The sequence below is a fragment of the Lactuca virosa genome, chromosome 4 (genome assembly GCF_052849685.1).
Source record: "Lactuca virosa cultivar CGN04683 chromosome 4, Lactuca_virosa_CGN04683_v6, whole genome shotgun sequence".
Taxonomy (NCBI): Eukaryota; Viridiplantae; Streptophyta; class Magnoliopsida; order Asterales; family Asteraceae; genus Lactuca; species Lactuca virosa.
Genome location: NC_136429.1, coordinates 59,376,190 through 59,448,278, shown reverse-complemented (window position 1 = coordinate 59,448,278; position 72,089 = coordinate 59,376,190). Strand labels below are relative to the sequence as shown.

The window sequence follows — 72,089 nt, the reverse complement described above, 5'->3', positions numbered from 1 at the left end:
CACTGTCTTGCTTCGTATGCTACCTATCACATTCAAGGGAGCTGCAAAGGATTGGCTGAAATCACTTCCTCCAGGAGCCATCACTACATGGGCTAAAATGAAAGAAAAATTCATAGACCAGTTTTGCCCTCCTTCAAAAATAGCCAAGTTAAAGAAAGCCATAGCTAATTTTGAACAACAAGCTGGAGAGTCACTATATGAAGCGTGGGAAAGGTACAAAGGCTTACTAAGGAATTGCCCACATCACGATCTAAACAGCCAACAAGAAGTCTCCATTTTCTATGATGGAGTAAATGTGACAACTAGGCAACTCCTTGATTCGCAAGGACCACTCACAAAGAAAGCACCCCCAGTGATAAAGGCCCTAATTGAAGAATTCTCTAAGCACTCTAGAGAATATAATAACCCAAGGAATGAACTGAGTCGGGGGCGGTGAACTAAGTTAATGATAGCATGGCAGCAATGATGGCTAAACTATAGAATTTGGATTGAAGAATGACTAAGATGGACCAATCCATCCATGCCATTAGGGTTGGTTGTGAGAATTGTAGAGGGCCTCATCTCACTAAAGATTGTGATCTTGACGAGAACGGGAACCGGAGGGTGCAAGTGTGCTATTCAAGTGGTGATAGGTATGATGACAATTGGCGAAACCCAAAAAGGATTGGCTTCCTTATGATGAGTACAAAAAGGCAAAGGAGGAGAAATATTTAAGCAAAAAGAAAGGGGCTATTATCAAAAACAGGAACCGGTGCTGGAGAAAAAAAGCTGACTGGGAAGATATGTTCACAAGATTTGTAGCTGCGTCTGAGAAGAGGCATAATGATTCAGATGCTGAAATGAGAGAGCAACGAAATATGCTTAGAGAACATCAAGCTATGATGAAGGATCAGCAAAATATGCTTAGGAATAAGCAAGCATCTATTCATAACATCGAAAAACAGCTAGGTCAGCTTTCACAACAAATCAACCAAAGAGCACCCGATGAACTTCCTAGCAATACCGAGCAAAATCCAAGAATGGCTTATGTGAATGCAATAACAATAGATTCTGAGTCGATTTACACTCCTCTGACCACTATCCAGAAGAATCCCAACAAAGTGCGAACAGAAGAAGAAAGTAGCTGGGATTTGAGTAAACCCGACTCAACTCGCCGAGTTGCCATCATGGACTCGACGAGTCGACAACTTGATACCTAAAACTGCTCTCTTTTGAAGCCTTACCGACCCTCTTTGCCATTTCCGAGCCGAGCCATACCTGATGGGCAAATTTAAGAATATAGGAGGTTTATGGAGCACATAAAGGCACTCTAAGTAAATGTCCTGTTTGTTGAAACGATATTACAAACACCGAAATACGGTAGTTTACTTAAAAACCTCTTTACCACTAGAAGAAATATAGAAGAAGTTGCTGAAATAGTGCTGACTGAACTGCCAGAAAAGAGAGGCGATCCGGGAAGCATCACCGTACCTTGTCAATTTGGGAACATAATGACCACACGAGCATTGCCGGATTCAGGTGCAAGTATTAATATTATGCCATATTCCTTCTTCCAAAAGTTAAACCTTCCGGTCCCAAAGCCTATTCAAATGAAGATTCATCTAGCCGACAAAACGATAATACATCCAATGGGAGTATGTGAAAATCTCCTTATCAAAATTGATAAATTAGTATTTCCGGTTGACTTCATAATATTAGACATGGAGGAGGACTCTAAAGTACCAATCATTCTTGGGCGGCCGTTCTTGAATACCGCTTGTGCCTTGGTAGACATGCGTGAATCTACGCTAACATTAAGGGTGGGGGATAATTCGGTAATTTTTGAAGCAGAGAAAAAGGAGAAGCCCAAAGAGTCAAAAGAAGATAAGGTTTCCTCAATAATTTTAGGTGATGAAGTATTGGAGAGAGAACTTGTTTACTTGCAAGAGGTCAATCCAAACCAATTCTTATCCTTGGAAGAGAACTCTGATGCCAAGGGAGATCTGGAGGAGATAGAAAGGCTGATCAAGGAAGCTGACTGCAAAGAAAACCTCAAAAGTGTTAAAAACTCTATGACTCGCCGAGTACCTGCGAAAATTCCCAATCTGATGGACATGTTAGTCTGCAAGCCATTAGTACCCTTTGTGAACCATATGTGCACGTTTTGAATGATTACTTGAAGAATCCTCTTAAGAGAAACAAGGCTGTTAAAGATCGTATCGACTTTAAGGATGCACATTTTTCTTTTCTTGAAGCAATTGTGGAGGATGATGCGGCTGTTCAAGAGGAGGATAGAGGAAGTTTGAAAGATAAAGGGGATCTTAAAAAATGTGAATGGTGATAATCATACCTCTTCTATTGAACTACATATTCTAGATCAAGAAGAGATGTCAATCAAAAGCAAAAGAACCAAGCCTCGTGCCATTGTCTCTACTACGTGTGAAGTTTTCACTTTCAAAGCACCGTATTCTGTAACAACCAAAAAGGCAATCAAGAAAGATAAGAAAGGAAGGGAAACGATGGAGCGTGAAAAGGAAAGAGTGGAGAAAAATAAGCACGATAAAGGGAAAAAGCGTAAAGTGGAATAAATCACTGCAAGGACGAGAATGGAGGAATTGAAGAGGGCATACAAGAGAAAAATCTACTTGTACAAGACAAAATACAAAGTACAAAAAATAAAGAAGGAGATCCCAATGGAGGAAGCAGCAAAAATGTAAAGCGGGAAGGAGTCCAGCTAATGACTCCTTAAAAAGAAGCGCTTAACGGGAGGCAACCCGTCAAAAGAGTTTGCTTTTCTTTTTTCTTTTTGTTTTTCGTTTTTGTTTTGTGAGGATTACTTACTTTTTTTTATTTCAATCTTAATATTCATCCATAATTGATTGCTTGAGGGTAATTAAGGCCTAAGTGTGGGGTGCGGTGTTATTTTTAAATAAGGAAATAATTTCGCGATCAGACTCGCCGAGTCGGAACGATGACTCGACGAGTCTCTCAAAATTACTGAAAAAAAATAATTTTTACATTTTTGTAAAATTAGGGTTTTAACCTAATTGATAAACATTTTCACTTCACACGGCCGACACCCCTATACTCGACGTGCCAAGATTCTCTCAAGCAACTCATCTCATTTTTCTTGATTTCTTCCACTATCTTCTAACAAGGTAACATCTTTTGTTTATAATCTTCTCAAAGCTTTAATCTTTGCAGAATATTGATCCCAATTTGTGCAACCAGTTTCCTTTGACTTGATTAGGATTCTAGGGTTTTTAATCTTTGCCTAAATAAGATGTTATAGATGCAATTGTTTATGAATTTATACTTATTATGCATCCCGAGACAAACCCCTGGGACCAATTTTGAGTTTTGTTGGATGAATTGATAAATCTCAGACATTCGACTCGAGTAGTTCATGTGACACGCCGAGTCTGTTCGTGGACTCGACGAGTCAGTCCCTGAAGACAGTCGAAATTTTTAATTTTTAATGTTTCTGTGTTTTCTGGTTTGTATGGTTTTCTTATGTTGCAGAAAATGTTTTCAAGAGGCGGACAAAGCTCTAGGGGTAGCCAAGGAGACCATCCTTGGTTAAATTTTCCAAGAATTGATTCGGAATCCACAATGAAAAGATGGAAGAAGAAGCTAGTTGAAGTTAAGAAGAAAGAAGTTTGTGTACCCAATGCAATTGATTGGGAATGGTTGGGAAGAGTTCGTTATGAAGAGGAGTTGGCCCCGTATCTTGTTAAAGTCTTTATGAATGATGGGGTATCCATCACTTGCGATGGATGGAACCGGCTATTCCGCATTCAAGAACCGGTGTTCAAGGAGTTGTGTTGGGAGTTTTTCTCAACCATCAATTTCCGTGAAGGGAACGATTATTACAACCCGGGAATTGTCCCTTTTTGCCTTGGTGGTGAATTCCACCGATGTAGTATGGTGGAACTAGCTTATAGGTTGGGTATTTATGACCAACAATTGATGTCTACTGAGGGTTTTGGCACATTTCATGAGCATTGTCATAAGGAGTTCCCGGAGGGTGTTGTGGGTTCCACTTGGTGGAACACCATTGCTAACAAAGTTTATATCCCCAAGTCCGCTCAAGAGGGGAGTATTCGATCACCCACTCATAGATTGATTCACCGCCTCATCGCGAATACAATCAACATGCGGAAGGATGATGACAAGGTTCCTAACCTTGATGTTTTCTACTTATGGAGTATTATTACTCCAAATACTTTTTGCAATCTTCCGTACTGCATGGCGTCTTATTTAGCTGGGGGGCGGTCAAGGATCGCAAAACTTCAAAGATCAATGGCGGGATGTTTGTGACCCGCCTAGCCAAATCCTATGGGTTAATGGAAAGAGGAGCATGGAACTTGATGACGATGGTCCCGACCCCTCCTTTTAATCCCATTCTTTTTAGAAGAGCCCGAATTATTGAAGATTACGGAGGGGGGCATTATGCTATTCCTCATGATGATGCAGTGATAAGACCCGAGGAGCCGGGAAGGAGGGTAAGGCCGAGACGCGAGCAAGCACATCCCGATCCACCGGTGATCCCGGTCGAAGATGATATACCCCCAGAGTGGTTAAATGAGGAGGGAAGAAGATATCAAGATGATTTGGGGAGGGGCTTGAATTTTGCCAACCGGTCCTTTATCCAATTGTTTAATCACTTCAACATTCAACATGTGGACGGGGGTCAATTTCCTTATGTGCCTACTTGGGAGGAGAGGATAAACACAAGACGGAGCGGAGCAAGTGGGAGTAGAGCGCGGAATGATGATGAAGAGGATGAGGATGAAGGAGATGAAGATTGAAGTTCTATCCTTTTTATTTTGGTTGTGTTTAAACAATTTTTCATTATTGTTTGCTTTTGTTTGTTTGTTTTGTTTGGTTTGGACGAGTAATTTAGGATTTGTTTATGGTTTGTTTTTCCTTTTTATTACGTGTTTGTTTTAGTCTTTTCAGAATTTGGATAAAGGGTTTGCAAACGAAGAGTCTAGAGAGTCGTTTCATAGAAGCATCGAGTCTAGGCGAGCGAGAATGGAGTTTAAGTATCGAGTCCGGTTTTAGAAAGGGTTGAAGAGTGTGTAGATACTGAAGAAGAGAAGGGCATAAGTGTTTGTTTTATGTTACTTCAGCACACCAAAAGCCGAATTTAAAGCAGAATATATTTTCATTACACAGCAATGGACTCGCCGAGTGCACATACCGACTCGACGAGTCCCAGTGTGATTTCACGATTTCTGCCTTTTCCTGCTCTTACTCGACGAGTCGTCATTCCACTCGACGTGTTGTTGATCATTGCACCTCTAAAGTTACTGATTTGATGCTATTTTATAATCCACTTGACTGCATTATCTTTAAGATTGATTCATGGAAATTTCCAAGAATTTTTCCCTTATAATTGGAGCTGTACCACACGAGATTTTGACACCCAAGATATGGATGAGCTGTTCCCATGTCTAAAGTCGATTGAAGATGGAGCTTAAAGATGAAATATCAACTTCGCACTACTATCCCAGGGAGTTTGTTCCAATTCTTTCTTTATTTTATTGTTCTTTATCATGCATAATATGCAATGGGGACATTGTATAAATTAAGTGTGGGGTAGAGGGTTGGTTAAATTAGTTTAAATTTTAGTTAAATTTCGAAAATCTTGAAATTTTAGTTAATTTTTAAAAATTTTGCATAAATGAAAATTGCTAGGACTTAATTTAGAAAATTTGGTAAAAAGCAATTAGGAAATCATGCTAAGTGTTATGTTTGATGATTGCATGAAGACCCAAATGTTTAGTTGAGCCTATATACGTTCTAGTGCATTTGTGGCCTCCTTTATTCTAGTGAAATTATGGGACAAAAACATAACCTCGCTTAGTTTGAGGGATGCAATATGTTTAGCATCGTGTACCAGCAATGTATCCAGGAAAATTTTTATCTTTAATCAATAAAGGTTGAAGTTGAGCGCCCCTGCTTAAGCATGTAGGTATTGAGTGAAAAAAAAAGTGAGTTACATGTTAAAAAAGAGAGAGAGAATTACAAGAAAAGTTATAAGAATTTTGGAGCAATCAAAGTGAAGATCAAAAGATCAAAGTTCTGAAGAAATTCAAAAAGTTGAAGATACCAAAAAATCAAACAAAGAAGGTGGTGAATTCAAAGAAATAAAGATCAAATTATTAAAGAAGTGAAGAATTCCAAAGAGCTCCATTGTGGTATCAAAATTTGTAATTTTCTAGTTATGTATGCTTGGGTTGCTCAACCAAAAATACCTTGAGGCTAGGAGGTTTTCTGCGGATGGATTCGGAGGGATGCATAAAATGAGCATTGTTCAAAAGAAGTGAGCGAGTGTTTATGAGGATTGTGAGTATTTAGAATTGAGGGGGGTCCTTAGGAAAAACTTTAGACACAAATGCATGCGTTGCGGTCTTGACATAATGGCTAGGTTTGATTGGGATTGTCTTATGTAATATTAGTGTGCTAAAATTCAGTTTTGCTTGGGGGCAAGCAAAAGTCAAGTGTGGGGTATTTTGATATGTGCATATTTAGCTATATATTTAGTATAGATTTTCATTATTTATTAGCTAATTATTTACATATTATGGACAAAAGGTACTTAATAGTGTTCAAATTGTATTTTCAGTCCAAAAGATATGCTCGGAAGCAAAAGGAAGCAGGAGAAGCAGTTGGAAGTTCGGGAGTTGAAACAACGAAGAAAAATGCCAAAAACAAGAAGGACTCGGCGAGTCAAAGCCTGACTCGACGAGTTGGATCGAAGATTCGCGAAGCTCTAGAAGTCCTTGCCATACACGGATTTTTAATGAGGGACTCGACGAGTTGAGACCTTGACTCGACGAGTCACCTCTGTTTCCAGAAAAATATAAATAGGGACTTTGAGATCGAGATGGGGACTTCTCTGGAACCCTAGGAGGCTCAGATTGCGATTGAAGGTACTGCTAGACCGAGAGAAGCTGAGGAATCAACCCTAAGTTCCATTTTGAAGAGGATTAAGGAAAATTCTAATTCATTCTTAGTTAAGCTTTTGATTGAATCATGTTTGAACTAATTGAATTCATTTTTGAGTTTGTTTTTACTGCAATTATGAACTAAAACCATTATCTTCTGTTTAGGGTAGATGATTTTGTGAATATGGATTGATTTTATGGTTAGAATTAATTTTAATTTGTGATATTGTTTTGTTAAGCTTGTTAAAGAACCTCATATATTAATAACAACTATTTTCTGTTAATAAATCAGTAATTAAGTTGTATGAACATCTCTTAGTTATTTATTTCATATGATTTATGTAACCACATAGTTATATGCTAGGAATAACGAATGTGAAACTAGAATTAACTAGAAGATACGTAAATTAATACGTGAGCTTGTGTGATACACCATCAACAAGAGGTTAATTGAATCACCAATTCAATTAACCATTACAAGTCTTACTTAACCCGAATTAATTAACTAGGGAACTTATTAATTTAGACAACTGGCCACTGCTTGAATTAATCTGTTTTCTAAGGATTAGCAATAACGAACGTGAACCTAATCATCCCAATCGGTAGCCAATGAAAAGTTAATCAGAAATATTTACCATAAAATCAACCATAGGATCAAATGACTCGAACCTAGACATAAGTCCTTTTTATCATTGAATTTAGTTGCAATTTAATCGTTTAGTTGTTTAATTAAGTGCTAGGTAAGTTTTAGTTAAGTTTCTAGTCTTGTAAAACTAGAGAAACCCCTCCTATCTTATTATTTGTTTTAGATAATATTAGTAATTAGTTTAATTTCCGTTCCCTGAGTTCGATACCCTACTTATTTAACTATACCACAATTGATAGGTCCACTGCCTTCGTGTGTTAAATTTACATTTGAAAAGTAGGATTAAAACTAGCTGGTTTTACACACATCAATGAGCCGAGATAGTTATTATAAGAAGGAAGCCGGTGAGATGTTCCTGATATGCAATGAGTAACCTTTGGAGGTTCCTCTATTGGGTCGAGAGCTGACCTGGTGCTCAGTGTTGAAGGGGATATTTGAGAGGGAGCTGGGGCTTATGTCCATGAAGATCAGAGGATACTTCCAGGCGAGCATGATCTTTTTCTTGACTTTGATGTCAGAGTTATTAGGTTCATCCTTTCCGTTCCATTTGAGTTGCGATCGGGATCGATTAGAGAATAAGAGTTGGAAGAGTGTTTTTAGAGTTTTCAAGTGTTGGAGAGTCATATCGAGTACCGCAGCGGCAGTTGGGTCTGTCCTTCTACGGGTCGGGAGTCCCTGTTGGGATCGGGTGCCTTGGGAAGTGATTGTTGTATGATATGAGGACCTTCGGTGGTGCTTCCCGGGTTTGGGTTCGTTTTATGTGTTGGCAAGAAAAGATTTTGAGGGTGAAATCTGATTGAAGTGGGGGAGAATTGTAACATCATGTTTCAGATTGTCCGTGATTAGGTTTTCTCAGGATCACGGGAAAGTGTCGGCTTGATTGTACACACCAGAGAAAGAGTTATATTTTGAGGATCCTGGATTATTAATTATGGAGTTGTGTTTTTGTAAATTAAATAAATGAGATTTCTGTGAAACGTGTTATGAGATTTATGTGAAATTAAAATGAAAATTTTGTTTGAAAATTTATGGTGTTACATTTTAAAACCAAAAATTTCGTTTTCATAATAATAAAACCATCAACCAAAACGTGTGCATAAAACCATTAAGGAAAATCAAAGTAGGTCAATCAATCATCTAAATACATCAGAGTCAAATAAAACGGAAATCATGGTGTGTGCGATGCGATCATCGATCCAGAAGTACCTGAAACATAAACTGAAAACCGTAAGCACGAAGCTTAGTGAGTTTCCTAAAATATCGCATACCATACATATCTGCTAGCTCAAAGCTGTGACGGGTCTATTTCACCCCCGTGTCTATTTCAACTCATGTGTCGGCCCAAGGCCGTACCGGGTCTATTTCACCCCCAAGGCTATTTCAACTCATGTGTGAGCACAAGGTTGTACCGGGTGTATTTCACCTCGAGTCTAGTTCGCCCCACATACATATAGCAAACAGGCACACAAGCATATAACACATATGACAGGAGTCACAATGACTAGAAGCACATAACATATCCTAGTGTCCTACAGTATAGTGAGCAAACTCACATCAGTCTGTTGTCAGTCAAACAAATGATCGGGTTGTTGAACCAAAAAATCCCCACGCTAATCAATCAAATAAAACCCCAATCAATAATTGGGCCAAAAACCATAACTGGGAATCTAGTTCATTTTTTCAACGCCCAGGGTAAAAGACCATTTTACCCTTTCCTCACTTGGCCCAATAACCGAGGCCCAACCCAAAGGCACCAAAAGCCCAATATGGCCCAAAGTCCATTATGGGCCCAAATCCAAGAAGGCCCAAAGTCTAACAATGTCCCAAAGTCAGAAGGACTAGTGGCCCAATAAGGCCCAAAACCCTAATAGTCTAAATATGGCCCAAATCACAAAAGTCAACGAAAGTCAACAGCTACTGAGTACGCCCAGCGTACTTAGACTTATGCCCTGCGTTTGCCACCTTTGGCCATTACGTGTTGCGTACGAGCTGGGTACGCCCAACATACTCCACAACAAACCCAACTCGCCATTAAGTGCTTAATTGGTTAAGCCACTAAGTCCACTTCTCATATCTAATCCTAAATGATGTCTTAATACGTACAGTTGGCATCTTTACTCTTTTGCATGTCTTAATGGGACCCAATACTTGATTTGACCCATAAAACCCATAATAAGAACCCTAACTCATGCATGGTCCAATATAACACATCAAGATTGCATTTTTATGCACAATGAGCCTAAAAATGTTAAGATCTACCACCCCTAACTTCTGGAGTGGCTCATACTTTCAAGCATGACTTAAAGGACCATAAAATGCACAAAAACAAGCCCTAACTAGATCTAACATAATGAACCATCAAGTTAAGAGTTTTATACCTCCAAAATCTTTCCAAGTTGGTGATGATTCTGGATCTACAAGCTCCAACCACACCAATGCAGCTTCCAAGAGTTCTTCTTCCTTCAAGATCACCAAAAACACCTTCAAAGGTCAATTCCAAGCTCAAAACACTCAAATGGAAATTAGGGTTTTGTTCCCAGGGTTTGGAGAGGTGGAGGTTGGTCATAAGAAGGTCCAAGAGCAACTTAAGGTGTTTAAATAGGGCACAAAACCTAAAAATCAGGGTTTGCCCCAGGTGATCGTACGCCCTACGCACTCCACGTACGCCCAACGTACGTGGGTTACCTCTGCGGCCAAGTTTCGACCTAGTACGCCCAACGTACTCCTAGCGTAAGCCCAACATACTCGGCCAGGGACCAAAATGCAATGATTTCAAGTTAAGGGCAAAAAGGGAAAAATACCTGAAACGCAATTGTTACAATACATTTATTAATTTATTTTTTTATTTAGCTATAATTTTTTATTACTTATAAAACTAGAAAATAAGTTGGCCCAAACCCACGTGCCCACCCCAAACCCCTTTGCAATATAATATGTACATCTTGTTCCTCTATCTCTATCTATCTATCTATCTATATATATATATATATATATATATATATATATATATATATATGTAGAGCTAGGTTCATTTGTTTAAAGTAAGTATTGTGTTATTGTATGCATAAATGTGGGCCAATCAAAATTAAACAAAAAATTAAATAATTAAATAAATAAATAAGGGTAATTTAGTAATTTGTTTAGTAACTTCCAAAATTAATCCCTATAATCATGGTATTGACCTAATCTCTCCAATTTAAATCTCGTTCCCGATCTGCAAAATTAGAATGGACTACAAAATCGATCTTGAGTTCTACAAAAATCGATTGCCATCGCCATCTCCAACTCCAGCACGTCGACCGACTATCACCGGCGGTTTCTTTCTTTTCTTTCTGGCCCGATCAGCAGCCACACGAATGGGGAACACAAAGAAGATCGCTGATCTCCAAGGGGATGTTTTAGGTGGTTTAATCGACTGAATCGGATGGAGAGGAGGGTGAAGCGAGGGCAGCAAGGGTTGATTAGCAACTCTCGGCTTACTCTCTTCTGATTCTAACAGCGAGGGGTGAGAATAGAAGAGGGTCCGACGACAGGTGGGGCTTCGGTGGCATTGTCTATTCCGCCTGAAGGTTCAGGTTTCTTTATATTCTTCTACTTCTTCAGACATGGTTTGTCTCCCTTTGTTTATAAGTACCTTTTTTTCCTATTTGATTTTGTTGATTCAAGTTAGTTCAGTCGTAATTATATGATGTTTGTGTTTCGAGATGTCGTTCCTGTTTGTCTGTATTACATTTATGTCTAATGCACTGCTTTTCGTTGGGGATTCAATTGAATTTTGGGAATTAGGGTTTTCAGAAATTTGGATTGACAGAATTTCTTCTGGAATTAGATAATGTGGGTTTGTTAAAGCAATTAGATAAGTACATATTGTCTTTCATTTAGTCCTTCTGCAATCGTTATTGAGGATTAGATATGAGGACTATAGTTAGATTAAAATTATGTATAGATCTATCTCAGGTATGCTATTAGATACGTACCTCGAACAAGTACATCTTATGAATGAATTAGAACAAACAATCAAGTAAAATTAAAACCTTGTTGCTTTTGAATGGAATAAAGTGCAGGGAAGGACAGAGGAATAAAGTGAGAGAGAGTTTCTTTCTCCAGAAAAGAGAAGGAAGAACAGGGAAGGCTTTGGTTGCTTCATTTGGCAGAAAAGAGAAAGAAGAACAATGGTGATGATCTCTTCTTTGATTGGGTATGTTTCTTTTGATTGGGTTTTACTAGTTAAATAGATAAAAAAAAAAATCAATTATCTTGATGATCTTATTGTATAGTTTTGAATTTTGATAGATATGGAGTACATTGTGATCTAAGGGAAAGAAAACATAAACGTGTGGTACAATTCTTTAGATTGACATGAAGAAGATAAAAAGAATCATGAATTCCAATTCTGTTGGAATGGAATCATGAATTCCAATTCTGTTGGAATCTAAACTACAATTTGGTTTTGTTTTGACAGAAGTTGATGCTTGAAGAATGAACCACGAAATTTGAACGACGCCTCTTAGCAACATTATTATTTTAGAATAAATTAGTGTAGTTGTTAGATTTTGATGTTTTTTTTTCCCGATTTGAAAGTTTTTTAGTTTTATTCTTTAACAATAAATGTAATTCTTAGCAATTGTTACATGTATTCTATAAGAATTAATATAATTTTTGTTTTAATTCTTCAGTTGCTGGTTCGAGAATTTGTTATTCTACAAGAAAAATATGTTCAAGAATATTTTTATTATTTTATGGTTCAAGAATTTTTTTATTTTTGAATATATTCAAACATATCTGTCAGAATGTCTGAATTAAAAACCTAATAATTCGTAAAATCAGATTTTTAAAATTAATAGAATCAATGATCCCTTAAAATATGCAAACTTTCCTTTATTAAATCTATGTTAATTGACTAAAATACCCTTCTAGTTAAATTAGATGGTATTTTTCGATTATTTTTAATTCAATAATATGTATTAATCACTTTCTTAAAATAAGTAAAATGATTGGCCCATATTTATGCATACAATAACACAATAATTAGTTTGAATAGAATAACCTAGGCGCATATATATATATATATATATATATATATATATATATATATATATATATATATATATATATATATATATATATATATATATATATATATATATATATCTCGCGCGCGCACACGCTTTCTTGTCAAAGCTTAAACTAAAAACCCTAAAGCCACCGGGAACAACTGGACCATCACTGTTATCGATCACCAATGCTTTTCCCATATTTGCTCGATTTGTATACCGTTGTTTGATTTCAGCTCAAATTGGGAGGGGAATGTCAATATCGGATCCTTGGACCATCGTCTGTCTCCATTGGACTCTCGATTTCGTCATTGTTGCTCGAATCTTCCGTTGTTGGTTGATTTTAGATCCTCTAGCGACACCACCAAACCCGCAGTCCTTGATATCGAATTTGTATCCTCTTCTCCTCATCTTGTTCACATAATATTGTAAATTTGTTTAAAATTGATTCCATATCCTTCAATGTATTTATCCTTTTCACATATCGTCTTCATCCTCTCCCCATACCACTGTAAATGGGTTCCATCTCATTCAATTTTGGTTTGAAATTAGTAACATTTTTTCTTGGGTTTTTGAAACTGGTTTTTTTTTTTTTTTTTTTTTTTTTTTTTTAAATTAGTATGGGATTTAATTACCAGAGGGAAGAAGAAGGGTGGATGGGTGGTGGTGATGGTGGTACTGTCGGAGAGAAAGAGATGTGTTGTCGACAAGAGAATTAGAGAGGTGGGGGAGATGGTGTCGGAGAGAAAGAGACGCGGTGCCGACAAGAGAATTAGAGAGGTGAGGGAGATGGGTGGTATGAGTGTGACCCAACTAAATAACATCGAATAATTTCCCTCTCCTTAGGGTTTTGATTTAGATATTTTCTTTTGATTTGGGGTTTGGATCTGATATCAGTTTCAGATTCCAATTTTAGGTTTTATTTTCAGTTCAAGGTGATTATTTTAGCTTAAGTGGCCATGGTGGTGGATGGTGGCAGCGGTGGAGGGGGTCCATATATTAATTTATTTTTTTAATTAATAAATAAATAATAAATAAAAATGAAAGATAAAGGGTAAAGGGTAATTTAGTCTTTTATGTCTACGAGAGACGAAAAACACAATAAAAACATACCATAAGGACTGCCCAAATGCAGAAAATAAGTTACAGACCAAACGTAAAGTTTTGACCAAACCACATAGACGATTCTAGTAATTTACTTATTCTTTTAACTATGCAATTTTTAAAATTTTTTCCACGTATTGGTCTTCTTCCTGGCTTTTCTTTTATAAATGATAATTTTTTTACCAATGAGCCTATGATTTTGTGGAAGTAATTTCGTCGATCTAATTTGTCATCTTTATGTTTAAGATGTAACTAGCTTTAAACGTGATGTTCATCCCCTTAATTTATCATCCATCTGTTTTTTTATTTTTATCCAAGTAGCTTCAAACAGAGAAAAATCAGAACCCAAATCTTCAAACATCTGAAGAAGATGATTATGATTATGGTGATATTTGGCCACTCAAAAATGGAAATAAAAGCAAGTACCTATTACAAATTTTTATCATCCCGTTTGATAAAGAGAGGAAGGAGCATGATTCTTCAAGATTGAGAATTCTTATGATATTTGAAATCATGAACATTTACAACCAATTTTCTCTCATGTTTTTGCAATAATCCCAAAAAACCGAAACTTCGAAGAGCAAAGAAATGCTCATCTATGATCTTTGACCCAAAACAAGATCCCAATACAAAAAAACCATAACCAAGAATCTTGAAAACTATAAGTTTCTTTGACCCAAAACAAGATCCCCATAACCAAATTCAGAATGATCAAAGAATCTGGGATCACCCAGATTTTTAGAACCCTTAACCACACCCAGTTTAGATTTAAAAGAAACAACAACAGTAAAATGAACCACCAATAATCCAAACTCAAAGCTAGCAAATTCATAGCATTGATCACAATCAGCCCACACTATTTACAATTCTGTACGAGAAGAACATGAGATTTTGTAAAGTAATTCAAACAAGAGCGTTTGAATTCATATGTGCGCTTACAGAAACAGAAACAATATTTGAGGTGGAAGTTACAGAGGGTTGAGCTTGTGAGGGGAATCATCAGCGAACATTACAGGTTTGGTGAGCATGAGGGGACGATCTTTGGCTTCTTCATCATCGTCAAAATCGTCGTGAGAGGTGGCGAGATTGATGCAAGAACAGCGTTCAAGGGAAGCGAAGAACGCTGATGCGACGCTGCTTCCTAACCAAGTTGCCATCCGATCAATCTTGTCGCAAGATTTCACCCCGCAGTTATTGTGTTCAATCACCGCTTGATGATTGGTTGCCATTTCTGATATCTCAGGAATCAAACAATTTCTTGACCTAATTTCAGAATGATTTAATTTGGAATTGGGAGGGGAAATGGAAATTCCGAAGCTTCATTTTGTTTCTTGTTGTTGTGTTTCCGTTCTGTTACGTAGATCCTTTGCTTCTGTAACGGACGTAATGACGTATTGCCTTAAATCTCCGGGTTATTTTCAAAAACGACAATATTTGGTATTTTTTAAAATAAACTAGATTATAACTCGTTTTAAACGCGAGAAATACATAAAAAAAAAAATACAAATGTCTACAAATATTGCATAATAACTTTTTAAAAAAATTATGATTATTGATATTATTGAAATGTATAGAAGATACATTAAAATCGATAAATATTTATAATCGTTGAAGGACCTTTTTATATTTTGTTTTATTAGTTGAAAGACATTACTCATCACATATGAGTACCTTCAAAATCATATATAATTTAATTAGTGTAATTTGACGAAAGATTGATGGATAAAACATTAGGGAAAAGACTTTTAGTTTTTTTTAATTGAGGAAGATGAGTCGTCACTTGAATAATCACTTTGTTTTAGTGTTAATGTTGCTTAAAAAGTTAAATATAAATATATAAGCATATTGGTAAGTTTTATTATTTTATATGAGGAAAGTAATAATTATAATGGACAGCATTATCTAATAAATAAATGCTTGAAATATTTTTGGAGGGAAAATTCAGGATCATTAAAAAATTTATATAAGGAAATACAAATTTAGATTGTGTGAAACTATGGATGAAATTACTGACGAATATTATTTTGGAGGGAATTGAATTTTGTGAGTTATAATACTATGACAAAATTTGAAAGAGAAAATCACAAATATAGCATAATTACTTACTTACTTTGTGGAAAATAGCAAAAAAAAAACCCAAATTACAAATATAGTCATGAAAATCGCATATGGATTAGTGTTTTTTTTTTGGTTTTTTTTTTTATTTTTTCTGTATAAATACCTCCATCTCTGACTAAAATCGTAGATGAACTAAGTTCGTCTGCGATTTCCTCTCATCCCACCTGCAATTTTGCGTTTTTTTTTATTTTGATTACTAAATTGATAGAGTTTGACTACGAAACAACCTTATGATATATAAAGTTTTGCAAAAATTATCACTTTAGTTGTTATTTCTTTAGAAAATTTTGTTTAAAACCTTTCTAATAAAATGAATTATCCAACAAAAATGTTTGAAAAATGGGATCGTCCATAGTGCCTCCAGATAGAGAGAGTTCTTTAACAAAGAGTTTGAAAAATGAAAGAAAAAAAAACATTTTTATACCCCTGAAATAAGGGAAATCACAAATGGACGCAAAATCACAGATGGACAAGTAAAATCACAAATAGACTGAGCCCATCTGCGATTTTGGTGACTATTTTTGTAATTTGGGTTTTTTTTGGCTATTTTCCACAAAGTAATTAAGGGATTGAACTATTTTTGTAATTTTTCAATTCGAATATGTATATTTGTTGTGTAAATTTATAAATTTTATTGTTACTATATAAAGATAAAACAAAGTTGGTTGGTATGTTATACAAAAAAAATTAATCACTTTGTTTTAGTGTTAATGTTGCTTATAAAATTAATATATATATATATATATATATATATATATATATATATATATATATATATATATTAGCCGTTTACCCGCGTCAAACGATGAGTACAAATAGCTTATTTCAACAATTATTTCTATTCAAAAACATTTATGAGTTGGCACCCAACTTTGACACGAAGGTAATTAAAAAGGTAAACCCCTAATAGTGAAATCTAATTGGCCTTTGAAGATGATAGCTTGTAATTTGGAAACTAACCCATTTAGATAGATTATTTTGGGTTTAAAACAAAAGTATAATGATGTATCATTTAAAAAAAATAAGTTGTGTGAAACCATGTGATTGTTTTGGCGATTTGGGTGAAATATTTCTCATAAAACAAAAATTCTATACAAGTCCATAGAAAGATTTTTAATAACTGATAATATGAAATTTGGTTGATTTAAATTATATTCTTATTACAAATAAATTATTTCGTTTATGACAACATTATATTATTTTTCTATTTTGGTTTAGGACTATATATTATGTTAATATATTCTTTTGTGATACGATCATTTATGTGTAACTGTTAATTTAGTTTTTAACAACAAATATTTATAATTTTAACGATTGATGTAGGATAATTAGTTCAAACTAAAAATATTCTAGCCATATTTAAAACATTATCATCCAAAAAAATAAACATATTTACAATTTAATATCAAAACATTCGTGTTAGTTTAAAAAAATAGATGAATTTTTTTTTGTAAAGTTATTATAGTTTTTAAAATACTACCACTTAAACAATATATAAAATGATTAACAATGAAGGCATGAATAAACCCAACAACATTATTAATAAGGTTAAATAATAAGGTTAAATACAAAATGTATATATACAAATTAACCATTAAAAAGTTTAAACATAACCATATACCATATGCGAATTCATACAAATTGAACATAGCTTTAGATGAGTAAAGTTTTAATGTTGACCTACCGATCTCATTGTAGCTTTACTTTTGTTTACTCATTTTCTTGGAGATAATCATCTATTTCTTTTTTGGAGAATGCTTTGGCTGAAAATGAAATAATCAAAATAAGGGAAACAAAGGTTAATATTGTATTTAGTTAGCCTCATTTTCATCCATGTAATAAATAAATGAAAGTAAAATGTTACAACAAACATACAAATAAAAGTACATTGCCATTACAAGCATTTAACCCAAACAATATCATACTTCCATTTTTTTCGTGTTACAATGTTGCAAATATAGAAATGAAAGTAAAATGCTATAAAACCATATTAAATGAAAGTGCATTGCCTTTTTATGCATGTTTTAAAAAGAAAGGAGCTATAAGATGTTGTAATAAGCATAAATGAAAGTAAATTACCAACTCGAGTATGACACCAGTCAAATTTTGGTTAAAAATAAATTGATCAATAATCGTAATTGGGATGAACAAAGTGGTAGAGATTGTAATAATGTTTCCAAAAATATAAAGAACATTGAAATCCGAGTTATAACGAAGAAGTTATTACCAATCGAAAATCCGCGACAAAACCGGCAAAACACTGTTCAGTGTAAAAAACGAATTTTCGATAAAAAGATTTTTAGCCTTAACAATCTAAATGAAAGTTGTAGAATATGTTAAACCGAGAACGTTCATAAAAAGAACGTAAAAATCTGACTTCGTATGAGCAAGTTATGATTTTTCGAAGTTTCGGTTTAGCAGTAGACAGCTAAAAATTCGAAATATAAATCGATCGATATTTAGCCGACACAACTTAAACGAGAATCGAAGGTCTCGTCAAAAGTAGTACAACGGTAAAAAGACAGACGAAAACGGACGTCGGATAAAGAAGTTATGAATTTTTAACGGATTTCCTTTCCCGATCTGTTAAAAATAATAATACTAAAAATAAAGTCAAAATCAGCCAACAAAGTCTAAACGAAAGTCGTAGAGTATAATTTTACCTACGCGTGCATATAAAGAACGCCGAAAACGGAGCTTGTATGCAAAAGTTATGATTTTCGCAAATTTTTGGCACAAAAATCAAGAAAATCTTGAAAACCGGGCAATTGCGCATAGGTGGCTTCGGACACGTTACCCTCGCATGCAGCCTCCACGTTGCGTCTTCTAATTGGACCGCAGCCTCGCGTGTCGCCTTCTGATTCGACCAAGTCCGCGGTCCACTAAGCTTCGGACACCATCGCATAAGACACCCCGCAGATACTCGGACACCCCTCAGACCTTCGTGCACTCCTCCCATTGGACCGAAGTCCGGTCCAGTCCGAAGCCTCCATCTGTCCGAGCCTCACACGTGGCCTTCGCTGCTGACTGACGCGTGGCTGCTGACTCACCTCCTCGGCCGAACCCTCGCACCCCTATATAAAGGGTGCGAGCCTTCTCGGATTTGTGAGGTTTTTCACCCCAAAATTCACCCTTTTTCACATTTTCACCCCGTAAACTTTCTCACGACCCCCCAAGGCCCCGGTATCGTTTCTAAAGCCCGAAGCCCCAGAATTCTCGAGAAGTTATCCTCTCTCCAGTCGAAACTCTGCCCGATTTGAGCCGGTTTCTCGTCAAACAAACTCCTTTCCGGGAAACAAAACGCTGCCCGAATCACCGCTTATCAAAGTGAGTTCATACCCCTATAATATACCTTTTTAAATGGTTTTATATGCTTTTTAGGGGGGGAAAACAAGTTTAACACAATATTAAATTGTGTTAATAACTGTATGTGATAATAATCACACAAAGAGTTTCCGTATGCTTTTAAGAATTACCAAATACTTTCAAAATGACTTAAAGCCATGTTAAATCTTTAAAGTCATGTAAACTCCGTTAAATTCTTTGTAAAATGTTTTATAAACTATTTCAAATTATAAATGCCAAAATCATGTTTATATATGTATAAATATATAAATAAGATTTGAAGGGCTTAGGACTAATGAATTATCTTATTTCCTTTTCCTTGTTTGGATGTGGAATTAAGGTTGTATTATTTGTCCGAAGGTCGTTTCCTTCTTAATTATATATATATATATATATATATATATATATATATATATATGAGTATAAAAGGTTACTCCTTTTGGTATCATTACCTTTGTATCAGGCTGAGCAAAGGTGTTCATCCATGAGAAATCATGCTAATTAGATAGAACATATAAATTATAATAGGTATAATTTATGATTCAAAACTAAATATACAAGTATGATTCACGACTGTATACTTTCCAAGGAAATTACCAAAATTCATTCAACTATACCAAGATATGTATAATACCTTTAATATATGAACAACATATTAAAGAAGTAAAGATACATCATACCGGGTTTGCATTAACAAATATACGATACAGAGTACCAGAGTTAGCAATCACGGGGTAATAATACATCATACCGGGTTTGCATTAACAAAGGTACGATACAGAGTACCAGAGTTAGCAATCACAGGGTAATAATACATCATACCGGGTTTGCATTAACAAAGGTACGATACAGAGTATTAGGGTTAGCAATCACGGGGTAATAATACATCGTAAATCTCGTTGAAGCAATAAATTTGTGAGACCCTTCACGGTATACTTATCTAAGTACGACTTTTAAGTCCTGACCTATTAACCAAAATCTCTTGTAGGGAGAGCGTGAATTTGTGTATAGATCTATATGGGACTTACAATCCCGCACCTCTACTGTTCGCTACAGTTTGGCCGGCAGGCCTAGGGTGTCAAATATCATACCATTCCGACGCCTGAAGAACGTCGCCGCAGGCATATCAGTCATATTAGTATGGTTAATAGAACTCACATGGATAAAACAACGAGTGAATTACTAAGTAATATACTTCTCTTAAAACCAGTAAGAAAAGATAATTACATCCCGACCAAATATACCTTCTGTAGTTTTTACTTACAGTAAAAACTATGCATCATGAAATCAAGTATGGTAAATATACTTGTACTTCTGGTTTTGAACATTTAAAACTACAAGGCAGTATTATGGATAATATAATATTTTCCAGGATTAATACTAAGGTTTTTACTATAGAACAGATATAACTAAGAGTACTTTTACAAAGGAAACGGTTTAGGGAATTAAACCACTTTCACAAATGAAACGGTTTATAGAATTAAACCACTTTTACAAAGGAAACGGTTTATGGGATTAAACCACTTTTACAAAGGAAACGATTTATGGGATTAAACCACTTTTACAAATGGGAACCTAGTCATTCACTTTCTGTAAACTAGTATAACATAAAGGACCTTTAGTGGTTAATTCTATAATTCCTTAGTTTTACATCATAGTTATACATAAGTAATATCCGATTGACAGTGAAATGTGTGACTTCCGCCTTACTTCTTGTTCCTTGTTTGGTTGTGGGCTTAGGGCAGATACACCCATTTAACTGTCCATTCGATATTGGGTTATATATAATCAGTATAAACTAAGTAATTATAGAGGGAAACTATTGAGGTTATCAGTCTATCACCTCAGGAAATATAGGATTTCCTGGAGAAACCAGTGAACTTATCCAAAGAACTTAGGGTATACTTAACAGAACTAAAATACTTATGAACTCACCAGCTTAAATGCTGATCTACTCTTTCCAAATAACTTGTATTCTCAGGAATCCAGTAGACAGGTACACCCCCGAAGCTTTTGAGAAGACTACCTAGTACCGTACCGCGACTCTTGTCTTCTATTGTACCTACTTTGGTGTTTGAATATGTAATGTTTAAACACTTATGTAAAACTTATACATATTAATGCAATGGTTGTTTGTACTTTGATTACTATATTGCATGTGTTGTGATACTTACCTGAAGTCCTCCGCCCCCGAACGTTTCCGCTGTTCTGGTTTGGGGGTGTGACATCGAGCATTTAACCCAATATTATTTTTTGATTTCTTTTCTTTTTCTAGGCTAGGACATTGGATAATATTTGCTATTAAAATCCAATTCCAAAAAATATCAAGATAATGAGCATATGGTAAAATAAAAAATGTTTACTATGACATAGTAGAGCAATGTAAAGAGTAAAGACCACCATCATGAATATAGATATGCATTTCATGAAAAGGGCCCTAAATTTCAATTTGGAAAAAGAAATGACCATAATAAAGCCTAAAAGATCACCTACGTCAAGATTCATATTCTGAAATGACCATAATGGAATGCCCCATTAGCTAAGTAATGAAAACCAACAAAATTAAAGTAGTCACATTCCTTTAAGAATGATGTTCTTCAACTCAATGACATAAAGTAAGCAGCTTTTCATATCAGTGGAATGAACAATTTCATTCAATCACACATACCTTCATTCGAGTTATAAAAAATATCTTGTATACAGTCAACAACTTCACAAAGAAACCCTGGCTTCAAAAAAACATAAATATTTTAGTCATATTACCATTAAAAAGTGAGAATTTCAAATAATGAAACATTCATTATACCTGCAAACGGGAAATAAACTTTGATGGATTTTTCGAATATAATTAACGTGTAAACCAATATAGAAACGAACTTTGAATACTTCACCAAAAATACCAACATACTATTCAATAACCAACAAAACATCAGTCAAGCGAGTAGCATTCCTTACCTAACATGGAACTGAACTTTAGAGGATTCCCCACAATAGCAACCAACTTGGTCATTTATCACAGTTAGTGGAATTTTACTTTGTTGACACTGCCTGTGACTGCAATTTGTCATGAAACAGTTAAAACACCATCAGCAATGCCTTAGTCATACCCTAATAAAGTTCACAAATTTAGGAGATAAAATAAAAGAAAGAAAATTTGCCATGTTATCCAACCAGGCAAGGAAACTTGGCATTAGTGCTACAACTTCATGAATGATTTGTGGGATATTATCACCTCTTAATAAAATGATGCTTATAGTTCAAAATTGCAAAACGTAATCAACAAATCCTGGATTTGTTCAGCACTTCTGTGGATATTCACAACCTTAGATAGAGAAAGAAATGGTGAGTAGTAGTGGTTTGTGTGTGTGTGTGCCAAGACAAACAGAGAAAGAATGCCCTACCCATCCCAACTGGTCCAGCCGATGAAAAGTCCTACTCTTTACACTCGAAATTAAAAAAAAAAATCTTACCTTGATATGCGTATGATTTCAAAAAAAAAACAACGAAATAACCAGATATGGAGGCGACGGTGGCTATGGTATTTAGGGTTATTAGAACGGCGATGGTGCGACTATGCTCCGATGGTGTCAAGCGTAAAACAATTCATTTACCTGGAGGGTTGATTAACTGAGAGAGAGAGAGAGAGAGAGAGAGAGAGAGAGAGAGAGAGAGAGAGAGAGAGAGAGAGAGAGAGAGAGAGAGAGAGAGATTTGGGGGTTGTGACTAAAATAATAAAATCACATACCCTGAAACTCAAAAATTATGAAATAAAGACGAAAACTAAGATGTTCACTAAAGGCATAGAGCATTTTATAGATTTGTTACCTGCACCTCCATTCGATCATATATCGAGATATAGAGCTACCAATAGAGGGTTGTAGATGCACATTTTACGGGAAGCATGTGGCTTTAGTGGTGATTTGGTGTAGTGTAGATCATGGCAGTGGTTGAGGAAGTCTATGACAGTGGCGGTGAGTCGGCGGTAGTGGAGGCTCAACATTTGATAGAATACGCTCACCGTATTGGCGTATTCTAGGGTTTCTTGGAGACGGTGGATCATAGAGGGTGAGCGAGAAATACAACGAAATGCCTTTTAACGTGTATAGAGGGAAAAGACTGATCGATTCAATTGGTTTTGAACGATTCAATATGAAGAAATCAAAGGAATGTTGGTTTAACTTTTGACTCTTTCTTTGTTGACCTGGTTTAACATTTGACTCTTTCTTTGTTGACCGGATAAGTCTGCGACGCATAAATTGTTTGTAAATATTGTAATAAAGTTTGTACCTCTTAAAATGCATCCTTTGACTAAATTTGCATTATAAGTAGTATATATATATATATATATATATATATATATATATATATATATAAATTGGTAAGTTTATTATTTTATATGAGGAAAGTAATAATTATAATGGGGCAACATTATCTAAAAATAAATGCTTTAAATATTTTTGGAGGGAAAAAAATCGAGATCATTAAAAAAAATTATATATGGAAAATACAAATTTAAATTGGGTGAAATTATGGATGAAATTAATGACGATTAAATAGGTAGATTACGATTTGAACATGGCCGACCCCGAGATTTTAAAGACCCTTGCGATTTAACAAAAAATAGGCCCTAAAATTTGAAATATCTCAAAATTTAAGCAAAAAATATATATGTTTTTATTTTCTATTGCAAATACATAAAATTAAAATTTCATTTAAAATAATACACAAAAAAGAAATTGGCTTCTACTGGAAAACAACCATCCTCCTAATATTCATTGAAATAAACTTCTCAATAACATCTTCTTAAGTAACTTTATCCAACATGTTACGTTCAATCGTCATCAAAGTCAATCCATTAAGTCGTTCTTGAGTCATTGTAGATCGTAAACAGGACTTCAAAATCTTCAATTTTGAAAAACTCCGTTCTGCAGATGCAACAGTAACAGGAATAGTCAACATAATTCTATATGCAATAGATGTAATTGGAAAACAATCAACACGTTTTAAAAAGTTTAGAATATCAATTGTTGTCATTTTTTCTTTGGGCAAGAGATGTAGAAGTAATTTTAACTTCAACATACAAGTCATTTCCATTAATATCCGATTGTTCATCTTTTTTAAGTGAAGTTTCAAGAGACTTACAACAAGACTTTAAGGTTATATCATCTAATGAATGTAATTTTTCTGAATTGAACAAAATACCAAATATTTTATCATATTGTTGATATTGTTCAAACCTTGTAGTTAAAGAAGTAATTGCTTGATCAACAATATAAATAAAATATTTAACCCTAAATTTCTCTTGCGCGGATTGTGAAACACTACAAGAAGTATCGGTTGAAATCTCATCAAAATGTTTTATTACTTTAGGTTCACGTTTTTTAGGAAATATTGGATCGATACCCATTTCCAAGACAATATCTTTTGCAGTTTCTAAAGCATTTAAAAAACCATTTTTTCTATATTCTTTAAAAAAACGAAATTAATCTCTTTATTTTTTCCATACCAACATCAATAAGCATATCTTTTGATTGCAATTGTTTGCTAACTAAATTAACAGTATTTTACATTTCATACCAAATTACTATAAAGCCAATATAAACTCAAAGTTACCAAGGTCATTTTTTGCTAAGGATTTAGCTTCACTTGTTATTTTTGGATCATTATCATTTTTGGCTACTTGAAGTAAAGCCTTTTGTATATCAAAAATTTGGAATCTCATAGCTTTAACTCTATCAACACGACTCTCCCACCGAGTGGATGACAAAGATTTAGGAGTTAACCCTTTCACATTATCTTTTAAAATTTGCCATCTCTTAGTGGAATTTGCAAAAATTGTATAGATACGTTGTATTGTTCCAAAAAAAAACATTTAGCTTTACCACAAGTATTAACCATATCACACAAAGTTACGTTGAAACTATGACAACCACAAGGAGTATAAAAAGCTCTAGAATTTATATCTTTTTTTTTGCACTCCTTGATGTTTTCTTTTTATATTTGATCCATTATCATAACCTTGTCCACACACATTATTAATGTCAAGATCAAGCAAATTCAATTAATTTTGTAAAACATCAAAGAGTCCTTGGCCGGTTGTATCATTTACATCTAAAAACCCTAAAAATGATTCTTCAATGCAAACAACATTTGACGAAACATCCACATATCTTAAAATAATAGTCATTTGCTCTTGGTGACTTATATCGAGAGTACAATCAAGTATTATAGAAAAATATTTTGTATTTTTTTTTATCTTTTTAATAACCATAGATTTTATTTCCGAAGAAAGCAAAAATATTAATTCATTTTGTATCTTATGCCCAAGATAATGTTTATGGATACCAATTTCATTTGTAATAAGTTTGTATATGCTCATAAGAAACCATGTCAAATTCAGCTAACATTTCAAATAAGCCTAAGAAATTTTCATTGTTGTCTTCATACACTTTCTCATTAGTACCACGAAAAGCAATATTATGTTTAGCAAGAAATTTCACAATAGAGATAAATCTCAACAAAACTTGTTTCAAATGAAAATTTTATTTATCTAATTGTTTTTGAGCCACACTATCAATAGTTTTATTTTTTTTGTAATCTTAAACGCAAATCATACCAAGTATTTATATTTTTAACATGTTCCATACTAGTTTCATGCTCTTTAATTCTAGTGTTAAGATGTATCCAATCCCTAAAACCCTCATTTGCTAATTGGCCCTTTCCACACCCTTTTCGAAATATTTTACAACAAAAACAAAAAAATTTATCAATTTCTTTAGAACAAACAAGCCAATCTCTATCATATTTTTTCCCATTTGGTAAAGTTTTAATATAATATGTTGCATAAAATCTTCTTAAATATTTATCTTTAGGATCTTTTATAATGGATAAATCTCTTTTAGGACCTTTCAATGCTAAAATGTTTATATCAAGAACATCCCAATTTCTTGGACCAAATATATCAAAAGTGTGAAAATCAACATTATCATCAACATCAACATTAGGATTATCATTAACATAAACATTATCATTAACATCAACATCAACATAATCATTATCATCAAGATTATCTTCATTAACAGATTCTGTTTCATTTTTCGGAAAGTTTTGTTTTTTTTTTTGTTATAAACTTATCCATAGATCCTGCTTGAGTTTTATTATCTTCTTCAATTTTTTTTGTTTCTTCTTACGTTTTTCATATCCAGATGCATATATTTTTTTTAATCTAGGAGGCATTGTAAATTATAGAAAAGAAAGAAACGACCTTATTTGCAAATTGTGATTTGTAGATTTCTTCTTTGTTCTAGATTTTCCACACTTCAAATCACCAAGAGAAGGTATCAAAACTAAAAAAAAAATCATAACCCAAATAAGAAATCAAATAGCATATCAGAAATGAAAAATTAAAGAAATCATATCAGATCATAAAAGAACAAATGTAGCATTATCAAGAAAAAAAAGAGAATCATATCATATCACAAATCCAAAATTAACTTATGATTTTTGACACTTCAAATTAAAAAAACAATGTTATGCTCCTAAAAAAATCAAAAAACCTACAATCTGAGATCAAAATTTAGTTCTTAGTTCTTACTGCAACGACCCATAAATCAAAGGTAAAAATTTCATTTTTATTATAGTTAAAACACTAATGTAACTTGTTCAAAACATTGAAAAGCATTTCAAATAAAACAATTATCAGAGTCCGATCCCAAAGATCACATGTTGCGGAAAACATGGGTGTATGCGCTGCGATCGCCCCAAGCTCTTTTATTTGAAAACTGAAGTACCTGAAACATACACTGAAAACCGTAAGCACAAAGCTTAGTGAGTTCCCCAACATACCACATACCAAACATACAATAACATATATTGGGCCCCGCTCGGTATACAAATCTGTAAGTCATCAGGCCCTGCCTGGCATCGGGCCCCGCCCGGTATACATATAAACATATAACATGTAAACATGTAAACACGTAAACATATAACACACCACACATGCCAAAATCACAGAGATAAATAGCTTACATACCGGTCATTGGGCCCCGCCCGACATTGGGTTGTACCCGGTAATCATAAAAACACATACAGATAACTAGCATACAAGATACTCATCAGGCCCCGCTTGGCATCGAGCCCCGCTCGGTAAACATAAATACATAACACATGCAAGAGTCACGTAGACAACAATCATACTAAGCATAACATACTATGGGCCGACATTGGTGCCTTCGACCCGCTAAATACATTGAGGAGACTCACCTTGCACTGCTGAAGTCCCACGGATAAAATTCTGACTGTTGGCTGACAGATCCCTGAACTGTCAACATCAAAACAACACCCAATTAACAATTGGGTTCCAATGCATAACCATAAATCCATATGTGGGGGTAAAAAGACCATGTTACCCCTAACCTAGCTTGGTCCAAGATCAAGGCCCAAACCCACACTCTGGAGGCCCAAAGCCCAAACAATCAACCAAGGCCCACTATATGGCTCAATTTTCCAAATTGGGCCCAAACCCCTTATATGGGCCTTACCCTAAAGCCCATCCAAATATCCTAGTCCATACACTTGTTCTCAAATGGCCCAACAAGAACCTAAACACCTAAGCCCAATTCGAAGCCCAACAAAATTAGGGTTTTCATATAAAATGACGATTAGGGTTAAGTAAAAACACTTAACCCATTAAGTCCATCACCCTACTAGGTCAATTATACAATATGGTCGGGCATAATTCAAAATTCCAATCCAACGGTCCAAACGCGGGTCCCGGCAAGTCCTAAACAAAAGTTTCCAAGATTAGGGTTTCCAACCCAAACACATGCCAGCTAGATCCAAAGTTCAGTTTTTTAGGTTAATTAGGGTTTCACTAGGCCGGGAACCACCCACTGCCACCTCGGGCGGTGGTGGTCGACGGCGGATCACGGCGGTAGCCACCACCTTACGGTGGTGGTGATGGGTTTTCTTCAACTTTCAACCAAGAAATGTCCAACCAACGACACACCACTACAATACATGCATTCCCATGATTTCACACACACACACACACACACACAGCCACCTCCCACGGTGGCTGGTGGCGGTAGAAGAAGGCAATATGGCAGCAGCCACCATGGTTGGCTGCCCTGGTGGTTATTCGTGATTTCCGGCCATCTACACACACAACGATTGAACACGCACTCCCTCGTCGCCCTAAACTGGACACACACCATACACACAGAATAACACACACAACATCGCCACCCATGCGGTGGCAGACGATAGTCAAGGAACGCAGTAAGATGGGCAGCTGCCCGGTGCGACGGGACTCAGGGAAATGGCGGAAGAAGCGAAGGAGCACATTACCGGGGAAGGAGATGCAACAGTGACCACAAAATCGTCGGTCTTTGCAATCACCGGCGACGGCAACGTGCGAAATGGCGTGCAACAGCAACGCTAACGGTCGGCGTTAGCGGCGACGACGTAACCCTTGGCGGTACCGGTGACGTGACTGACGGCGAAACAGAAGAAGAAGAAGAAGGCGCGTCCGAGAATGACAACAACACAACCACGGCGTCGGTCTTCAGCAGCCTTGGCTTTGTCGCCAGCAACCGCGGTGACATTGGCTTCGTGGTTCGTGACCTTGACAACGGAGGGGGTGGCGGCGGCTGGAGGATGTCATTAAGGTTAGGGTTTCCTTGGTGATGCAACCTTAAAACGGGTAGGGAAGGGACCGGGTTCAAGTCCCGCGTCTGATTTGAATCACATTCCCATAATTACACTTCCAGTCCCTCCCCCACAAATCCTTTTCAGACTAAGCCCATTAGTTACCAAACAACCCCCAACTTCCAAAATTTATTACAATTCAAGTCCAAATATTTCAATGAAGATCCCAAATTCTAGAAATTATGTCATTTCGCTTCTTATGACTAACACTGATAACTTATTACGGATTTAGGGCTACTATTCATTTATTAATTTTATATATTTATTTATTTAATAAACTGAATGTTACACTTACAAATCAGAAGTTATTAGAAACGAAAAATCAGAATTTATGACTTTTAATTAATGAAAAGGTAAAAAAAAAATCAGAAATCCGAAATCAAAATTTACCTCAATTCCTTGATCCTTGTTCCATTTGATTTACGAAAACTGATACGTGATGGTTCTGAATTTCGAAATTTGATTAGAAAAAGAAAAATTGATCAAAAATTACTCAATTAGAAATAACAAACCATGAAAAACAAAACTAAAGTTTAAAGTTACCTTTGATTTCGAAACCTCAAGGCTCAAGCACGTAAGATTTTGAAGCTTCTGATATCGAAATTTGATGATTCTGAATTCAAAATTTGAAGCTTGATGGTTCTGATTTCTGAATTCTTATTTGTAAAAACAGAAATTGTTGGTATTTGGTAAGAATTGACTGTTATCAATGAAGAAGAATAAGAATAAACAAAATTAAGAACTGCAATCGTTGATTGTGTCTTTAATATTGGAATATAATAGACTGAATGGATATTACCGTTCCTCCTGTAATGATGTTTCCTATTATTACCCATGCCTTATTTATCAGTGAAGAAGAAACCGAAGAGACCTAAGGTCCAACAATGGCCCAAAACTAAGGCCCAACAAGGACCCAAAAACCTAACGCCCAACAATGGCCCAAAAGACCTAGATCCCAAAAAGGTCCCTAGTGAGTACGCTAAGCGTACCACCTAAGTATGCTCGGCGTACAACTTACACCACCAAGGGAAAATGGGGGCTCAGACGCGTATGATCAACGTACACTTATGTACGCCTCGTGTACGCTCCAGATTACCACAACCTCATTAAGCACTTAATGCTTTAAGTCGAAACGTCAAATTTACAGATCTAGCTCTAGGGGAATGTCTTAAACGATAAAGCCATCAACTTGATGCATTTGCATGGCTCAAAGAGACCCAACATGCATTTCTAAAATTCTAACTTCATATTAAGACTATCAACTAATGCATGGTTGAGCTTAACCCATCAAGATGCCATTTTTATGGTTCTACAACTCCAGAAATACAAAGAAATGACCAAGACAAGTTATGGAGTAACTCCTACTCACAAGAACCAAACCAAAGGACCAAAGCATACCATATATGATCCCAATATAGATCTAAGCTAAGGATTCATAAAGTTTGAAGCTTTATACCTCTAGAAGCTTGCAAAGGTGAAGTGGGTGTTGGATCTTCAAGCTCTAGGCAAACTAATCCTCTTCAAAAGAGCTCTTCTTCTTCAAGACAATGATTTTGAGGACAATGGGGGATGGTAATGAGAGAAACTTAGGGTATAAGGTGCTTAAATAGGGTCTAAACCCTAAAACTTAGGGTTTGTTCCCCAGCTTAAGTACGATCAGCGTACCATATCTATGCCCAACATACTAGGGGAAAAATCTAGTGTCCAAGTTTCGCCATGGTACGCCCAACGTACCATGATTACGCCCAACGTACTCGGCCCATGCACAAAGTCAATATCCATTTAGAATTTAAGGAAATTTACCTGAAGACCGGGCGTTACATTTGGTTAGTGGAAGTAATTTTTATTGAAATGATTATTGAAAAACAGGTGGTTGTTGAATAGGTGAGGATTATTTCATGTTCATGAATCCTCCGCTTGGTGATTTGAAGTGTGGGTAATAGCGAGGTGTTGTGTTAAGGCGTTTGGATCGGTGGGCGAATCGAAAATGGGTATGGAATGGTGGGTGAATCAAAAGTGGGTGTGTTTGGTGTGTGTGAAATGTTTAGGTGTTGATGTTTTTTATGATGTAAAATGAATGTAAATAGTTTGTAGATTTTTGAAAGAAAAAATTGGTGGTTGTACTGTGAAAAATGTGCATAAAGTAGGTTAGTATATATAGGTAAAAATTGGTTATTTTTTCTTTTAAAAATTTGGTTAAATACTTCAAATGACCAAAAGATTGTTGTCTTTCCACTCTTTCTCATCCTTTAACAAGCGTAAGGCATTCCACTCGACATCATTATTATGGATGCCTGGGGACGTTTTTGTGTGTCGTCATATATGCCATCTCAATATTACGGGTGGTTACTCTCGCCTATACCATACAACCTTATGGCTACTACCGTTGGAAAATTAGGGTTAAGTACTTGTGAAATAACCAATATACATTTATGATTTTTTTTCTTTTTCTTTAAATGATTTATGATTTAAAAAACAAACCATCTCTCTCTTTTAATATGTGTGTTGTTTACAAATTCATTCATCATGGTGAACATTGGAACCGAGTATCCCAAATACTAACATCAAAATCGTCATCACATCCCCATTGAAAAACTCCCCAAAACCAGTCGATTAAACTCTATTGCCGCCCACCAGGCTTCCGAAAATAGTGTCACCCATACCTTGTCGCCAACATCACCACCATTTTCTTTGGCTATAAGGTCTTTAACAACCTCCCAAATGTCACCCATCTTATAGTCACCGCCATTTAGTTCATTCAACACTCCTGTTTTCAAATCTTGACCGTCAAATCAAAGTATCAACCACTAGACACCATCTCCTACCCCCTCCCCCTTTTTTACCCCTAATTTTAGCCCTCGATTAAACAAATACATCAGCACCTTCATTTGAAAATCATTTTATGAAAAAACTATACACCTAAGATTATCTACAAATAGGGATGGCAAAAAAATCCGAACCCGACGGGAAAACCCGAAACCCGATTATTTCGGGTCGGGTAACGGGTCATTATCGGGTTTTTTATCGGGTTCGGGGCAGGGAGTGGGTTATCCTCTCCCCGACCCGACCCGCCCCGATTATATATATATATATATATATATATATATATATATATATATATATATATATATATATATATATATATGTTCGAATCCTTTTGATGTTAATTGCATGCATTCAAAGATACAATACTTACTGTGGACAATCTTTTTAGTTATTAACAATCTGGTGTGAATGATCATTTTTTATGCTTTGACGTATTACACTAAAATTAAATCAAATAATTTTTAATATAACGTCGAATTAATTTTATTAAAGTGATTCATCATATTTTTAATTTAAAAGGGAGGCTAGAACACATATTTTTTATAATACATCGGGGTACCCTAAAACGGAATAAGGATTTCGTTATGAATTGCTGTAAACCCGATAATATACCCGAAACCCGACGGGAAAACCCGAACCCAACGGGGCGCCCCGATAAGGTACCCGAAAGATATCGGGGCGGGTTTGGGAAACCATGCCCCGCCCCGAACCCGCCCCGTTGCCATTCCTATCTACAAAACAACATCCTCTACCAAAATGAGTTCAATCCAATAGATCAAAGACCATCTAATGTGGAAACAAACACAACATTTTAACGTTCAACGCAAGCACCAAAAGAAGGGGATGTAGTGGTGAAGTCACATGAAAGAGACCACATCAATTCAACCTATGAGTTTGACCGTTGGGTTGTGCTCTGGTTCAAAACATACTTTTCTCTATTGGCATGATCGGGAATAGAGAGACCAGATCGGAGACCAAATTGGCGACATCTGGATGGACGAGACTAAATCGTAAATTATTTATCCTTCTCGTTCTCTTTATAGTTTTCCTACGGGTCGTCGAATTAGATATGAACTCACACACTGTCCCTCTTTCTTATAATGTCTTTCTTGTTCTTACTTATAATGTGGACCGATAACAAAAGGTTAGGGTAGCATGTCGCAAAAATTACGATATGCCAAATATTTTCTTTTAAATTTCTACTATGCCAAAATATTTGAGGGATATCATGGGCTATCCGAGCATGCACATATGTTAGCCCCTGCTCTCCCATCGATGCCATCCCTCTATAGCTTTTTTTTGCAGTCATCTAAAATATACATGAGCTTGTATAAGTTATATATGTTATCTCCCCTTTTCGCAAAAAGACAACCCTAATAATAAAAATAAAACAAAATAAGGTGGAAAAGATAAAAACAAGGATAAAAGTGTCTTTTTAATATATAATCTATAAGATTCATAAAACCTTTAGGATAAATAATTTAATTATAGCAATATTAAAATGCAATTATATACCAATTATGTATAAACTTAATGCCTTAATTAATGCTTCGTATAAACGACCTTTATAATAAAATTCTATCTTAGTATGGATGTAAAAAACTCCATTTTCTAGGAACCTTTTGACATTTTGTCTCAAGTCATGAACATATAAACGACCTTTATAATAAAATAAAAATATGAGCATGTTTGATAAAAATAATATTATATGAAAACTCTATTTTTTTATTATAGTTGTGCTTGATAAAAAAAAATTGTAACTGCATATGTTTAATATGATTTTTTTTTATTATTGTTATGTTTAATAAAAGTGTCTTTCTAATATATAATCAAATAATCAATAAGATTCATAAAACCTTTAACCTATGTATAGACTTAAAGTCAAGACATATCTAACTACTTTACTAGTTCCACCTTAATTATCATAGTTTGGATGCAAAAAACTCCTTTTTTTCTAAGAACCTCTTGACATTTTGTCTAAGTCAACGACATATAAAAGACCATTAAAATAAAATAAAAATATGAGTATGTTTGATAAAAATAATACTATGTGAAAATTCTATTTTTTATTATAGTTGTGTTTGATAAAAAAAAAGTTGTAATTGTGTATGTTTAATATGATTTTTTATAGACCAATATTTTACTATAAATTAACATCTCTTAAACTTTAATGCAATGTATTAGTTGAATCCTACTACGATAAAATCACAATAATATAACTATATTTACATTTATAGTTTTTTAAGTTGTATATAATTTATGTAATAATCTTTTTCATACCCTACATTTTACTATTAAATGAACGTCTTCTAAACTTTATATTTTTTTATTGAGTGCGGTGTATTCATTAAATTCTATTACCATGAAATCAAAATGATATAACTATATTTATATTTATAGTCCTTTAAGTTGTATATAATCTGTGTAATAATCATTTTCATATCCAATGTTTACTGTAAATGGTGTCTCTTAAACTTCATTTTCATTATATGATATTTTGGAAAATAATCTGTTTAAGTAAAATAAAATGAGTTAGGTAGAATATTTGCCATCATATGATTTATTAAATGACGACTTATATTTGTTTATTACTATTAATATATTTATGTTTTCATAAATCATATATTTATATTTGTATGCTGAAAATACTTACTTCATCAATGAAAATTATTGATTTAAAATAATCTCACAAAATAATAGTAAAATGCTTCATCAAAATAAAAAAGTATAATTAAAAATATATAATTATTGGTAAATAAAAAAAATCCTAACATATTAATAATAGGCAATTAGTTAATGCGTAAGATTCTAATTAAATTCATGATCTTCAAGCGGTTGGGGGCACAAACGGTTCGTTTGACTACAAAGTGAGTGCCAGTCGTACCTGAACTCTTCATATTTCTCTTCCTCTTCGCATCCATTTTTCTAAAGTGGTTCCTCGGAACAATTGTTTTCTTGATGTTAATCGTTTTCCTCTGGTGCTCCAAGAATAAAATAAATTGATTTCAAGAAATCGGTGACAGCGGAAGAAGACGATGATGTCGGAGGGCAAGCTTTCTCTTTCTCGTGGTCTCTATTTTTTCTTCAGCTATCCATTCTATAAACCCACATTACCCTTTCTCATAATTTCCATCCGATGATCAATAGTACATTCGCAGTTCATAATTACATAGCCTGCTGCTTCCCTCTTCTTTTCCCTTCTTGATCCAACGCTTCACTTAACTTCTCCTCTACCGCCTCTATTTCTTGAAACCGGATCCTCTCACCCCAAATATCAACTTATACGCCCGAACCCCTCTGAAGCGAACACTTGAAATATTCTTTCGTTTGATCTCAGCAAATCAAACGTCCAGAATCTTGAAGCAAAGCAGAGACATAACGATTGATTTTCATCCACTTTTTTCTTCGACATCTCTGCTTTCACCCAAATCTACGCCTCTCACAGGCGATGGCCATAGTGGACGGAGGGTTTGTTTTTGCCAGTCTGATTCCACTATCTGTTTCCCAATTTCACAATCTTTGAGGTATTTTTGAACCCGTTGGTTTTAATTTAACATCTACCTGAGGTGTGAAGTTCTTATGTTTCATTGGGTTTGACCTGTTTTTTTAATTAGATCAGGGATTCGGTTATGTAGGAGTTATGTTTTGTGATATGTGTTTCTAGGACCTGTCACATGTTACGGAAAAGACAGAAGAGAAGAAATTTTGTTTATATTTACTGCTGGGTATGTCCTGCTACTGTTATTCTTTTTCAGGAAGATGCCAAGGAGTTGGTTCACGTTATGGTTAGTTTCAGATTATTTCCTAATTCTAATTTTCTATTTCATTGTTCTTTTTGAAGTTTATAAAGTTTTGTGTAACATAAATAAAATTACAGAGATGTTGGCTGAATTGTCGAGAGATGCAAACATAAAACCTGATCGGGATATCGATGTCTTCATGAAGGTAGCAAAAGATTGAATACAAAAAAGTTTTTTTTTTTTGAATCTTTCATGATAGAAATTTAAAATCTTTATTGTTTTTCATTCAGGCTGCTGCTACTGAAGGTTAAGAAGGTAGTGTAGTCACAGATTATACTCTCAAGCTATTGGGATTTGGAACATCTCATCTCTTTTGAAGGATAGGGTTAGGAAAATTGAAGGAAACCCTGATTGCTGTTGCTTCATCTCTCAACAAAATAATGTAAATCAAGGTGAATTACCACATATATATTATATACCAGGTTTGTTGTGTATAGATGTTATTGTTTTGAGAGTATTCTAGCTATTTCACAATCTGTTTTGCTGATGTGTTTTATTTTGGTGGATAACATGCTGCATGCTGCTCCACTCCATTTCCCTACATACTGTTCCTTTGGTTGAAGATATGAATATGCTTTTTTTTTTTCTCTTTTCATTGCAACTGCCAACTAGATAATTAAAAACTGTTTGCTGAAAAACTTATTAATCCTTTAATTTTGCAGGGTGCTTCCAATGGTAATGGATAAGGCAAGGGTATTAAAGAAATATAGCCCCTGAAGAGTGTTTGAAACAACATTCAGTTAGTTCTTTTTTTGAATCCTCCAAATTCTGATGAGAACTATATCCATACTACATCATTGTTCTCCTAGGTGGAAATCTGTCTACTTCCAATGTTAACTGTCTACTTGTAGTCATTTTCTGTTTTGTTCTCCTTGCTGTACTAATTCATTAATCAACACTCTTTCACCGACTCCCCTAATAATTATTCTCATCTTAACATCATATTTCTTCATTTTTAATTCCTTAATTTATCAATCTAATCATTATTAATTTCATTCTTGTAAAACCAGGTAGGTGTCTATGCTATTTAATGACTGGTTTTCCACTTTTCACAGTGGAATTGGACTCAGTGGGTTTCTTTTTGCCAGTTTGATTCCACCGTTTGTTTCCCAATTTCAGAATCTTGAGGTAATTTTTGAATCCTTTTGGTTTTAATTTAACCGAATTTTACTAGAGGTGTGAAGTTCCTATGTTTCATTAAACTTACACTTTTATTGGGCTTGTGACCTATTTTTTTATTAGATTAGGGATTCGGTTATGGAATATAATTGTAGGTTGTTTGTGCCTTTTTAATTTTCATGAACACAAACTAATATTTTACTTTTTTTACAGGATGTTGCCACCTGAAACCATGGCGGGCCCCTTCAAAGCCAACCTCATTTGGAAACCAACATCTCCAAAGGTTAACTTTCTTGAATCATTATCATGGTGTTTAAAAAAAGTTAACCACCTACATCAATATTTATCCAAATATATAGAAAACAATTTTGATAAAATTTCTTAGGTTTATATGCAAGAAAAAAGATTGTACTATTCCATTACTTTTTCAAAATTTTCCCTTATTAAAGTTATGCTTCCAAAACTTTTTTAATTTAAAAAACTTTACCCATAACCCATTACATTGATTATGTATGATTTATGACTTATGTTTTGTGGTATGTGTTTCTAGGACCTGTCATCACATGTTATGGGAAAGACAGAGAAGAAATTTTCTGCCACCAATTATATTCATATTCAGTCCAAGGTATGTCATCTCCTGCTTTTGTTATTCTTTTTCAATTTCAATTTTCTCATTGACAATGTAAGATAGAATTACAAACGAGTTGACACTAAACATTTGTATATTTTAGTGGGGATGCTGAATCTCCAAGTGTATTCAGAAATAGGAAAGTGGTTTCATTTCATACTCCATGTATGTTTCAGTTCCACCACTAAACCACTCTATATTTTCTTGTGTGTCATAAATTCAGTGTTGGGTATGTCATGTTCATGTCCTGCTGCTCTTATTTTTTTTACAATTAGCATGGTGCTTTAATTTTACTTTGAAAAAACTTCCCATTAAATAATTGTACATTCAAAAACATCCATTTTTCATTGAATTCTCATAAATCATCCCATTTTTAGCATTCTACTTTAACGTTTCTTTATCTGACATCAATGAAACATCAAACTTCTCTTTTTCTCATCTATGCATTTTACTTTGAAACAACTTCCCATTAAAGCATTCTACTTTCAAAAAAATCATCCATTTTACATTGAATTTTCAAAAATCATCCCATTTTTAGCATTCTACTTTCACTTTTCTTTCTATAACATCACTGAAACATCAAACTTCACTTTTCTCATCCATGCATTTTACTTTTGAAAAAATTTCCATTCAAAGCATTCTGTTGTCCAAAACTTCCATTTTACATTGATTTTTCAAAAATCATTCCATTTTCAGCATTGCACTTTCACTTTTTCTTTGTATAACATCATTGAAACTTCATTTTTCTCATCTATGCATTTTATTTTGAAAAAAAAATCCAATTATAGCATTCTACTTTCAAAATCATCCCTTTTTTAGAATTGTACTTTAACTTTTCTTTTTGTAACATCATCAAAACATCAAACTTCTCTTTTTCTCATCTATGCATTTTACTTTCAAAAAACTTCCAAATAAAGCATTTTACTTTCAGAAATTTCTATTTTACATTGAATTTTAATAAATCATCACATTTTTTACATTGTAGTTTACCTTTTTCTTTGTGTAACATCATTGAAACATCACTCTTATTTTTTTCTCATCTATGCATTTTACTTTGAAAAAACATCCAATTAAAGCATCCCACTTTCAAAAACTTCCATTTTACATTGAATTGTCAAAAACCATCCTATTTTTAGCATTGGACTTTAACTTTTCTTTCTGTAACATCATTGAAGCATCAAACTTCTCTTTTTCTCATCGATGCATTTTACTTTGAAAATCTTCTAATTAAAGCATTCTACATTCATAAACGTCCATTTTACGTTGAATTTTCAAAATATCATCCCATTTTTAGCATTCTACTTTAACTTTTCTTTCTATAACATCATTGAAACATCACCCTTTTTTTAATCTATGCATTTTACTTTGAAAAAAACTTCCAATTAAAGAATCCTACTCTAAAAACATCAATTTTACATTGAATTCAAAAATCGTCCCATTTTTAGCATTGTAATTTAACTTTTTCTTCCTGTAACATCATTGAAACATCAAACTTCTATTTTTCTCATCTATGCAATTTACTTAAAAAAATTTCCAATTAAAGCCTTCTAATTTCTAGAACTTCCATTTTACATTGATTTTTCAAAAATCATCCTAACTTTAACATTATACTTTCACTTTTCTTGTATAACATCATTGAACCTTCACTATTCTCATCTATGCATTTCACTTTTAAAAATTTTCCAATTAAAGCATTCGATTTCCAAACTTCCATTTTACATTGATTTTTCAAAAAATCATCTCATTTTTAGCATTGTATTTTCACATTTTTGTTTCTATAGCATTATTGAAGCATCAAAATTCTTTTTTTCTTATCTATGAATTTTACTTTGAAAAAACTTCCATTTAAAGCATTTGACTTTAAAAAACATCCATTTTCATTGAAAATTAAAAAATCCCCCCGTTTTTAGCATTGTACTTTAACTTTTCTCTCTGTAACATTATTTAAACATCAAAACTTTGTTTTCTAATCTATGCATTTTACTTTGAAAAAACTTTCAATTAAAGCATTCCACTTTAAAAAACATCCATTTTACATTGAATTTTGAAAAATCATCCCATTTTTAGTATTGTACTTTAACTTTTCTTTCTATAACATCAATGAAACATCAAACTTTTTTTTTTCATATATGCATTCTATTTTCACTTTTCTTTCTATAAACATCACTGAAACGTCAAACTTCACTTTTCTCATCTATGCATTTTACTTTGAAATTTTTTTCCAATTAAAGCCTTCTAATTTCCAAAACTTCATTTTACATTGTTTTTTCATAAATCATCCAATTTTGAGCATTATACTTTCACTTTTCTTTGTATAACATCATCGGAACTTCACTTTGCTTATCTATGCATTTTTCATAAATCATCCTATTTTCTTTCTATTTTCAAACACGTCCATTTTACATTGTATTTTCAAAACTCATCCCTTTTTTAGCATTGTATTTTCACATTTTTCTTTCTATAGCATTATTGAAACATCAAAATTCCTTTTGTTATCGTCTATGCATTTTACTTTGAAAAAAACTTACAATTAAAGCATTGTACTTTCAAAAACTTCCATTTTACATTGAATCTTCAAAAATCATCTCATTTTTAGCATTGTACTTTAACTTTTTCTTTTTGTTACATCTTTGAAACATCAAACTTCTAATTTCTCATCTATGCATTTTAATATGAAAAAACTTCCAATCAAAGCATTTTATTTTCAAAAACATCCATTTTACATTTTTTTTTTCAAAAATCATCCCATTTTTAGCATTGTACTTTAACTTTTTCTTTATGTAACATCATTGAAACATCAAACTTCTCTTTTTCTTATCTATGCATTTTTCTTTGAAAAAACTTCAAATTCAAGCATTCTACTTTCAAAAACTTCGATCTTATATTCAATTTTCAAAAATTATTCCATTTTTAGCATTGCACTTTAACTTTTTCTTTATGTTATTATTAGCATATTGTTTAGCGTTGTACTTTAACTTTTTCTCATGTATGCATTTTACTTTGAAAAAAACTTACAATTAAAGCATTGTACTTTCAAAAAACTTCCAACTTATATTCATTTTTCAAAAATCATTCCATTTTTTGCATTGCACTTTAAATTTTTCTTTATGTTATTATTAGCATATTGCATCTTTAAAAGTCATCCCATTTTTAGCATTGTACTTTTACTTTTTCTCATCTATGTATTTTACGCTGAAGAAACTTACAATTAAAGCCTTCTACTTTCAAAAACTTCCATTTTACATTCAATTTTCATAAATCATCCATTTTTAGCATTGCACTTTAACTTTTTCTTTATTTAACGTCTTTGAAACATCAAACTTCTCATTTCTCATGTCTGCATTTTACTTTGAAAAAAACTTTCAATTAAAGCATTTTATTTTCAAAAACATCTATTTTACATTCGATTTTCAAAAATCATCCCATTTTTAGCATTGTACTTTAACTTTTTCTCATGTATGCATTCTACTTTCAAAAACTTCCATTTTACATTTAATTTTCAAAAATCATCCCATTTTTAGCATTGCATTTTAACTTTTTCTCATGTATGCATTTTACTTTGTGAAAACTTACCATTAAAGCATTCTATTTTCAAAAACTTCCATTTTACATTCAATTTTCATAAATCATCCCATTTTTTAGCATTGCACTTTAATTTATTCTTTATGTAACATCTTTGATACATCTAACTTCTCATTTCTCATCTATACATTTTACTTTGATAAAACTTTCAATCAATGCATTTTATTTTCAAAAACTTCCATTTTACATTTGATTTTCAAAAACCATCCCATTTTAGCGTTGTACTTTAACTTTTTATCATCTATACAATTTACTTTGAAAAAAACTTACAATTAAAGCATTGTGCTTTTAAAAACTTCCATTTTACATTCAATTTTCAAAAATCATCCCATTTTTAGCATTTTACTTTAAAGTTTTCTTTATGTAACATCATTAAAAAATCAAACTTCTCTTTTTCTCATCTATGCATTTTACTCTGAAAAAAGCTTAAAATTAAAGCAGTCTACTTTCAAAAACTTCCATCTTATATTCAATTTTGAAAAAACATCCAATTTTAGCATTGTACTTAAGTTGTTCTTTATGTTATTATTAGCATATTGCATCTTCAAAAATCATCCCATTTGAGCATTGTTCCTTCGCTTTCCTTTCTATTGCAAAATTGAAACATCAAACTTTTATTTTTCACATCCATGCATTTTACTTTGAAAAAATATCCAATTATAGCATTCTACTTTAAGTTTTTTATTATTAACATATTGACTTTTAAAAAATCTTCCCATTTTTAGGATTTTATTTTCGGTTTTCTTTCCGGTACTGTATTGAAAATAAAAAAATATCATCTATACATTTTACTTCGAAAAATCTTCCATATATAGGATTCTACTTTTACTTTTCTTTCTTTTACAACATTGTAACATCAAAGTTTGAAAAATCTTCCTATTATTAGCACATTGCATTTTTTAAAATCTTTTAATATTTAACATTGTACTTTCACTTTTCTTTATGTTACAACATTGAAACATCAAACTTCTTTTTCTCATGTATGTACATTACCTTGAAAGAAACATGAACCAATCTAAAGATAAATTTAGAAAATTTTATGAGTGAACTTTTAGTGTAAGGATAAGGAGCATAACGTTAATGTAAGAATACATTTGGATTGAAATGATGACATGAAAAGATGAAATATGATCATGTTCTATGTTTTAAGGATCCCATGATTATGTTCTACTTTCAAACCATTTTACATTCAATTTTTAAAAATCATCTCATTTTTAGCATTGTAATTTAACTTTTTCTTTATGTAACATCAAACTTTTTTTTTCTCATCTATGCATTTTATTTTGAAAAAACTTCCAATTTAAGCATTCTACTTTCAAAAAACTTCCATTTTACATTCAATTTTCAAAAATCATATCATTGTACTTTAACTCTTTCTTTATTTAACATCTTTGAAACATCAAACTTCTCATTTCTCATCTATGCAGTTTACTTTAAAAAACTTTCAATCAAAGCATTTTTATTTCAAAAACTTCCATTTTACTTTCGATTTTAAAAAATCATCCCACCAAAACTTACCGGATTAATCAGTAAGCTTTTGGTGACATGGTGTCTAGTTGGTATGCATTTGAAAATTCGATGACCTTCATTATATTTACCTTTGATGACATGTCAAATACATGCCATGCCATGTCACCGCACCAAAACTAACCGGTTGGTTAAAGTTAAACTGGGAATAGAGCATTTGCCATGTCACCAAAACTCTATGATTCTTGGATGGAACAGGTGACTAAGCATCCTGTTCTTTTCTGAACTTGTTTCCTAATAATTAATTATTCTCATCATATTTCTTCATTTTTAACTCCTTAATTTATATTAATTTCATTCTTGTAAAACCAGGTAGGTGTCTATGCTATTTAATGACTGGTTTTCCACTTTTCACAATGGAATTGGACTCAAAGAGTTTTTTTTTTGCCACTTTGATTCCACCATTTGTTTCCGAATTTCAGAATCTTGAGGTATTTTTGAATCCTTTTGGTTTTAATTTAACTGAATTTTACTAGAGCTGTGAAGTTCCTATATTTCATTAAACTTACACTTTTATTGGGTTTGACCTATTTTTTTTTATTAGATTAGGGATTCGGTTATGGAATATAATTCTAGATTGTTTGTGCCTTTTTAATTTTCATGAACACAAACTAATATTTTACTCTTTTTACAGGATGTTGCCACCTGAAACCATGGCGGGCCCCTTCAAAACCAACCTCATCTGGAAACAAACATCTCCAAAGGTTAACTTCATGAATCATTATCATGGTGTTTAAAAAAAATTAACCAATTACATCAATATTTATCCAAATATATAGAAAGCAATTTTGATAAAATTTCTTAGGTTTATATGCAAGAAAAAAGATTGCACTGTTCCATTGCGTTTTCAATTTTTCCCTTATTAAAGCTTCCAAAACTCTTTTAATTTAGAAAGGTTTACCCATTACATTGATTATGTATGGCTTATGACTTATGTTTTATGCTATATGTTTGTAGGAGCTGTCACATGTTATGGGAAATACATAGAAGAAATTTTCTTTTACCAATTATATTCATATTTAGTCCAAGGTATGTCATGGAGCTGTTACTTGTTCTTTTTGAATTTGAATTTTCTCATTGACATTGTAAGATACAATTGTGTGATACTAAACATGTGTATATTTCCACTTTTATAGTGGGGATCAAAGTGTATCCAGAAATAGCAAACCACTTTCATTTCATACTCCAGGTATGTTCCACCACTATATTTTGTTGTGTGTCCTAAATTCAGTGTTGGGTATGTCATGTTCATGTCCTGCTGCTCTTATTCTTTTACAATTAGCATGGTGTTTTAATTTTACTTTGAAAAAACTTCCCATTAAATCATTGTACATTCAAAAACATCTATTTTGCATTGAATTCTCATAAATCATCCCATCTATGCATTTTACTTTCACTTTTTCTTTGTATAACATCATTGAAACTTCACTTTTCTCATCTATGCATTTTATTTTGAAAATATTCCAATTATAGCATTCTACTTTCAAAATCATCCCATTTTTAGCATTGTACTTTAACTTTTCTTTTTTGTAACATTAAAACATCAAACTTTTCTTTTTCTTATCTATGGATTTTACTTTGAAAAAACTTGCAATTCAAGCATTCTACTTTCAAAAATTTCCATTTTACATTGAATTTTCAAAAACCATCCTATTTTTAGCGTTGTACTTTAACTTTTCTATTTGTAATATAATAAAACATTAAACTTCTTTTTTTCTCATCTATGCGTTATACTATGAAAAAACTTAGAATTAAAGCATTCTACTTTCAAAAACCTCCATTTTACATTCAGCTTTCAAAAATCTTCCCATTTTAGGACTGTACTTGAACTTTCTTTTCTGTAACATCATTGAAACATTAACCTTTTTTTATTTCGTCTATGTATTTTACTTTGAAAAATCTTACAATTAAAGCATTCTACTTTCAAAAACTTTCCATTTTACATTGATTTTTTTAACATCATCACATTTTTAGCATTGTTTTTTAACTTTTTATTTTTGTAACATCATTAAATCATCAAACCTCTGTTTTTCTCGTCTATTCATTTTACTTTCAAAAATATCCTATTTTTAGCAATGTACTTTTACCTTTTTCTTTATATAACATCATTGAAACATCAAAATTTTTTTTCTCATCTATGCATTTTACTTTGAAAAAACTTCCAATTAAAGCATTCTAGTTTAAAAAACTTTCAATTTACATTCGATTTTCAAAAATCATCTCATTTTTAGCATTGCACTTTAACTTTCTTTATATATGCATTTTTCTTTGAAAAAAACTTACAATTAATGCAATGTACTTTCAAAAACTTCCATTTTACATTCAATTTTCATTAATCATGCCAATTTTAGCATTACACTTTAACTTTTTCTTTTTGGAACATCTTTGAAACATCAAACTTCTAATTTCTCATCTACGCATTTTAATTTGAAAAAACTTCCAATTCAAGCATTCTACTTTCAAAAGTTTTCATTTTACGATGTATTTTCAAAAATATTTGCATTTTTAGCATTGTACTTTCACTTTTGTTTCTGTAACATCTTTGAAATATCAAACTTCTCTTTTTCTTATCAATGCATTTTTCTTTGAAAAAACTTCCACTTCAAGCATTCTACTTTCAAAAACTTCCATCTTATATTCATTTTTCATAAATATTCCATTTTTAACATTGCACTTTAACTTTTTCTTTATGTTATTATTAGCATATTGCATCTTCAAAAATCATACCACTTTTAGCGTTGTACTTTAACTTTTTCTCATTTATGCATTTTACTTTGAAAAAAACTTACAATTAAAGTATTGCACTTTCAAAAACCTCCATTTCACATTCAATTTTCAAAAATCATCCCATTTTTTGCATTGCACTTTAACTTTTTCTTTATGTAACATCTTTGAAACATCAAACTTCTAATTTCTCATCTATGCATTTTACTTTGAAAAAACTTGTAATAAAAGCATTTTATTTTCAAAAACTTCCATTTTACATTCGACTTTCAAAAATCATCCCATTTTTAGCATTGTAATTTAACTTTTTCTCATGTATGCATTTTACTTTGAAAAAACTTTACAATTAAAGCAATCTACTTTCAAAAACTTCCGTTTTACATTAATTTTTCTAAAACCATCCCATTTTTAGCATTGCACTTTAACCTTTTCTTTTTTGTAACCTCATTGAAACATCAAACTTATTTATTATTTTTTTTTCTGATCTATGCAATTTATTTTGAAAACCTTCAATTTCACATTCAATTTTCAAAAATCATCTATTTTTTAGCGTTGCAATTTAATTTTTTCTATATATAACATCATTGAAACATCAAACTTCTCTTTTATTCATCTATGCATTTTACTTTGAAAAACTTCCAATGAAAGTATTTTATTTTCAAAAACTTCCATTTTACATCTGATTTTAAAAAATCATCAAATTTTTTGCATTGCACTTTAACATTTTCTCATGTATTCATTTTACTTTCAAAAGAATGTACAATTAAAGCATTGTATTTTCTAAAACTTCCATTTTACATTCGGTTTTCAAAAATCATCTCATTTTTAACATTGCACTTTAACTTTTTATTTATGTAACATCATTAAATCATCAAACCTCTCTTTTTCTCATCTATGCATTTTACTTTGAAAAAGCTTCTAATTATAGCATTCTACTTTCAAAAATATACTATTTTTAGCATTGTACTTCACCTTTTTCTTTATATAACATTATTGAAACATCAAACTTTTTTTTTTCTCAGCTATGTATTTTACTTTGAAAAAACTTCCAATTAAAGCATCCTATTTTTACCATTGTACTTTTGCTTTTCTTTCTATAACATCATTGAAACATCAAACTTCTCATATCTCATCTATGTATTTTACTTTGAAAAAACTTCCCTTTTACATTAAATTTTCAAAAGCCATCCCATTTTTAGCACTTATCTTTAACTTTTCTTTCTGTAACATTATTGAAACATCAAACTTTTTTTTTCTCATCTATGTATTTTACTTTGAAAAATCTTACAATTAAAGCATTCTACTTTCTAAAACATTCCATTTTACATTGAGTTTTTTAAAATCATCACATTTTTATCATTGTACTTTAACTTTTTCAAAAATATCCTATTTTTAGCAACGTACTTTACCTTTTTCTTTATGTAACATCATTAAAGCATCAACCTTCTCTTTTTCTCATTTATGCATTTTACTTTGAAAAAACTTCTAGTTAAAGCATTCTAAGTTCAAACTTATGCACTTTACCTTTCTCTTATTGTAACATCATTGATATATCAAACTATTTTTTTTCTTATATATGCATTTTACTTTGAAAAATCTTGAAATCAAACATTCTACTTTCAATTACTTCTTTTTTACATTAAATTTTCAAAAATCATCATATTTTTAGCATTGTACTTTCACTTTTCTTTCTGTAACACCATTGAAACATCAAACCTTTGTTTTTCTCATCTATGCATTTTATTTTGAAAAAACTTCCAATTAAAACGTTTTTCTTACAAAATCTTCCATTTTACATTGAATTTTCAAAAATTATCCGATTTTTAACAATTTACTTTCGTGAAATCTCTCTTTTTCTCATCTTTGCATTTTATTTTTAAAAAATTCCAATTAAAACCTTTTTTGTTGAATATCTTCCATTCTACACATTGATTTTTCAAAAATTATCTGATTTTTAACATTGTACTTTCGATTTTCTTTATATAACATCATTGAAACATCAAACTTCTCATTTCTCATCTATGCATTTTACTTTGAAAAAACTTCCAATTAAAGCATTCTACTTTTAAAATTATCATGTTTTTAGCATTATACTTTAACTTTGTCTTTCTGTAAAATCATTGAATTATCAAACTTCTCTTTTTCTCATCTATGCATTCTACTTTCAAAAACATCCTGTATACATTAAGTTTTTAAAAATCATCCCATTTTATAACATTCTACTTTGAAAATACATACAGTTAAAGCATTATACTCTCAAAAACTTCCATTTTACATTAAAATCATCACAAATTTAGCATTATACTTTACCTGTTTCTTTCTATAACATCATGGAACATCAAACATCTCTTTTTCTCATTTATGCATTTTACATTGAAAAAACTTCCAATTAAAGCATTTTGCATGCAAAAACTTCCATTTTACATTTAATTTTAAAAAATCATCCCATTTTTAGAATTGTACATTACAATTTTCTTTCTGTAACATGTTTGAAACATCAAACATCTCTTTTTCTCAATTATGCATTTTACTTTGAAAAAACTTACAATTAAAGCATTATACTCTAAAAAACTTCCATTTTACATTGAATTTTTAAAAATCATCACAAATTTAGCTTTATACTTTACCTTTTTCTTTCTATAACATCATTGTGACATCAAACATCTCTTTTTCTGATTTATGCATGTTAAATTGAAAAAACTTTCAAATAAAGCATTCTACATTCAAAAACTTCAATTTTTACTTTCAATTTTCAAAAATCATCCCATTTTTATAATTGTACATTACAATTTTCTTTTTGTAACATCTTTGAAACATCAAACATCTTTTATTTTTCTCAACTATGCCTTTTAGTTTGAAAAAACTTTCATTAAAAGTATTATACTCTCAAAAACTTCCATTTTATCTGATTTTTTAAAAATCCTCACAACTTTAGCATTATACTTTACTTTTTTCTTTTATAACATCATTGAAACATCAAACATCACTTTTTCTCATTTATGTATTTTACATTAAAAATAATTTCAATTAAAGCATTCTACAATAAAATACTTCCATTTTGCATTCGATTTTCAAAAATCATCCCATTTTTAGAATAGTACTTTACATTCACAAACTTCAATTTTACTTTCAATTTTCAAAACTCATCCCATTTTTAGAATTGTACTTCACATTTTTCTTTCTGAATCATTTTTGAAACATCAAACATCTTTTTTTCTCATCTATGCATTTTACTTTGAAAAAACTTACAATTAATGCATTCTAAATTTAACTACGTCCATTTTACATTTAGTTTTCAAAATCGTCCCATTTTTAGGACTATAGTTTAACTTTCTTTTCTGTATCATCTTTGAAACTTCAAACATCTTTTATTTTTTTCTCATCTATGCATTACTTTGAATAAACTTACAATTAAAGCATTCGATTCTCAAAAACTTCCATTTTAAATTGAATTTTTAAAAGTCATCACAAATTTAGCATTATACTTTACCTTTTTCTTTCTATAACATCATTGAATCATCAAAAATCTCTTTTTCTCGTTTATGCATTTTACATTGAAAAAACTTCCAATTAAAGTATTTTACATTCAAATACTTCCATTTTACATTGAATTTTAAAAAATATCCCATTTTTAGAATTGTACTTTTCTTTTTTCTTTCTGTAACATCTTTGAAACATCAAACATCTTTTTTTTTGTCATCTATGCATTTTACTTTAAAAAACGTACAGTTAAATCATTATACTCTCAAAAACTTCCAATTTACATTGAATTTTTAAAAACCATCACAAATTTAGCATTATACTTTACCTTTTTTATTATACAACATCATTGAAACATCAAACATCTCTTTTTCTCATTGAAACAACGTCCAATTAAAGCATTCTACATTCAAAAGTTTCCATTTTACATTCATTTTTCAAAAATCATCCCATTTTTCGAATTGTTCATTACATTTTTCTTTCTGTAACATCTTTGAAACATGAAAACATCTTTTTTTCTCATCTATGCATTTACTTTGAAAAAACTTACAACTAAACCATGCGACTCTGAAAAACTTCCATATTAAATTGAATTTTTAAAAATCTACACATTTTTAGTATTATACTTTACCTTTTTTTTTCTATAACATCATTGAAACATCAAACATCTCTTTTTTTCGTTTATGCATTTTACATTGAAAAAACTTCCAATTAAAGCATTTTACATTCAAATACTTCCATTTTGCATTCTCAACTATGCCTTTTGTTTTGAAAGAAACTTACAGTTAAAACATTCTACTTTCAAAAACTTCCATTTTACATTCAATTTTCAAAAATCATCCAATTTTTAAAATTGTACTTTACATATTTCTTTCTTTAACATCTTTGAAACATCAAACATTTTTTTTTCTTTCTCATCTATGCATTTTACTTTGAATAAACTTACAAATTTAGCATTATACTTTACCTTTTTCTTTCTTTAACGTCATTGAAACATCAAATGTCTCTTTTTCTCATTTATGCATTTAACATTGAAGAAACTTACAGTTAAAGCATTCTACATTCAATTACTTCCATTTTACATTCCATTTTTAAAAACCATCCCATTTTTAGGACTATATTATAACTTTCCTTACTGTAACATCATTGACACATCAAACATCTTTTTTTTCTATCATCTATGCATTTTACTTTGAAATTTTTTCCAATTAAAACATTCTACTTTCAAAATCATCCATTTTATGTTGAGTTTTCAAAAGTCATCCCATTTTTAGCATTGCACTTTCTTTAACATAACTGAAACATCAAAAAAACAATTTCTCAACTATGCATTTTGTTTTGAAAAAACTTGCATTTTAAGCATTCTACTTTGATAAACTTCCATTTTACTTTCAATTTTCAAAAACCATCATATTTTTAGCATTGTACTTTAACATTTCTTTGTGTAACATAATTAAAACATCAAACTTCTTTTTTCTCATCTATGTGTTTTACTTTAAAAAAACTTAGAATTAAAGCATTCTACTTTCAAAAACTTCCATTTTACATTTAGTTTTCAAAAATCATCCCATTTTTAGCACTTATCTTTAACTTTTCTTTCTGTAACATCATTGAAACATTAAACTTTTTTTTTTCTCATCTATGTATTTTACTTTAAAAAATCTTACAATTAAAGCATTATACTTTTAAAAATTTTCCACTTTACATTAATTTTTTTAAAATCATCACATTTTTAGCATTGTACATTAACTTATTCTTTATGTAACATTGTTAAATTATCAAACCTCTCTTTTTCTCATCTATGCATTCTACTTTCAAAAACTTCCATTTTAAGTTCAACTTTTAAAAATCATCCCATTTTAAGACTGTACTTCAACTTTCTTTTCTATAATATCATTGAAACATCAAACTTTTTTTTTCTCATCTCTGTATTTTACTTTGAAAAATCTTACAATTAAAACATTCTACTTTCAAAAACTTTCCATTTTACATTGAGTTTTTTAAAATCATCACATTTTTAGCGTTGTACTTTAACTTTTTCTATATGTAACATCATTGAAACATCAAACTTCTCATTTCTCATCTAATGCATTTTACTTTGAAAAAACTTTCAATCAAAGCATTATAATTTCAAAAATTTCCATTTTACATTCGATTACCTAAACTCATCCCATTTTTAGCATTGTACTTTAACTTTTTCTCATCTATGCATTTTATGTTGAAAAAAACTTGCAATTAAAACATTGTACTTTCAAAAACTTCCATTTCACATTCAATTTTCATAAACCATCCACTTTTTATCATTTCACTTTAACTTTTTCTTTTTTCTCATCTACGCATTTTAGTTTGAAAGAAACTTACAACTAAAGCATTCTACAGTCAAAACCTTCAATTTCACATTCAATTTTTAAAAAATCATCCATTTTTTAGCATTGCACTTTAATTTTTTCATTATGTAACATCATCGAAACATCAAACTTCTCTTTTTCTTATCTATGCATTTTACTTTGAAAAAAACTTACAATTAAAGCATTCTACTTTCAAAAACTTCCACGTGACATTCGATTTTCATAAAGCATCCCATTTTTAGCATTGCACTTTAACTTTTTCTCATGTATTCATTTTACATTCAAAAGAACTTACAATTAAAGCATTGCATTTTCAAAAGCATCCATTTTACATTCATATTTCAAAAATCATCTCATTTTTAACATTGCACTTTTAACTTTTTGTTTATGTAACATCTTTGAAACATCAAACTTCTCATTTCTCAGCTATGCATTTTACTTTGAAAAACTTCCAATGAAAGCATTTTATTTTCAAAAACTTCCATTTTACATTTGATTTTCAAAAGTCATCTAATTTTTAGCATTGCACTTTAACCTTTTCTTATGTGTTCATTTTACTTTCAAAAGAACTTACGATTAAAGCATTGTATTCTCTAAAACTTCCATTTTACATTCAATTTTTAAAAATCTTCTCATTTTTAACCTTGCACTTAAACTTTTTCTTTATGTAACATCTATGAAACATCAAACTTCTCATTTCTCATGTATGTATTTTACTTTGAAAAAACTTTCAATCAAAACATTTTATTTTTAAAAACTTCCATTTTACATTCGATTTTCAAAAATCATTCCATTTTTAGCATTTTACTTTAACTTTTTTTATTTATGTAACATCATTAAAACATCAAACATTCTTTTTTCTCATCTATGCATTTTACTTTGAAAAAACTTCCAATTAAAGCATTTTATTTTCAAAAACATCCATTTTACATTTGATTTTCAAAAATCATCCCATTTTTATCATTGCACTTTAACTTTTTCTTTATGTAACATCTTTCAAACATCGAAATTCTCATTTTCTCATCTATGAATTTTACTTTAAAAAAGTTTCAACCAAAGCATTTTATTTTCAAAAACTTCCAATTACATTTGATTTTAAAGATTCATCTCTTTTTTAGCACTGTATGTTAATTTTTTCTCATGTATGCATTTTACTTTGAAAAAAACTTAAAATTAAAGCATTCCAGTTTCAAAAATTTCAATTTCACATTCAATTTTCAAAAATCATCCCTTTTTTAGCATTGCACTTTAACTTTTTTTGTATGTAACAACTTTGAAACATCAAACTTCTCATTTGTCATCTATGCATTTTACTTTGAAAAAAAACTTTCAATCAAAGCATTTTATTTTCAAAAACTTCCTTTTTACATTCAAATTTGAAAAATCCTCCCATTTTTGGCATTGTATTTTAACTTTTTTTAATTTATGCATTTTACTTTGAAAAAAACTTACAATTAAAGCATTGTACTTTTATAAACTTCCATTTCACATTCAATTTTCAAAAATCATTTCATTTTTAGCATTGCACTTTAACTTTTTCTTTATGTAAACATCATTCTTATTTTTTTCTCATCTATGCCATTCTACTTTCAAAATACTTCCATTTTACATTCAATTTTCAAAAAACATCTCATTTTTACTTTGAGAAAACTTCCAACTAAAGCATTCTACATTCAAAACCTTCAATTTCACATTCGATTTTCAAAAATCATCCCATTTTTAGCGCTCTATTTTACATTAAATTTTCAAAAATCATCATATTTTTAGCATTGTACATTCACTTTTTTTTTCTGTAACACCATTGAAACATCAAACCTTTGTATTTCTCATCTATACATTTTATTTTGAAAAAACTTCCAATTAAAACATTTTTTTTCAAAATCTTCCATTTTACACATTGATTTTTCAAAAATTATCTGATTTTTAACATTGTACTTTCGATTTTCTTTTTGTAACATCATTGAAACATCAAAGTTCTCATTTCTCATCTATGCATTTTACATTGAAAAAACTTCCAATTAAAGCATTCTAGTTTCAATAACTTTCATTTTACATTCAATTTTAAAAACTCATCCCATTTATTGCACTTTACTTTAATTTTTCTTTCTGTAACGTCATTGAAACATCAAACCTCTCTTTTTCTCATCGATGCATTTTACTTTGAAAGAACTTCCCATTAAAACATATTACTATCAAAAACACCCATTTACATTGAATTTTTAAAAATCAACCCATTTTTTGCATTGTACTTTAGCTTTTCTTTCTGTAACATCAAACTTTTTTTTTTCTCATCTATGCATTTTACTTAGAAAAAACCTCCATCTTAAGCATTCTACTTTCAAAAAAATTCATTTTACCTTGAATTTTTAAAAATCATCTCTTTTTTAGCATTGTACTTTAACTTGTCTATTTGTAACATCATTGAAACATCAAACTTCTCTTTTTCTCATCTATGCATTCTACTTTCAAAAATATCCTGTATACATAAAATTTTTAAAAATCATCCCATTTTATAACATTCTACTTTCAGTTTCTTATTACTGTTAACACATTGCATTTTGAAAAATCATCTTATTGTTAGCATTGCACTCTCATCTATGCATTTTACTTTGAAAAAACTTACAGTTAAAGCTTTATACTCTCAAAAACTTCCATTTTACATTAAATTTCTAAAAATCATCAAATTTAGCATTATACTTTACCTTTTTTTTCTATAACATCATTGAAACATCAAACATCTTTTTTTTCTCATCTATGCATTTTACCTTGAAAAAACTTACAATTAATGCATTCTAAATTTAACTACTTCCATTTTAAATTGAATTTTTAAAAATCTTCTCAAATTTAGCATTATACTTTACCTTTTTCTGTCTATAACATCATTGAATCATCAAAAATCTCTTTTTCTTGTTTATGCATTTTACATTGAAAAACTTCCAATTAAAGCATTTTACATTCAATTTTTAAAAATCATCCCATTTTTAGAATTCTACTTTTCTTTTTTCTTTCTGTAACATCTTTGAAACATCAAACATCTTTTTTTCTCAACTATGCCTTTTTTTTTTGAAAAAAACTTACAGTTAGAACATTATACTTTCAAAAACTTCCATTTTACATTCAATTTTCAAAAATCATCCCAATTTTAGAATTGTACTTTACATTTTTCTTTCTGTAACATCTTTGAAACATCAAACATCTTTTTTTCCTCATCTATGCATTTTACTTTTAAAAAACTTACAATTAAAGCATTATACTCTCAAAAACTTCCATTTTACATTGAATTTTTAAAAACCATCACAAATTTAGCTTTATACTTTACCTTTTTTCTTTATATAACATCATTGAAACATCAAACATCTCTTTTTCTCATTGAAAAAACTTCCAATTAAAGCATTCTACATTCAAAAACTTCCATTTTACATTCATTTTTCAAAAATCATCCCATTTTTAGAATCGTTCATTACATATTTCTTTCTGTAACATCTTTGAAACATCAAACATCTTTTATTTTCTCATCTATGCATTTTACTTTGAAAAACTTACAAGCATTCGACTCTGAAAAACATCCATTTTAAATTGAATTTTTAAAAATCTACACATTTTTAGTATTATACTTTACCTTTTTTTTCTATAACATCATTGAAACATCAAACATCTCTTTTTTTCGTTTATGCATTTTACATTGAAAAAATTCCAATTAAAGCATTTTACATTCAAATACTTCCATTTTACATTCAATTTTCAAAAATCATCCCATTTTTAGAATTGTACTTTTCTTTTTTCTTTCTGTAGCATCTTTGAAACATCAAACATCTTTTTTTCTCAACTATGCCTTTCGTTTTGAAAAAAAAACTTACAGTTAAAACATTCTACTTCCAAAAACTTCCAATTTACATTCAATTTTCAAAAATCATTCCATTTTTAGAATTGTACTTTATATTTTTCTTTCTTATCTATGCATTTTACTTTGAATAAACTTACAATTAAGGCATTATACTCTCAAAAACTTCCATTTTACAATGAATTTTTAAAAATCATCACAAATTTAGCATTATACTTTAATTTCAAAAATCATCACATTTTTAGAATTGTACTATATTTTAACTTTCCTTTCTGTAACATCATTGACACATCAAACATCTTTTTTTTTCTCATCAATGGATTTACTTTGAAATTTTTTCCAATTAAAGCATTCTACTTTCAGAATCGTCCATTTTTACGTTGAATTTTTGAAAAATCATCCCATTTTTAGAATTGTACTTTCTTTAACATAATTGAAACATCAAACATTTTTTCTCATCTATGCAGTTTACTTTGAAAAAACTTGCATTTTAAGCATTCTACTTTGATAAACTTCCATTTTACATTCAATTTTCAAAAACCATCATATTTTTAGCATTGTACTTTAACTTTTCTTTGTCTAACATAATTAAAACATCAAATTTCTTTTTTCTCATCTATGTGTTTTACTTTAAAAAAACTTAGAATTAAAGCATTTTTCCTTTAAAAAAACTTAGAATTAAAGCATTCTACTTTCAAAAATCATCCTACATTCTACTTTCAAAGGTCATTCCATTTTTAGTATTGTGATTTCACTTTCCATTATGTTATTACATTGAAACATCATTTTTTTTTCATCTATGCAGTATACTTTGAAAAATCATCTATCTTAAAGCATTTCACTTTTAGTTTTTAAATATCAACACATTGCATTTTAAAAATCATCATATTTTTAACATTGTGCTTTCACTTTCCTTTTTGTTACAACATTGAAACATTACACTTTTTTATTTTTTATTATTATCATTTTTTATTTATATATAATCTATGTAGTTTACTTTTACAAATCATTTAAGTATAGCATTTTACTTATAGTTTTCTTATTATTAGCACATTGCCTTTTAAAAAATCATCATCTATGTAGTTTACTTTGAAAATCTTGCAATTATAGAATTCTACCTTTTTTTTTAAATTATGAACACATTGCATTTGAAAAAATCGTCCCATTTTTAGCATTGTACTTTAAGTTTTCTTTTTGTTTTAACATTGAAATAGCAAACTTCTTTTTTCTCATCTATTCATTTTAGCATTGTACTTTCACTTTTCTTTCTATTACAAGGTTGAAACATCAAACTTCTTTTTTCTCAAGAAGGAGCAATGCAGAATAACTAAGCATGACAAGTAGTGCTTCGACCCGAAGCGATAGCTTCTAGCTAGTTCAGTGGATAAGATGGCTGCGCTCCAGCTCACTCAAGAATGGGACAGTAGTGGTCCGCCGGCAAGCTCGTTCTGATCTTGGACGCATTACATTGGAATCCTGAAGCACCACCACGAACGCTACCGCGCGTCCGCCTGCGGTGCGGTAAGGCACCACCCTGTTGTGCCAGCAGCCAACTCCGGCATGTCAGCTTAGTTATCATCATCAAGCCACTTACTTGATGTCTAGCTTCCCAACTGGTAGACGGTTCCTTTTCCTAGCAGCTAATATACTTGGTGAATCAATAAAACCAGTGATGCTGATAAACGCTTACACTTTTTTTAGAATATAGCAAATAGTCTGATTTCTTTCCATATTGCCTATCAACCGACTAAGATTCCATACCTATCCTGGGTTGGATTTGAACCTAACTTCTCAACAGACTTAGTAGAGTTCACGACCCTTGCCACTATGACTCCAAGAAAGTTTACGAGGTCAGTGAGTAGTGTCATCTATGCATTTTATTTTGAAAAATCTTCCATATATAGCATTCTACTTTCACTTTTCTTATTATGAGAACTTTACATTTCAAAATTGGGAGATCTTCGATAAAGTTTCAATATTTAGGATCAGTTTACGGTTTAATCTGAACTTTTATTTTTTGAACAGATAAGTTCCGAATATTTTATATTTTATCCAAATTAATGAAACAGTCCTTATTGTTTTTTCAAGAGAAAATGACAGATTATTGTATAAAATTAGATAATCGATACTTTTCTGTTTAAAAAATAAATGTTAAGATTATATTGTAAACTGACTCAAAATATTGGGACTTTATCAGAGATTTCCCTTCAAAATCATTCCTATATTAGCTTTGTACTTTCACTTTTTTCTCTTTTACAACATTATAACATCGAAATTTGAAAAATCATTCTATTGTACATTGCATTTTTAAAAATCATCCAATTTTTAGTATTGTACTTACAACATTGAAACATCAAACTTTGTTTTTTTCTCGTCTATGCATTTTACTTTGAAAGAAACAACAACCAATCTAATGGATGCTAAGAATGAACGGATGGCAAACGATTTATTTAGAAACTTTATTATGAGTGGACGTTTAGTGTAAGGATATTTATTATAGCCTTTTTGTAGGAATACATTAGGATTAGAATGATCGACAAGAAAGATGAAATATGTGTTACATGTGAAATGACCAATGTTTTAAGTAAACCATGATTATGTTCTATCATGTTAATAACATAGCAAGAAGATAAATGACAAGATTGGATCTTTGTACTAACAAGTACCATTTGATTATTCAAGCATCATATATGTATATGTGCTTTGAGGACATGATTAGTATGATCAGGTGTAGTATGGATAATAGGTGTTAATTTTAGACTTTATCTCGTAATGATCTAGTAATATGATGAATTGTAGACACATGATATATACATTAAGGAAAAGAAGGATATTAGAATGTTAAGTCTATGAATAAATAAGGTGATCTTAGCAGGAAGTCAAGGATTGAGGATTTGAAGGGTATGAATGGATCATAAACTTAAGATTATTGGTAAGTCGAGGATTATGTAAGCCTTGGGTGTTATAACTAAAATAATTAGACAAAAAGTGGGATTCTTCTATTTTGATGTGAAATACTCCCTCCGTCTCATATTAATAGTCCATGTTTCTTTTTTGGTTTGCCCAAAATAATAGGTTACTTCTAAAAATAAATATCCCTTTTACCAAAATACCCCTCATTATTAGTTAATCTATCATGGAATTAAATGCAGCAAAAAGTATAATTGTCATTTCATTTAATAAAGTGGGTGGTAATTAATGTTTTCTTAATTTGTGTGTTTTTTTTTGTCTGTGGACAATAATTTTGGGACGGATGGAGTACTTCATAGAAAAAGTATGAGCTAGATTTAGTTGTAATTTCATGAGATATAATGATCACTTTAGGTATGAATGATAATACATGACACATATAGGTAGACATGGTAATGGGGCGAGTTTGGAGCGAATCGACTGTGATCCAAACCCTTTTAACAAATTTCAAAATCTGATCCAAACCCGTTTTGGGGTTGCGGCATAGCTTCTTGCTCGTTTACTCGCTACGTCTATGTAAATCTTTCTTATGAATTCAGGAACTTCAAGCTTACTAGTTAAAAAAAAGATAGCCAAACCAGCCACGTAACCTGCATGTTTTTTTGAATAATCAAACACATTTTACTTAATTCTTAAATTAACATTTTTTAAATAAAACAACAGTTAATTTAGAAAATGCATTACATACTCGAGGACTTTCGATTGGAATAAAAATCACTATTGTAGTAAGTTCCAATTGATATTTGACAATCGATTTCATTGATAGAAAATAAAAATTGCAAACTTTCTTCCGGTTGATAATTGACTATTGATTTCTAAATGAAATTGGTGATTGCTTGATGAAATGAAATGACATCATGATTCTTGGTAGATGACTAGAATTCTAGAAATCGACTCCTATGTAAAAAACAACTTGGTCTTTTGCCTTTTTCCTTTGGACTTTCAAATGGAATTAAAATTAAACTTTAGTTGGTATAAATTATAAATGTATAACTCTAATATTTATGTGGGGTGGGTATAGATTGTTAACGGTAAACAAATCAAACACTATGCTCAAAACCCATATAATTCTTATGGATTTAGATCAAATCATTGTCAAAACCCGCTCCATTGCCATGCCTACATAAAGGGACACTGTTCAATTTTGGTTTTCTTATTTTTAGTAAATTGCATTTTATAAAATCATCCTGTAACAACATTGAAACATGAAAAAAAGAATTTCTCATCTATGCATTTTCTTATTTTTAGTAAATTGCTTTTTAGGACATTGCATTTTAAAAAATCATTACATTTTTAGCATTGTACTCTTATTTTTAAAATTCATTCCACCTCTACGCAACCATTGCCTGCCCATCCCCCTTTGATGAGCCTTCCAGGGACCAACAACATCTCTAACCAGTTAAAAGTAACTAATTGCTCTGTTTTGTTTTACTTTCACTTCTTTGCATTAGATGTGAAATCTCCTCCAAGAAAACCTAACAAAATACTCATGGATGAAAGCCACTTCTGGTGAAAAAAAGTCCAAATAAGGCGATTGCCTCCATTCTTCGTCACGTCTAACCTTTCTCGAAATCCGGTGGTGGTTAGAATCGGTAAGATGGGTTCAATCTTAAATCTAAAACAATTGCATTCAGATTAAGATTAATCGTTATGTAAGTACAACTTCAGTTGATATATAGTAAATGAGGTAGAGATGGTGTAGCCACACATAGTGATGAAGGAAAGCCGGAGAAGTGGGGGTGATACCTGAGTAGGGGTGAGCATTTGGACCGGACCGGACCGGACCGGACTGATAGAAATTGGTGGACCATGGACCGGACATGTTGAGGGTTACCTTCATGGTCGATGTAACTTTGTAAGTTAGGGCTAGATGATTTAAAGTATAATACTAATAATAATTATAATTAAAATCCACGAACAGGATAATCATTAATTGTGCGTGTTGCTGAATATAAGCCTTTTTAGGGAAATTATCGATGAACGATAAATCAATGTTTTTTTATAGATGATTATTTAGGAGAAATAATCTTGATAAAATTATAGTAGTCGCGATGATGATTCTATAGATATAAGGAACGTTTAAATCCGACTTTGCATGAAGAAATTATGCTTCTTCTAAGTTTCATGATCACCGACACAGTTGTGTGCGTCATAAAAAGTGAATCAGAGACAGATTGCTTATTAGCCTAAATAATCCGAATGAAAATCACATTATTCGTAAAAACCGAGAGCGTGCATATAGAGAACGCCTAAATCTGACTTTATATATGAAGAAATTATGATTCTTCAATGTTTCAGCGCAGTAGTGAGGATACAGAAATCGAAATTCAAGTTGGTTGAGTGTTAGTTGAAAGCGGAATATAAAGAACGTCGAAAACGGAGCTCGTATGATAAAGATACGATTCTACAAATTTTTAAAAATTCCAACTCGGTAGGGGCGTGGTGCGCCTGTGCTCTAGAAGAGGGGTGACATGGACCGAAAGACTTGCGACACGTGACAAGAAATTGGGGGAACGACGCAACAACGATGTAACATCTCGATTTCAAGGTATTTTACATTTTGATCCTTGATATGAGAGTTGTTTGCAAATTTGGTCCCAAATGGCATTTTAATGAAAAATAGAGGTTGCATGTGTATGTTGGGTGTACGTTGCGTACGTTGGCCGTACGTGGTCATGGGTCAAACCTTATATTTTAGGGTTTGGACCCTATTTAAACTTCCTTATCTCTTTGAAACCTCTTCATTCTTCAGCATCCACCTCCATATTCGACCTTAGCTAACCCTAATCCATTTTTTGAGCATCCTTGAGCTATTAGTGTGTGTTTTGGTGGTCATAGAGGAAAGAGAAGGAAATGAGAATATCTTGGAAGCTTGGAGCAACATTGGGTTTGGAAGTTTTGCACCCTCTTACATCTCCAAAATGTATAAAGTTTATACCTTGATGCTTATCTGCTTTCGTCCCCAATCAATGATGTTCTTGAGTATGATATGCTCTAGACCCAAATGGATTGTCCTTCCAGATGTTTTGGAGTGTCTAAGGCCATAAAAATGAAATCTTTGTCATTAGTTTTCTTCCATGCATGGGTATAATGTCTTAATGAGTTAAGAAGTTAGGGTTTTTAGTATTGAACACTTCCTAGCTATGCAAAGTCATAAAGTTGGAAACTTTATGACTTAAGATGTTATTTTGGGACTAGATATGGATCTTGGACGAAAGGGCTTAAGTACGCCGTCCGTACAATCATTATAATGTCTTAAGATCTGCGTGTACGTTGTTAACAACCCGCTTTTTGGTCAAGCCTCTAGTACGTCGTGCGTACAAGCTAAGTATGTTGGGCGTACTCAGCTGAGTCGACTCGTCAGAAGAGTTACGCCGACCGACGTCGATCTGAGTTGGAGTTTTAGGTCGGTGACATGGTAATCCTGAAGGTCTCACCCTGGAAGGGTGTGATTCGCTTCAAGAAGAGGGGGGAAGTTGGGTCCCCGATACATCGAGCCATTCAGGATCATTGCCAAGGTTGGCAAAGTTGCGTATAGACTAGATCTCCCAGAGGAGCTTAGTCAGATCCACAACACTTTCCATGTGTCACAGCTGTGGAAGTGAATATTAGATGAGGAGACAGTGGTGTCATTGGATGATATACATGTCGACGAGCGCCTGAATTACGTGGAGAGGGCAGTGGCCGTTCTGGAGAGAAAAGTGAAGGTTTCACGGAACAAGGAAGTACCTTTGGTAAAGGTATAGTGGCAGCATCGGAGGGGATCCGAGTGGACTTGGGAGCCGGAGGCAAAGATGCGAGAGCATTACCCCGAGTTATTTACCGCAGCAGACTTCGAGGATGAAGTCTAGTTCAAGTGGGGAGAATTGTAACACCCTGACTCCCGGGTATCAAATTTAAAGCTTATATTCACATTCTTAGACCTACTCTACGAGTTGGATGCCCCAACTCGTTGTGTAGAAGTGGATCAGGCCGCGTGATTTATGAGGTCTACTCGACGAGTTGGAGGACCCCAAGTCGACGAGTAGGAGCTGAATGGGAAACCCCTAATTTTTAGGGTTTGCACCCTATTTAAAGGACTTAACCCTCATCTTTTGGCCTCCCTTATCACCTCATTACCCAGAGAAGGAAACCCATAGCCGTTCTTTACTACTCCTTTCTGTTTGTGAGGCTAAAAGAGTGTTTTTTGGTGCATTTGTTGAAGAAGCTTGAAGGTTGAGAAGCTTGGAACAGGAAGGAGCTTGTAGATCCAACATCTACATCGTTTTGGCTTCCATTTGAAGGTAACAAGCTGTTACCTTGATCATTCTAGAGTTAGATCTCCTTATTCATGGGTTTAAGGCCATTTTTAACATATTTGTGGGTCATTTTGGGTATTGGGCATGATCTGAAATTGTAACTTCAGATCTGGACTCCTCTAAGTCCTCATAGTCATAAAATTATTGAATTTATCAAGTTTTGGCCCTTCTCTTTGGCTTAAACCTCTTCCTTAGCTTGGTTTTGGCATTTAAGACCTTGCATGCACGTAAAGTTTGCAACTTTACGTGGTAACCATGCCCTAGGAGGCTAGATCTACAACTTGGAGCCTTGGTTTTGCTTAAAAACGGCTGGATAAGAAAAAGACTGCAGGGACTCGATGAGTTGCATGGTCAACTCGAAGAGTCGGATGAAGATTGCCTGTTTTGGTTCTGCATGGACTCGGCGAGTCGGTAAGATGACTCGACGAGTTGGTTAGAGTTTTCCCAACATTTTGGACACTGCATGGACTCGACGAGTTGTCTGGAAACTCGGCGAGTTGACCGGAGGAATTCGCGACTTTCTGAGTTGTGAAGGGACTCGGCGAGTCTATAGACTGCACTCGACGAGTTGGGTCAACATGGACTGTTGACCTTCACCGTTGACTTTGACTTTGATTAAGGGTTGATCAGTTTGACTTTTTTTAGTAATTTGGAATTTATGGAAATGGATCATTGGTGGATGTAGGTGTTTGAGTTTGGAGCTGTATTTGGGAGTTGACATTATCATCCCGAGCTACTTGTGAGGTGAGTTGTCCGCACTATACTAACAGGGTCGAAGGCACCAATGTCGGCCCTTTTCGGATTTGTATCCGGGTTTATTGCATATGATATGCTAAGTGACCTGTTAGGTCGGTATCCTGGTATATAGGATGATGCCATGTTAGTGACTGTTTAGGTCGGTATCCTGGTTATAGGATGATACTATGTTAGTGATCTGTTAGATCTGTATGACTATCTGTAAATGCTAGCTAGCATATGATATTTATGTGCACATGATTGTTTGTTTGGATGATACTTTGTGCTTTAGACCAACATACCCAGGGCGGTCCGGATAGACTGCAGGCCGGTAGGGCACATCAGTCAGGCCGAAGGCCCAGAGAACGGTCCAGACAGGCTGAAGGCCTGGGTGGGCGGACCAGACTTGCTGAAGGTTCCGAGAGTGGGCCAGATAGACTGCAGGCCCTGTGAGGGCAATCCAGTCATTCTGTAGAATCTATATGCATGTTGTTTATCTGCTATGATATTTTTATTATTGTATGACGTTGGTATTTTGGGGGAACTCACTAAGTTTCGGGCTTACAGTTGTTGATTATGTTTCAGGTACTTTTGATGATCGCGGGAAGGCGAAGGCGTGATCGTGCACCTCCTTATGTTTTTATGATTTGATTTTGGAATACTCTGACATGAAACCATTTTGAAAACAAATTTGTAATAATTATTGGTTGTGAATGATTTAAAAAGTTTTAAATTGGCATGATTTTTATGGGGGTTACAGTTGATCCATTTTCCTTTGATGATCCTTTACATTCTAAAATTTTTACTGATGATGGTGTTTCTAATAGAACTCAGAGACTGGATCATCAGTTAGATGGTGCTAATTCTCCTTTGAATTTTAATAAAATAGGTCCTACAGGAGGAGGAATAGATGCTAGTTTAAGATTTGAAGGGTCCAATGTGCCTTTATCTGATGGGTCTGCTCCTAGTTCTGTTGATTCTCCTGACTCTCATGTCAGGACTAAGGAAAGTAGTCATTTTGATTCTAAATCACCTGATACTTAGTCTATTGGTCTCACACGTACTAGGAGAGAAACTTGTCTTCCATCTAGGTTTAGTGATTATGTTATAGAAGGTAAATATAAATATGGAATTTAAAAAAAAACTCTTAATTACTCCAATTTAATTTTGATAATAAATGTTTTGTTTCCAACCTGACAAAACTGTTGAACCTTAGTCTTATTATGAGGCTTCCCTTAGTCCTGAATGGATTAAGGCCATGAATCAAGAAATGGAAGCACTATATAGAAATAATACATGTGTAATAGCTGATTTACCTAAGAATAGAAAGCCTATTGGATGTCGTTGGATTTATAAAATTAAATACAAGGCAAATGGTGAAATAGAAAGGTATAAAGCTCGTCTTGTAGCTAAAGGGTATAATCAAAGGGCAGACATTAACTATGAGGACACTTTTGCTCCTGTAGCCAAAATTGTTATATTCGTGTGGTTGTTACCTTAGTTGTTAACTATGATTGGAATTTTTATCAATTTGACATTAACAATGCTTTTTTTATATGGCTCTCTTGAAGAGGATGTCTAAATGACTTTACCTCCGGTATATCACACAGTAAGAATGACAACAGAGTTTATAAGTTGTTAAAGTCTTTGTATGGTTCAAAAGCAGGCTCCACGTAAATGGAATGAAAAGTTGAGTAATTCTTTAGTTAGTTTTGGTTTTAAACAAAGTTATAATGATTACTCAATGTTTGTTAAAGTTTTTGGAAAATTGGTTATAATATTGTTGGTCTATGTAGATGATATTATTGTAATTGGAAATTGTGAGGCTGAAATAAACAAAGTAAAAGATTTTTTGAAATCACAATTTCTCATAAAGGATTTCGGAAAATTAAAATCTTTTTTGGGTATTGAAGTAGTCAATGTTCCAAATGGTATTTGTTTGTCTCAATGGAAATATTGTTTGGAGCTTATACATGATTTTGGTATGATAGGCTGCAAACCTATTAAGACACCACTTGAGTCAATATTGTTTTTGATAATAACAATGATGTTTTATTGGAGAATGTTACTGATTTTCAGAAACTTATTAGAAAAACTTACTTACCTTACTATTACTAGACCAGATATTGCATACATTGTTCATGTTTTAAGTCAATATATGCATAAACCTACTAGAGCTCATGTTCAAGTAGCGATGAGGTTGTTAAGGTATCTTAAACTCAGTCCTAGTAAAGGTGTTAGTTATTTGAAGTCTCAATCCAATTCTCTTTTGTTAAAAGGATATTCATATGTTGATTGGGCTAAGAGACTTTTCTCTAGAAAGTCTATTACTGGTTATGTGGTATTTTTTTGGCGATTCTCCTGTTTCTTGGAGAATCAAGAAGCAATCCACTATATCTCGTTCATCCACAGAGTATGCATATAGAGCTTTGAGTTCATTGTCAAGTGAATTAATTTGGGTTTTGAAATTTTTATATGATATTGGATTTTAGATTTTTGTACCTGTAAATATATTTTGTGACAATGATTCAGCCATTAAATTGGCTATGAATCCTATTTTTCATGATAAAACCAAACATTTTGAAATTGATGTTCATTTCATAAGGGAAAATTTTGTAAAAGGAATTGTTAAATTGATTAAGATTAGTTCTTCTCATCAGATTGCAGATATATTCACTAAGTCTCTTATGTATTCACAACATTAGATTCTTAATGATAAATTGTGTTTGTTTGATCCTTTTTCTTCTAAATAGTTATTTTCAAAATATTCAAATAAAGAATAGTTTTAAAATGGTTAGTTTGAGGGGCTGTTAAAATTAAGAATATTTTATAATATTCAAACTAACATTTTATTATTTAAAATTAGGATATATTTTTTAGTATTTGTGTTAAAATGTTTTGCAGGTTCATTCATGAAATATTGAGGAGGCAGAGTGTATGTTTCACAAGATTATCTGGGTTTGCACACGGATCTTCGGGTCAGGTGTGACCCAGATATTTAAGGTCAGAACAGTTGGGATCGATCATTCATTCATCTGATCAAGAGTTCTCTTCTCTCATTCTCTCAGTTTGTGTATACGTCTTAGGGTTTGTTCTTCAGTCTGTATCAATCCTTCATATGTTCTTGTAAGATGTTTTAGATTAGGTTGAGGGTTCTACTTTGAGAGTAGAGTATGATTTATGTAGTGAGGTTTTCTCTATAAGTTCTTAAAACCACCTGTCTATTAATCCTCAATTGATATAATAGACGGTGATGTTAGGAAATCGTGTTTTTACAAGTTTTTACAGTTAAATTGGTATATTCTTAGTGAATGGAAGTAGAGTCCTTTTGGGTTGCCTTCATAACCATAAAATAGCTTGTATTGATATTAAGAGAGAGATAAAATGATTTATTAATATAGTATATGATTAATATATTAACCAAAAATAGTTAATATTTTATAGAAGTAGTCCTTTTCGGACCAACCAAAATTTTGCTTAGGTGGTGTTCCGGAGCGGTGAGCTTGATGATCTTTCGAAATAGGCTTTTTGCCCTTGTTTTTTTGTTTTTGGAGGGTGGAGAGGATGTGTTGCATGTTTTCATCAATAACAAACTTCGGAGAGGAGGAAGGCAGGGGCTCTTCCGGAATATCATTCGGCTTCCGGAGTGGAGAGTCTTCATCTATAGGAGCAATAATAGGAGAGGCAATTGGAGGTAGCATTGAAGGAGTGGCTCGGAAGGCATTAACCGTTAGTTTGGTTTTTGCCTTGGCAACTTCTATGCTTCTGTGAAGAACATCAGCCAGGGTAGATGGCCAAGATATTGCTGACCAAATTCTTTGCTCTTCCTCGGTTAACACTTTAGTAGGATATTTCCTTGGAGCTGGAAGTCCTACTACTCCGTTCTTAACATACACATCTTCTTCATCGCTTTCATCATCATCATCATCATCATCATCATCATTGTCATTGTTGTCATCACCACCTGGAGAACCTAAAAGGATTTGTATAGAATTATCAGAACTTTCATCTCGGAGTCTGAACTCCGAGACAGGTTTCCAGGGTTGATATCTTGAACTGGGTCCTTGTCCCCCTCTTGCAACAGAAGGCCTTGCAACCGGTGCAAGCATAGACAATTCCTTTAGGTCCAAAAATTTTTCAAACACCTTTTGAAAACTGGTGTTGAGCTGCAGAGTTAGGGCATCATAAGCATCAGCTGTGGGAGCCTGATCTTTGAAATGATCAAATAACTTGGAGAGTGTCGAGAGCATGTCGTCGAACTTGTGATTCGGAACATCTACGATGTTCCAGCATGCCCTGAGCAGCTTGATGAGAACCTGCTGCATGATGAGATTCATCTCATCCTTTTTCTTAATCTCCTTTTTCCATCCATTGAATTTGTTTCTCATGACGAACATGAGTTTGCTTAATCTGTTCATTGGTGGCCCCAATCATGTCGTCATGGACCTTGAGCATTGTAATGATGGTGTCAAGGTAGTGATCCAAGCTATCATTGTACTTATTTTCAACTTCATCTACAGTATACTTCAACCGAAGAGAGATGAGTTGATCAAGCTGAGCTTCACGTTCAGCAACTTTTGGTCCGGACTTGTTGGTTTCGGACAGAGATTGGAGGATTGCATCAAGCTTGGAATCCAGTCCGGAAACCTTTGCATCAAGTTTGGTATTGAGTCCGGTCATGGAAGACTCAAGGGCATCAACTTTCTTCATAGTGTCTGAGACATTGTCTCGGAGTTCCAGAAGGGAAAAGGGATCGATGTAATTTCCTGCTGAAGATCTGATGTCCGAAGTGGAAGTCCAGGACTTGTTCTTGTCATCTTCCTTGAATACTGGTTGTTCGGATGAGCCAGGTAGGGTTGTATTGGCGTTGACATTCTTGGGAGTTGATTCAGTTTCACCTTCATGATTGACTTGAACTTGATCCTCTATATGAATTTCTTCGTCAACCGGTTCTGAAGAGGATGATGAGAGTCCAAAGTCTAAATCCGGCCGTGATGAGGATGGCTTTGTATGAAAGGGAAATGAGAAGAACAGCTTGGGAGCAGCAATCAAAGTACCGTCATCATCGAACATGACTTCAACGGAATGTTCTTCATTTGGATCGGAGTGCATGGCATCATGGAGATGAGTCTTTGGCGTTTCTCCGGAAGCGAACTCCAAATCTGTGATTTTATCAGTAGGGACAACGAAGGGCAGGTTGCTATGAATAGCCCTATTTCTCATCTAGATGAGAGTTGCTTCGACTTGAGACCTGGTGAGTTCCGGATGTCTTGTACAGGCCCTGTCAACAAAATCTTCCCACAACGGATCGTTAACACCTGGTCGTCATGTACCCTTACCGGGTATCAAACCAGTTGAGGCACCTAAAGACTAAGGTTGGAGGGACTGCTCCAGCCTCGGAATGCTTGGGGTCCGGAACAGGGGTTTCAGACCGTACTTGTGTAGAAGGAAATGGGATATCAAATGAGACTCGTGGGTTTGTTCCAGGGGGAAAGGAACTTTTGTCAACACCGGCATCACCTTATTTGGAAGGTAAGGGTGGTTTTTTAGGAGACTCCCCGTGTGTGTGTGCTTGTGATATTGAAGCTCCGAAGGGTACTTCGGAAGAGTGGGTAAGTGAGGTAGAAGGATGGCCAGAGTCAGCCGGAATGTCCGTGGCTTCCTCCTTTTGAGAGGAGGAACCAACTTTGGTTCTCTTTCTGGATTTTGGCTTTGAGGGAGATGATTTTCGCTTGGCGGACTTCTTTTTCTTGCCTCCTGATGGAACTGCCTTGGCCATGTCCGAGATGGGCTCAACAGAGACATGGGTAGATTATGTAGGGCTATACATAATCAAAGTCTGTATGTGTTGTTTTAAATAAATGTACTCGGACGGAATAATGGCTAGCATGTGTCCCGGTAATCATCGTACAGGTATGAAGGACGTTTGGTCCGAAAGGCGATAGGATTTGATAGTTTTGAAAGTAAGACGTTTCTCTTCCGGAATGGAGCAGATGGGAATTGGCTCGCTTCGTTCTCTGTACATCTGTTGGATCGTCAGGGCCCAAAATCTAGGGCTTGAAATTTCGTGAGGCTTGCGGTTAATGGCAAACTTCCTGAAGTCCTGCCATAACACTTCAGTGAGATCCACGACATTGTTCTTCCCTAAGAAGATGCTATACACGACATACAACCAGTCTTTGCTTAGAGAATCCGTTTCTCCATGTTTTCCTGATAATCCCCTTACGATGAAATGCATAAGAACATTCCATTAACCTGATACCGCTGATTTCTTGAACTTTTTGGCTTTGAACTCCTCACTGTACCCGATGTGATCCAAGAATGACTGAAACTCTTCAGTCATGGGTTCTTCGACATTGAAATTTCCTGGGTTTTCCCTTAGACCAATGGCTTTTAAGAATGTTGATTTGTGGAACGGGAACGATTCTGTCTCCTGTAATTTTTGTTTCAAGAACACCATTGTAAATCTTGATGTGTTCGAATGTTGTGTGAAGTAAACGAACTGGAAAAGGTGGATCTAGTATCTTGGTGAGAGGCACAACAATCGGGTGATGAGCAATAAACTCTACCATGACGCGAATCGATTCATCAAAATCGTTTGGATCAAGAGAAAACAATTGAGTTGTGTCTCTTAGGAATGGTTCTGTTGTCATTGAAGAAGATGAAACTTTCGATGACTTCTTTTGGGGACAGACTTGACGGTTTTGGGAGCGGTTTGGGTGGACGCCATTGTTGCAGGTTGAAAGCTCGAAGAACACTTTAAACTGAGAGAGAAAGGTTGGAATAAGAGTTTTGAGAGCGTAACGGGTAAATGGGATTTTATAGGTTCAGGAAATAGATGGGTCAGGTTGAAAAAGTAATGATGAAACCCGTATTAGGAAACGGATCGCATTAAATGTGTTGCCATACTTGGGACTGAGTTGATCTGTTATAACTAAAGTACTCCTGATTTATTGAAAAGAATGGAAATCGTTGCCATTTGACAAGATGTTTGCTTTATGCAGACGTGTGCAAAAGTTGCGAGTTTCAAGGACCAAAAGATAAACATCATTAAAAGTAACCGTTAAGAAACATTTCATCTAAAAACCTTTTGGACTTCATCATGTGTTGATTTCGGAACAATATGATTCCAGAATGTTTTGAAAAACAGTTTCTTACCATGATGACTCTGGAATAAAGCTTTCAAGAGATCTCGAAACATGAAAAAGATTTGACATAGGTTCAGAAATGAATTTTTAAGAATTCCGGAGCCAAGAGTCCGGAGTGAAAATTTCATGAGAGTCCGGAGTGAGTTTTAAGAAGATTCCGGAACAGAATTTTGAAGAGATTCCGGAGTGAGTTTTGAAATGTTCCAGAGTAAGCTTTGAAATGTTCCTGAGTGAGTTTTAAAAAGTTCTGGATTGAGTTTTCGAAATGTTCCGGAGTCAAAGACTTCGATCTAGGACGATTTAGAGTTTAATACCGTTCCGGACTTGAATTTCGGGATGATCTTATGAATTAAGTTCTGAGGCGAAAGTAGTACCAATGTGACTATATTGGTCATGGACTTCATATGATGAGATGAGTTGTACAACTTAGAACTCCAAGAGGTGGTTAGATAAAAAGATGCATAAAATGACCCTATTTATTCCGAGAGGCAATAGTTCAGAGATGAGAGAAAACAATTTAATTTCGGAACTAATTTTCTTTCTGATGTTGCCATCAGAGAGTACAAACCTCTTGAAAGAACTGAGGATCAGACATTATCATACCCATTTTGTTTAGAAAACCATTGAATTTGGTTTCGTCTAATGCCTTAGTAAAGACATCAGCAATTTCATCGTCATATGGAACAAAAATAAGTTCGATGTTACCATTCAAAACGTGATCTTTAATGAAATGGTACCGTATGTCGATGTGCTTCATCATAGAGTGCTGAATTAAATTGCAATGGCACTTTGAGAATCACAATAGATTGGGATTTATTGAAACCAGTAACCATAATCCAAGAGCTGAGATTTCATCCAAAGAACTTGAGATGTGCAGCTAGCAACGGCAATGTATTCCGCTTTAGCTGTTGAGAGTGCAATGCAGTTCTACTTCTTAGATGACCACCTGACCAATCAACCACCTAAATATTAACAGCCACCAGATGTGCTTTTTCTGTCCAATTGAAAACCGCCATAGTTTGAATCGGAATATGCTTGAAGGAGGAAACTCTCATTTGCTGGATACCAGATTCCGAGATTCTTTGTACCTTTGAGGTATCAGAATATTTTTTAACGGCCAAGAGATGAGACATTTTTGGATTGACTTGAAATCTGGCACACAAACACGTTGAGAACATGATATCCGGAAGACTTGCTGTAAGGTAGAGTAGGGATCCAATCATTTCCCTGTACGTCTTTTCATCAACTGCAATACCGGATGGGTCCGAAAATATTTTGTGTCCGAAGCCCATAGGTACCTTGGCAGAGGCACATGTGTCCATAGAGTACTTTTTGAGAAGTTCCGAAATGTACTTCTCTTGGTGGATGAAAATTACTATGTTGGTCTATTTGACTTGGAGACCTAGGAAGAAGCTTAGTTCCCGATTCATACTCATTTGGAATCGATTAACCATTAACTTAGCAAAGTCAGCAACCATTGATGAATCGGTGGATCCAAAAATGATGTCGTCAACATAAATTTGGACAAGCATGAGATGTTTTCCATTTGACCTTCAGAACAGGGTAGGATCGAGAATGCCTATTTTGAAAACCTGAACTCTTGAGAAAGTCGGTGAGGGTCTCGTACCAGGCGTGAGGAGCTTGCTTGAGGCCATAAACTGTTTTTCAGAGTTTGTAGCAGTAGTTCGGATATGAGAGATAGACAAAACTAGGGGGCTATTGGAGATATACATCGGTATCAAGTTCGCCATTTAGAAAGGCACTTTTGACATCTATTTGGTAAACCTTAAAGCCTTTGTGAGCAGCATAAGCAAGAAAGATTCAGATAGCTTCAAGTCGGGCAACATGAGCAAAGGTCTCATCGTAGTCAAGCCCTTCGATCTGTGTGAATCCTTTCGCCACCAATCTTGCTTTATTCCGAATGATAACTCTTGCGTCCTCTAGTTTTTTTCCGAAACACCCATCTAGTACCAATAAAGGGATGATTCTGAGGAGGAGGGACGAGTGTCCATACTTCATTTCTATCGAATTCTGCCAGTTCTTCCTGCACGTCTGTAATCCAATCAGCATGTTCTAGTGATTCTTTGATGGATTTGGGTTCAACCATTGAGATAAATGCCGAGAAATGACATTCATTTCGAACACTTGTGGCA

At 33.0% G+C, this 72,089-nt stretch overlaps 1 long non-coding RNA gene and 1 other non-coding gene across 14 annotated transcripts; one reads left to right on the top strand and one right to left on the bottom strand.

Annotated features, from left to right (window-relative positions):
* Nucleotides 1-145: 145 nt before the first annotated feature.
* On the bottom strand, nucleotides 146-252 carry LOC145110331 (small nucleolar RNA R71). The gene has a single exon (XR_013709713.1). It is a non-coding gene; the product is annotated as a small nucleolar RNA R71 (small nucleolar RNA).
* A 34,329-nt stretch (nucleotides 253-34,581) lies between these two features.
* Nucleotides 34,582-63,536, top strand: LOC145104630 (uncharacterized). 13 transcript variants are annotated; one of them, XR_013707125.1, is made up of 16 exons: nucleotides 34,582-35,260; nucleotides 35,401-35,521; nucleotides 35,614-35,681; nucleotides 35,767-35,928; nucleotides 36,199-36,345; nucleotides 36,547-36,664; nucleotides 36,869-36,938; nucleotides 37,206-37,280; nucleotides 37,387-37,448; nucleotides 42,530-42,590; nucleotides 42,705-42,823; nucleotides 43,027-43,096; nucleotides 43,350-43,421; nucleotides 43,529-43,581; nucleotides 56,094-56,635; nucleotides 63,374-63,536. It is a non-coding gene; the product is annotated as an uncharacterized LOC145104630 (long non-coding RNA). The 13 variants fall into 13 exon arrangements; XR_013707127.1 differs by lacking the exon at nucleotides 37,387-37,448; XR_013707124.1 differs by having other exon boundaries at nucleotides 37,387-42,590.
* Nucleotides 63,537-72,089: the final 8,553 nt, after the last annotated feature.